The following is a 70,029-nucleotide window of genomic DNA, read 5'->3' as shown; positions in this document are numbered from 1 at the left end:
AATGAACAAAACATTTGCCCTGTATTTGGCTCCATGTAGGCCTGGTTACTGTGAAATGCTAGAAGATTGTTTTGTACCAATATGTATATAGTCTCTTAAATGTGGTAGATTTTGACAGCTAATACTGTATGCTTGCAAACACAGAAGTAATGAGATCTCAAGTGTGATTTTGCATTCTTGTTAGCTTTTGATTTAATTATCTTATCTGAAAATCCTCCTTCCCTCCTCACTCTTGGATGCTTCTGTTCAAAATAAAGGACAGAAATGATGCTTTCTGTCCCCTGTCTCTCCTCACAGATAGTCAATCGATCTTTCTGCATGCTCCCTCTCTCTCCACTTGTAATAGGTGTAGAGAGTTACATAGCAGTCTGTAGTCTGGCCAAAACACACCCTGCCTCAGGACAAGGAAGGCCATCCGCAGAGAGAAAGAAAAAAATACAAGCTGTGCATGTGTATGCTTGTCGCTACCACATTGTGTGGACGTGTTTGTGTCACTGTGTGTATTTAAAAGACCTGCATAAGGCTGAGGTCAATCAATAACACACAGAGGAGCGCAATCAGCTGGGTCTTGTTGTCCTCTGTGCGGGCTCATTGCTTTCCTGCATAGTCATGAACACAGCGAAGTCTTTTCACAAGACTTTACTGCTTTTTTCTCCAATTTATTCATAATTCAGCCAACTCTTTCTGGGAAATATAATCTCAATTATTTCAATCGTGCACTCCCTATGAGTCAAACCTTTCCTCCGCTTACATATGGCCACAACAAAGATAAGACCCAGGGGTTATGTGCAATATGACATTCCTCCACATAGGACCCAGTGACACAAGAACACAAACACACCAAGGTGCTGTCAGCTGGCCAGGCAGACACAGCCCTATGAAACTGAGAATCACAGACAATGAAAAAGATGCCATTTATACTTTGTGATAAAACAATTCACTTGCACTGTCACACCCTGGAACACCTCTCTAGTCATTTGTAGTTTTGCTTTCTTGAAGAAAATGTACTTTCTTGATCCTTGTTGTTCTGAGTTTGTACTCATGGTTGAATACACTTATTGTACGTCGCTTTGAATAAAAGTGTCACCTAAATGAAATGTTATGTAATTTGCTTTTGTTAAGCAAGTCTTGTCAGCCAGTTACAGTCCAGTATTAGGAACAACTCTGAAACAGTCTGGTATTTCGTAAGATATATATCCTCACTTTAATTGTCTTAATCCTGCTGTGACTTGAACACACTTGTGGGTGTGAGGGTGTGTGTGTGTTTGTGTGTGTGTGTGTGTGTGTGTGTGAGGGGGGGTTAAACTGTGGACTAAAAACACGTGCGGAACACAATCTGTCTGCAGGACATTTTCAGAGAACATTCAGGCTTGGGCAGAACAAGCTAGACTGACTGAGAGAGGGCTCTGATTTGCTGAGATCAACACGCCCTTCTCCCCCCTCTCTTTCAGCTCCTTTACCCGCAGTCCAGCTTTGGAAGTCATCCGATACTGTATGGCACGGAGGAGCTCAGAATTTCTTCTTTTCACAAGCCCACCCTCTCTCTGACTCTTGCTTTTTACCTCCTACTCTGTTCTCGTTCACTGGCTTTCTTTGTGTAAGGCCCAAAGAGCAAAAAGAACTGAGGGAAAATGCACAATTGTTCTGTTTCTCATGCCACTTGTACTGGCTTCTTTTAAGTCTAAAAGTTCAAGAAAGACTCATAAAAGACATCTGTTCAGAAAAAGTCCCAACCTTTAAGTTTTTAATGGTTTAATACAAAGGAGCGAGCCCTATAAGTGTGTATTTGTAAAAAAAAAATGCAACAGTGAACAACTATATTGCTGACTCACATATGACTTGTATGTTTCTGCTCTCATCATGTGCAGAGTGCACAGGCTCCAGCTAGTCATGAATGGTGTTTTTTGTGTAAAGTTTACAGGTTGCAGAACACAGGGATATGTGTTTTCTGCAGATCCTTTAGCCTGGCAATGAAATTGGGGGCTACTTGAGGGCAATTACAATATGTGATGCATTTTTGGGAAAGACTTTGCCCAATCAAATAGTATTCCACCGGTTCATCCATTCATTAAACACAAGGCAACTTAAAACAACTTCCATTGGTGAAGAAAACTGTTTCAAATGGACTGACGCTGTTTTGAGGTTGTTATGATTTGAATTGTTTTGATTTTTGTAATAACCATTTTAGATTAAACTACAGAAAACCTCCTTTATATAATTGATTGGTAAACTTGGCATTCTGGGCTCCACTACCTCACTCTGCAACTGGTTATTAGACTCCCTCACAAACAGGATAGGCAGCCACACTTCCTCCAAAAGGGTTAAACACCTGAGCCCCCCAGAGCGGTGTGCTCAGCCTCCCCTGCTCACACTGTACACCCATGACAGCTACCCCAAACATGAAGAGAATTCTGTTGTGAAGTTTGCAGATGACTCTCCCGTCATTGGCCGGATTACAAACAACAATGACACCTCATAGAAAGGAAATCTTGTAGAGTGGTGCTCAGTGGAGCTTTACCCAGGCTGTGAGATCCTTAATTAATCTTTCACAACCATATGTATAGTTTTTTGGTGGGGGGTTGTGTGTGTATTTTCTTATGTTAAAAAAAGGACTGCAAATTGCATTTCAACCCTGAAATATAAGGCTCCAAGTTGACCAAGTCAATGTTCAAATATTCATACATATCATATCAGGAAATTACAGTTGGCGAGCTGGATTGAAACTGAATAACTGAATCTATTCTATTCTATTGCATTGCATACAATAAGCCAGGGTCCGGGTCAGCCAGGTTTTATATGAATTTATCTCCTCTCCTCCTGTCCCTGGATCTCTAATAATTGTAATATTTTCTCATTTTAGCTTCATCATCCCTTAATACATCCACAGATACCTTTCTCAACAATATCACTATAATTTGAGTCCTTCAATATTAAGAATGAAAGGCTGTAATCCAATACACTGATGGCGACTGCTTAGTCAGTTTAATTCCAGTAGTCAGCGCTATTAAAGGATTCTGCTCTAAATGAAAACACAGTTGGGGGTCTTGCTACACAAACACTAGCTTTCATTTTCAAAGTAATAAAGCTGGATTTGCCTTGTGCTTGTTTTTACAGGGATTTCACTGATATAGAGACTACAGTGAGCATGCAAAAGAAGAAGAAAAAACTCTTAATATGTGCTCCCTCGATCTCCAGATTCACCATTGTACATCCCCCATACATTTCCCTATGTCTCTCCACATGGCAGCCTAATCCCCTGCTGCAGCCGATAATGCCTGTTGGCTCTGGCTCTTAGCTGCAATAGTAGATTGGATGAAGGACAGTGCTGCCGTGTTAGTAAGGCAAACTGCTGCTGCTTCCACTGACACAATTTCTTAACGTCACCTGACAAATGTATTTCTGCCAGATCTGAAGAGTTTTTCATAAAAATGCTTCTCAAAGGAGGTAAAATGTGTACCATGTTGTCTATCTTAGTTTGCCCTGTTGAGGGGCACAGATTTGCTCTTAGCCTTAAACACAACATACAGCTGAGGCTGGAATAGTTTGGTGTCATAATCCAAAGAATTGAGCAATTTCAATTTAAAAGATTTATGGATGACCAAAGTCTTTGCAATTCATGAAGGGTTCACTTATGTGTGGACCAATTTCATGGTAATATATTTGAGAGTAATTGAGATATGTAAGAAAGCATCAAATTCTTAATTGAAGAACCTGGAACCATCAAACGACTCAAATGTCTTCAACGTTTTTTCAACTAGTTGCAGATTATTTTCTGTGATTAATTGATTTATTTGTTGCAGCTCTAGTTAAGACATTTCAGTCCGGACCAAAGTGGTCCATAAAACCAAAATATCCAATAATGTTATGTTCATGCTCGTCCGAACATGGGATATAACTATCTCTTGCTGCTTTTTCAAAACCAAACCTGAAAGAATCTTGCTGAGGCGGCTTTTACAGACAGGCGCCAGCAGAGGCAGGGCTTGTGGGGCCTGGTGGAGGACTGGGCAGAGGTCAGACAGACGGGTCAGACAGTCTAAGCCTACCCCTGTGTTGGAGATGCCCCTGGGATAGGTGCTCCAACTCGCCCTATCCCGTGAGAACAGTCACACTGCATGGCTCCCCTGGGACGAAGAGACACTCTCACATCTGTGTATAAATTCTGTCTAGCGAACCATCCTTAACTATGTCTGTCATTCTACACACACACAGATGAACATGCAAACACAAACACTACACTGGACACTATGCACAATCAGAATGCCTGTAAAATAAACTGCCTGGTCAGATCTTAAATGTGTTACTCCCCACACGCACACAGACACATGTGCATGTGATAACATCCACATGCACAAGCAAATACAATGTAGATGCAGCCAAATTGTGTGTGCTCCACCTTTGTAGATATGCGAAGAGACAATCTATTGATGTAACCATAACAGATATAGGGAGAGACGGCAACAACCACATGAAATCACGTAATTATTCTGAGGTATGCTGGGTTTCAGATCCATCACCATGGCAACTACAGATGTGACCTTAGAGGAGCAGAGGACATGCTAAAGGCAGTGCTGTATATTCTGCGCATGAAAGACATAATCCTGCTATTAAAAGGATAACCAGTGTTGCAGGTTTAATAATATTTCAGTGTTCACTCATTTACAGCTGATTTGTTTGTCTCTCTACAGGAGGATATTACAATACTGTTTGAAGGATGAGAGTCAGCCAAATAGTTTTCCTCCGCAGCCAGAAGGACACAGTGTTCCTTTGGCGCAGAAGGGAAAACCAAGAAAATAACAAATTGACTTCATATTGCCACTGCAGTCTCAAACTGAAACCAGAAATAAGATGAAAATAAAAGGATTCAATGACCGATGATGATTATTCTAAAGTCATCAGAGACATCCTTTGACTAAAAGTGAAAGTCTTCTCAGCACTTATTAAAAAAAGCAAACATTGACACCATAACCAATATACACACAATTTATAGCACTGCATCATATTCATATAAAGACATATATGGCTGTAGTTACACTTTTCTTTTCAATGTGACTTTTGTAATCAGATGCACCAGATTGTAACTCCCTTGTGTCCGCATTTGACTCTTCAATGCAACTTGCCTCCTCGGATGTGATCGGATAGTTTCCATGGTCAAAGGACTACCTCAGCATTTGGTCTGGCTTATCGGATCCTAACGCGAGCAATGTTCGATCTTGGAGTGTGGGTGTAACGACGTCCAGAGATTTGACTGCAACAATAACTCACTCTGCCAAAAATTATTATGTTTGTCAACAATACTATTTAGATGATGTACAGTTGCCTCGTCAATATGCATTTTTGACTGAAATGGAAAACACATACGAATGCCAATTTATGCAATATCATTCTTCAGAAACAGCCATAAGGTGGCAACATATTTATGAAAGCTCCATTCCTATTGTATCTTTAAAATGATTCATCAGGAAACTGTAATTGATCAATCTGAACCCTGGGTCAGAATGCCTTGGAGGGATTCTCATCATTCCTGTCAAAAAAGCATGTTGTCTCTGTTGGTAACTGCATCTCATTCCCTCTCTCAGTGAGCGGTGGCATCCCCGAGGTGTGAATGCTATGCTCTATAGTCATTTCCATTGTATCTGCTACCCCTTTGGTCACTTTCCAGTATACACATACACAGACTTTTTATTGCATCTTGCCAGAAAATACAGTTATCACCTTTCTGTCCAACTCTCTGATCTCAATACAGTTTCTCTTCTGCACCGGTTGATTTTAAATGATTGATCTTTTCACTGATTCACGGTTTTATAATATGTTAAACATTGTGAAATACAATTTCTCACAGTCCAAGGTTCTTCAAATGTCTTATTCTAAACCTAAAGATATTTAGTTATCTAGCCTTTGGTGGAAGACAAGGAAAAGCATGAAATCCTGAAGTTGAAGTTGAAACAAAGGAACATTTGCAAATTCTGCTTCAAAAATTACTAAAATAATTATTTGTTAAAGGTTGCAGGTACATTTTCTATTGATCAAGTAATTAATAGACTGCAGCTCTAGTTTTTGACCAAATTTCCCCTTAGGGATTAATAAAGTATATATTCATTCATTCATTCTAGTGGTAATCAATTGTTTTAGAAAGATATCTGTTTTTAAGGTGTATGGAACATATAACTTTTAAACAACTTATATGTACTTCAAAGCCACAAGGCTCCATCTTTCGTTCCCTGCACAGAGATCCGTCTCTTCCCCACAATAGTTCTCCACCTTCATTGTTTTAACTGAATTACCTTTCCATTGCTAACACTGTGACCCCTCCTACTGTACGTCTCACAGCTGCTGACTAACAGGAATCGGGGTATAAAGATCATTCCCACTCCTGTTGCAGCATTATTTTAGGGCATTGCCAACCCCTCTTCTTCGCTCTACATCTCTTTCATACACATACACGTGAAAATGAAAAAAGATGGTTTTGGGGATAAGGACAAAAACAGGCAGTGACCTTCTATGTGGATGTGCTCCTCCCTGATCATCCTCTTTTGTTCTCCTATCGCTACCTTTCTCTCTCGTGCAGTCCATCATTGTATCTATTGCTACGCTGTATCCTGCACTCCTCTACTGGAACACCAGCCAGGACATTTTGTTCTGTGCAGCTCTGAACTTTTTACCATCCTAAACGGAGAGATCTGGCCAGGGAACAGTTGGCATTTAGCAATAGAGAAACACACGTTACATCCTGATAAGTGTCTGGAAAGTATAGACAGACATAAATAAAACAATGCAATCTAACAACGTTGGCAACCATCAATACAAATTTGTCAACCCCAGAATCATCTCATTTAAGTATGACGAATATCCAGAATCAAATGTAATGTGTTGTTAATTTCACAGATTAAATCCAGTGTTGAGAGATAAAGAGTGTTTTATCTTTTGCTCAGTGACACAGTATTTGCCCCAAGTAGAATGCAAGTCAGATGAAGACAGAAGTTCCTATTATTTTGCACTCTATAGCGCAGATGTGCACCTTGAAAAATGAGACCTGGTCATTGCAGTCACGTACGTATCTTTCTGCTTTTGCTGTTTTGATTCAGATTAATAAGAAGAATGACAAATGTTATATGCTGCTGTTTAGTCTTGTATCTATTTTAGCTGCTGTGCGGCTGCATCTGTGCACGACATTTGAGAAATATCAATGGAGAAGAGAAGCTGGGGCAAGCAGTGTAGTCACGGTAAAATAAAATAAAACATGCAGCTTACGTGGTGATGATAGAATAAAAGGAAATAAACAAACACACAAAAACTCCTTCAACTTCAGCGCTATGTCTGCACGGGGGAAAGTTGTCTTCAAAGACAGAGATATAGTGATAGCAAAGGAGATACAGAGATATTTAATTTTCATCTGGGTATGGTATACAGGCAGGGACAGGATCTAAACCAGTCACATGACCAGTTTAGGGAGATAGCTCAGCCTGCAGCTCCCGTTATAAAGTTCATGTGTGCCAGAAACACAGCAGGGCCCATTACTGACATCCTACCTGACGCTCAGCTCACTCCCCTGGTGTGTGTGTGTGTGCGTGCGTGCGTGTGTGTGTGTGTGTGTGTGTGTGTGTGCGTGCGTGCGTGGACGAGTTAATTCAACACAACAAAAACTAAGCGCTGGAAATTTATAAAAAATTCTTGTGGTAGCCCTAAGCTAAAACACAAAAATGTCATACAGACATGAAGATACCAAACAGGAAATGAGACGTGACCTCTTTTGCTGCAGGGTGTGTGGTGACACAGTATGTTATTACCAATAATAATAAGTTCAGGTCATACGGGGTGGATAATAATGGTGGAAAATGTCCTATGTTAACAACATGATGCAAAAATGTGTGTTTCCCCGTCCCATACACGACTTGGAAGTTGACATAAACACGCTTTTCAAGTCTAGAACTTAAGTAAGAACTCTGATATGACTTGATATAACCTGATCTATGAATGCAGCAACTCTCGTTAACTTCTCATGTTACTCCACCTACAATTTAATCACAAGATCAGAGGAGGGAGGGGAAACAAAATAACAGCATTTCTTGCATGAGACACAAATCAATATCCGCTTGACATCCACATGTGCACATACAGAAGGTGATTTAGGAATAGCATCTCAGCTGTTTTTGCTTTGATGATTAGATATGGATGCCTTTTTCTTAATAAAGACAAGAATGCCAACTTTCCAAATCAATCACACTCAAATGCACGGAACAATATTCAGGAGAAAGACCAGGACAACCAGAAAACAAAACTTTTACCATGACTGCTCTCAGCTTTAAGAACACTTTATTAACTTGTGTTTGGTCCATATTCACAATGTATTTCTGTACAATATGTTCTTCTCTCTATTGCTCTCCCGCTCTTAAATTCTCCATTAAAACTGTGTGTAAAAGTTCTATTGAGGCGTCATCAATGTGGTGCTAACACGTGCAGTATTTTTTTTTCAATGGGACTAATCCATGCAATCGTGAGGCTCAAGACCACGTCAGAATTTAAATGCCATTGCACACACAATAGAATAGCTTTAGATGCCACGTGCATATTTACAGAGAGCAACGGACGAAGATGGGCATGCGTGGCGCTACTACTGAGTTCAAACAGTACCATTCATGCTATTATAACTCGTTCACATTGTCACACCCTGTACAAACGCCATGCATTGTACATTACGTGTCACACACACACGCACACACACACACACATGGGGTGGGGCTAGTTAACAGATGTGGATCTGTGTGAAAATACAGCACATACAGTAGGCAATGTGGATGTGGGATGTGGACACACTGTTGGACCAGGTCAGCAGAAGAGCATAACATTTCAAAAGTAATCTGCTTGGTTGTTTCAGTGTAGGGTGTTACAACAACAATGCTTGTCTCACAACTGAACTGCAATATTTACTTTGCATCCTAACCTTCTCGTAATTCGTTGTGTGCCTTAGATCTATAGCAATTTGGTTTTGAATGGTGTAATGCGCCGGGAGAAAACAGGATAAACGGCAAAGGTGCAAATGTAGTTTATGTCCAAGTTATTTTGTTGTAACCACAAATGTATCTGCCTTTTGTGAAAAGGTGGATTGCATCATAGTGACTTGAATGCAAAATGAAATCAAAGTTTTGTTTAATTTGGTATCTTGAGTTTTGTGAAGAGTATTTTGTTGCAGACCACATATTGTCACACACTTGGGATGAGCTTTAGTGCTCATTTTGAGTTCAACATTGTGAGTCCGTTGGGTCGAGACGTTGGGTCCGTTGGGTCGTTGTTTATGCTAACCATAATCCTCACTTTCCTTTGATGGATTCTTGGCTGTGTAAACTGGACTAAGTTATTGTTCCTGCTTCTCTCTTCCAATAGCTGACATCCACTTTGCATCATTTTCATTGGGTTTGCATGCCTCAACACTTCTTTAGCACTTCAACCATACATCTATGCACTGCTTTCATTGCTGATCTACACTCTCTATTATCGTTTTGATAAATGCCTCTCTTTTTAAGTAAACAGTTGACCTCACACAAAGTTACTTTTTCTGAAAATAAATAATAACAAATTCACCTGATAAGCCATACTAAGCAGTGCTTATTAGTTGATTGATACTTGAAAAACTGTACATGCCATGTGATATTTTGGCTGATTGTGGTGCTAGAAGGATTGCTGTAGAAAAATAAATATGCATCTTCATTTGTTAAGACAAACTTCTTTTTTTTGTTTTCTACCTTGCAAGCATCTTGATGGCAACAAAAATGGGAGGACATTAGTGTGAGAGTAATGAAACATGTCTAAATCAAAAAACTGTTTGAAACATTCACATAACAGGAAAACAGTGATGACATTTTGAAACTTATTCAAGAGGAAGGAAAACATATGGCTATATTTGTAGGAAGACTGGTGCAGAAGGATGGAGGAGTTATGGAAAACCTGTATTAGAGATCAGAGAGAGTATGCACACTTAACCAACACTCAGTATTTGCACACCCAACCACAGACACATAACAGCATGGACATGCTCAACTATTTACAGTAAAAGTAATAGTTTGGAAGGATTGCATCGTGACTTAAGTGCAACATCACAATCTAAGACCCCAGTGAAGACCCCGATAAAGAAACACACTTATCTCCATGTGATGTCATGCTTGTTGACAGATAATTCAGGATGTCAAAAATAGAGTTGTGTGGTGCCAAGCAAGTGTAGACCGTGGTCTCATTATGTGAGTGCACATGCTTTTAACTGCATCTGCTACATCTCATGTGCTGTGTTTTCAAAAATGTGTGTGTGTTCTATCACAATCCATACAGTCCAGATAAAAATGGAGGCAGAGATGGAGGAGACATTGCATGCAAAGCTTACAGTAAGTCCACAAAGACGACCATTCACATACCAATCACTCAGTAGTTCACACATTATGTTATGTACTGACCTCTGGTGGTTACACGTGACACTGAAGGAAGAATTAGACCTAAACTGCTATGAATGAAACACACCACACGGTGGAGAAAGATGACGGCAACAAATTTGCAATGAGGTTGTCTGAAAAACACCCCCTCAGGACAGATACAAATCCTTTAAAAAAAAAAGAGGATTTTATATGGTTAGTCTAATGCTTCTGAAAGGGTTGCCTGGGGTAATTTAGATATTCAGCAAATACAACAGATACACCATTACGGGTAAGTCACTTTCGCCTCTGCAGCAAATGTATGAGCAAAGGCTCCTCATCTTACATTTCCCTTGTTATTACTAGATAAAATGTGCACTACCAGAACAGCAGCCATGGTTTCATTCAATGTTGACCTCACTGTCATAAAAGATAAAGCAGAAAGGCACCCATATTCTAAGAAATCATCGGCCCAATCATTAGAATCAGCACACTTTTTATTTTACCCACATAAGTTTGGTACTACTAAAGCACAAAACGCGCTAAAACAATATTCTCAAAGTAATGTATATTGAGGAAAAAAAGCTCCTGCTTTAGTATTGATACAAACACAGGTATGACATCAGAATTAGTTTTTTTTAATGTAGTGAATTAAAGAAGAAAAGAAAACGATTGAAACTGAAATGGCTGACATTTCCTGTAAACTGATGAGTGATAATTCCTGACAGACTTATTATTATTATTATTTTGATTCCATTAGACATGTGTGGTAAATTGTCACAATTAGCATATTCATGATTGAGTTACAATGACCACCAATTTCTAATAATTTCAATCGTGAGAGCAAGTTGATATTCTTGCCAAATTTGCTCAAGGTGTTCCTGAGGTATCGCGATCACAAGAATGGGTCTGACGTGACGTCACAGTGACCTTGACCTTCGACCACCAAAATCAAATCAGTCCAGGTGTGAGCACAAATTGGAAAACATTCCCTCATCAGCTGTTCCTGAGATATCACGTTCACTAGAATAAGTTTGGCTGTCGTCGGCGCGGCTCTCTTGGTCTCATCTCGCTCTTAAAACTGGGATTCAGTGAAGACATTATTCCCAGTAAATAAATAACAAATGCTTTGTGTACAAAAACAGACAGGCTTTAATTAAATACTCCAAAATGAAGAAAATACAAAAATTAATTGGAAAACAATTTCCATTTGTTCTCATTGTTTTAGTTTCTATTGCGTTTGAATGACATTATAATCAATCCACAGCATAAAGGCATTAATCTACATTCATTCACGCACGGCATTTCAAACAATAAAGTGCTAGTTAACCAAAGTAGATACACTGAGACAATACCTGCCACCCTCTTTGAGACAGTGGAAATATACACATACAGTGCAAGTACATTTTTACACACAAACACGAGGCAATAGTTTGACCCTGCAGTTCACTTAAGTAGATGCTTAACCCTGTGCTTTATTCTGTAGACGGACTTTTGTTTGGGTAGTTTCGTCTGACAGAGTCTAGACTGCTGATACGTACTGTTTCTATCTTGTAAAGTACAGATAAGAGAGTCAAGCTGGATGTGCATACAGGTTAATATGCACGCACACACGCATGCACGCACCTGTTTTGACCCCTATCATTGGTGAGCTTGCCTCTTGTCTGTGTGAGTGTAAGTTGTGTCATACAGAGTAAACTCCACAGTAATAAGTAATTTTACTTTGTGTAGTCCCGAAAATCTGTTTCAAACATCGCAACTACAATAAAAAGAAACATTCATGCTGGATTATTCAGTGATTTTGCCGCACTAGCATTTCAAGGCCGTTGTAAAATATTTGTTAGTCTTTGACTGATATTGTTAAGTCCTGAAATACTTCCTGAACTCTAATTAGTGTGCTTTATTGAGTTTAACTCAAGTGTAAATGTGTCTTCATGCAAGTTGTAAGTGCGTTCCTGTCATGTTTAGAGTCCGTGCTTCAGGCTGGACGCAAATGGTAATAATGCTGCAGTACATGGGATTCATCATTTTATTTTTTACTGTGATATTGAATAAAGAATTTCAATAGTATGGACTACTAAATGTCTGGTTGTAACCTCCCTAACTGCTGTCAAATCTAATATAATTGTCAAGCTTCACGCAGTGCATTGATTCGCTCATCCCCTCCTTGCCCGCGCTCTCTCACACAAATACATCGACAACGAACCCATCTGTTGCTCCTCTGAAATCTTTTACCCTTTTTTCTTCCAGATTCTGTTCTATTTTTCCCAGATTCTGTGCTTCCATTAAAATTGTTCTGAATTTGGCATTTTACGATTAAAGCACTTTTGTCATCAGAAAGAGTGTCTAATCATTTTTCAACAATTCATTGAGAAAATATTAAAAATTGAATGAATGAACACAACATTGCACTATTTTTAAATCAAAGAAAGTGCTTCAATGCAGTCATAATACAAAACATTCCTTCCACCCACCCCAGAGTCGGGCCAGCACCCCTTCACGATAGTAGGATTCGTAATGTTTCCGGATCGGGCACTGACAACTGGCACCACATCACAGACGAGCGGACAAAAGAGGGACAACACCAGTGATTTCAACTCCTTGCACCCTTTTTTTTTACGCCCTATCCATTCACGGATTCATGATTTATGTTCCTTGTGTTTGAACTGAAAAAAAGACATCAAAACAGAGTAAAACAATGCTGTCTCAAATATTCAATATCACTGATAACCAAACAGGCAAAACTGCAACAAAATAAAATGAGGGAGTCTGTTTTTTTTCTCAGTTTGGAGTCTTTTTGCCACAACGCGTAATTCTGATCTCACCTTTGTCACACAATCCAGTCAGTTGTGCTCTATACCTGCAACGTCTTTGATCAGCAACCTGACCACATGGCCAGGAAACATCACAGTCTGTGAAGGGAATCTGGCTTGGAGCTGCAATGATGACTGATAGATTTACGCTGTCTCTCTTTTTGATCGCGACGTCCTTTAGCAGTTCAGGAAGGCACATAATTCTCCAATGAGATGAGATTTACGTCCTGCCGTTTTGGGTGACAGGCACTTGAACACCTTTCTGTCCTGTTGCTACACAAAGCGATAGAGAAAGTGCATGTTAGTCACATATGCGATATTATTAAGCTGCACCAAAAAAGACCAGAGGTGATACAGTGCTTCAATAAAAGGAAAGAACGTGAAACTGACATTGAACTGCAACTGTGAAGAAGCTTACCCAATCTGTACTTCTCTTTAGCTTCAGCTCTCTCTTTGGCATCAAAGTACCAAACGGTGATAGCATAGCTAGAAACACAAGAAGCGCAAAGAGATCTTATTAACAAGAGGACAAAAGCTAATAATTTTTGTCAGTACAACAGTACGAAAAAAATAGCTGTTTTCTTGTGTAAAGAAATTAACGGTTTAAGTTTAAGCAAAACTGACAAGGAAAGTTGAAACATACATTGTGACATAAGAAATTGAATGTTAATTTGCAGTTCAATTTGGTTTGTTTCCATTTAAGAGTTTTATAGTCACACCTAAATGTAGCTTAGAAGAAAAAACCCTTGAAAACGTAATTATACGGGGGAAAAAAATGTTTTGTCTGACATGGAACAGCAGACTACAGCAGGTGTCCAGCAGAGGGTTCATTTCTACAGTTTCTAGTGTCTCCAGTGGGGCTGCGTTGTTTATTCCTGTCTCTCGTGCCGGTGCCTCTCCAGCACGAGTCCTGCAATCGAACCTTCCTCCCCTCTCTCTCCCAACGACCCCCCACAGGAAACACGTACTTCCTGCTTCCGGCCCCACCTCGCCCCCCAGCAGTCAGATGGAGAGGAGCAGAAGAAACACTAAACGAGTAAAAAAGGATGCGTCATGTGCCCTCGATGGACACAACTATTTGGTCCTACAATGCCAATTACAGTATGTGTGCAAGTGATAACTTGCCTGTATCGGTCTAATTTTGTCCCGAAAAAGAAAACGTTATAAAAATAAGCATCCCTGATAGAAGTAGAAGATAGAGGCAGGACTCCATGCTAAAGCACCGATCAATCTGTACTTTATTAAACATGTATAATCAATCTACTTTTTTTTTCAGTGCAAACAGTTAAATAATTGATACATTTTATTTACAATACATTTTAATTGTAAGTAATTAATGTCCATGCATTTTCAGTATAGTGTACTAAAATATGCTAGCTATATACAGGCAATATTGGCAGTGTTCCCTACCTCTTCCCAGGCAATATGAAACCATAACATAACTTTGTGAGAGTGCGTGTGCATGAATTGTACATACAAGAGCCCAGCATGTTTTAGAGTTACTGACCGAGTGGCGTAGGCGGGCTTGACTTCATGAGGGTTTCTGCGGTCGGACCAGAATATCAGCAGCCGGTCAAACAGAGGTTCGATGTTGGCGACCACATTTTTGCCTTCAGGGTAGATCTGCAGCAACCCTCCTTGTTTCTATAAAGGCACATACACACAAAGCATGAAATACATGTTTTTTTTGATGATGCTCATTCACTCTGACATGTACTCGTGTTTTTAAAGTTTTAAAACTCATATTGATCTTATCAATGATGCACCTTGACATCCCAGTTCTTGTTGAGATAGTAGATACATGTGATGCAGCGTCCGTCACCATTTGGGTTGTCAACATGTCGGACGTAACCTGCTCCATTCCCTGGGTAACAAGCAACCATAGCCTGAAACAGAAGAAAAGGAATTATTAGCTGTGTGCCCGCCATCAACAAAAACACAGCACACAAAAAATGTATCTATCTGGTAGAGATGACAGTGATTTAAAAAAGGAACACTATGTAGCATTTAGGTATTTTGAGCTATTGGAAGAAATGTAATATACCATTATTAAGTATGTTTTCTTTAGCGTATAATCACCTCGTTACAAAGCTGGCCGCCATGTTTCTACAGAAGCCCAGAACAGACAAAGCAAGCACCGGCTCGGAGGAGATAAGAATTGCAGAATCAATAACTTCTTTTAAATCACTTCTTAAAACCCATTTTTATAGAATTGCTTTTAAGCGATGTCGTTCTTTTATGTCCGTTCATGATCTTTTATGCAGTTATTTTGTTCCCCTGTTTTTGTTTGTTTATTTTATTTATTTATTTGTTTTCGATTCCATTTGCTCTTTCTTATTTGTTTGATTTTGATGTATTCATTGCCTTACGGTATGGTCCTTTGTTTTTAATTACTGGTATTTAAGTTATGAACAACTATACGTTGCTTCTTTGTAGAGCATTTTGTAAAACTTTGTTTTTAAAAAGGTGCTATATAAATAAAGTTATTACTATCTAGTATATTACTAGATAGGGCCATTCACATTTTCACGTCGACTACCAAAGTTGTTCTTCACGCTTGGCACGCAAGACGTTTCAGACGTTCAACCACACGTGTTACTATAGAGACTACTTACTGTAGTGTACTATAGACACACAATACGCCACATGATGTAATTTGTGAAACGCACACGCAGTCCAGAGAGCAGAGAAATGCGTCAAGAGTTCAGCTGTTGTTCTCAGCTACAAAATTATCTGCAGATAGAGTATATATATGTTCAAACAATAGTGTCGCGCTAGTATTTCCCATGCTTGAGGTCTATGGGATGAGAGCGCTGCTTTCTCTGGGGAGTGAGACTTGCGTGAGAGCTCTTCAGTCAATGTGCATTCCAGACGGGAGCCACGACAGGACCATAGGAGATGAGCCTGTGTCCCTTTGACATATCATCAGTTTGTGTTTCAGGCCAGAGTTGTGTAAATAGTTTCCAAACGTCTCCAGCGGCTGTAACAAGCGTTCAATCTTTCCTGCTCTGTTGAGCCAGAGGAGGAACATGTGATTCACTGACTGACATCAGCCTACGCTGGCAGAGAGAGATTCTAGGTCATTTTAGTTGGCAGCGTGTGGAGTAATAACCTCTCTTTTATCTCTCCAGGCTACAAAAGAAGATACTGTCACTGTCTTGACTCATAATATTCTGCTCGGGAAGCACAAGTTTCAATATCAGGAGCCAGTGCATCACGTCGGCTCTGTTCTGGGACACTATCATTCATGACTAACAGGTTCCGCACTGCTGCAGTATTGATTTGACTCGCCTAACTCTATCATTTAAGACTGTAATACAATGTGAGAGTCTCAACCCTGAGGACATCACTCACATAGATTTCCAAGACAAATGTCCCTATTCTTGTGATTTTTGTTCTCATTTTTAAAAAGGGGCGTTTTGTGTCGGAGGAGGTTTTGGTCACTGTGCCCTCCCTCCTCCTCCTCTTGTGGGGTTTCTCTCCTCATTTACAGCCAACTGAGTTTGGTTGTGTGGTGTGTGTGACTCTGGTCAGCCGCCATTGTCTGCTCTCATTACTGACCAATGATCGCAGTCAGAGCTCATTAACTTCCGGACCTTTGGCTCACATGTGCAGATAACTCTTTTATGATATTTAATACAAACTAGTGCATTGCCCATTCAAGGCATGGGTGTTTGGAGCACGTGCCTGTCCGCAGCGGGCCGATTGCTTGGTTTTCAGCGTTCTTGAGCCGTTCATCATTCATTGAGGGAAGTGAAGAAAAGTTTGGTTGTAATGTTAGTGTATCCAGCATCCAACAAGCACACGGGAACTGCAGTCAATAAGCCGCTGCGGACAACATACTCGACTCACACTGGAAAACCCTGAAGCCCCGCCCCCGCTGTTACGCAGAGCGCCAGTGCTTGTTCATTCAAAATGTATTAATGTGACGCGCGTCTAAAAATCAACAACTGAACTCACACTGCACATCCCTGGTTCCCCGCCAGTACACCCACCAAGTGAGAAGTAGTTCAGATGAATGGTTCTCAAGATATGCGAAGGACACGACACACGTATAGATTCCTTGCTTTATAGTTAGATAATCATGTTCAAGGATATATTTTCTCTAAACATAATATGAGGATGGTTATTTATGGTGTGCATGTATTTAAAAAAACTCTGTTTTTATAGTTTACAGCTTTTATCAAACTGGTAACTGTCGTTAACTATGATTAACATGTAGCATGCCAAACAGACAGCTCAACTCTAGTCTTCAGCACCATCACACACACACACACACACACACACACACACACACACACACACACACACACACACACACACACACACACACACACACACACACACACACTCTGTCTTTATCAAAGTGTGCACAGATTCACGCAGCATGACACGGCACGTCTCAATCCTATCTGTCATTTCTGCCCTCCTCGCTCCTTCGTCTCCTCCACTCACGGTAAGTTAAGGTCTAATTGGTATCAACCACCTGTCTGCCAGGCACCATCATTAATGGCCTAATGGCACCACTCAGTAGATACCCAGAATGTCATGGTGACGGCCGGGCGGTCAGAACAGGATGTCGGAACAAGAATAATGTTGCAGGCATATTCTGATAAGAGGAGTGATGGTGAAGAGAGAGGCGAGGAGGGGGCAGGGGATTGATAAGCTTGAACAAACACTTTGAGTATGACAAACATGTGTGTGTTGTGAGGGCGGAGAGGACGTTGCTGGTGCCCTCTGATGATCAACGACACTGAGCCGAATTTTATACGAATGTGTGAATTAAATTTTGTCACTTCCAACTTATATCTGTACAGTTTCTTGGCTCACAGCCCAGTATTCAGCAAGTCACCTCTTAGTTCCTACTTCTATAGGCTGGATAATGGTTTCTGATGTTGTAATAACCTTTGATCCACTTAACATCTGCTAATGTGCCCAGGCTCTTAACAGATTTATGGATTTACTGCAACATAAACAACACTGGACTGGTTTAGAGAACGGATCTGTGTGTATATATATATATATATATATATATATATATATATATATATATATATATATATATATATATACAGTATGTGTGTATGTTTTGAAGGTTGGTTCCATAGTTGGAAGTGCATTGTTTGCACTGATACATGAGAAAAAAGGCTTAAGTACTGGAAAGTGTCTATAACCATATTTGGAGAAGGCTCTGCTATCTGTACCTTTACGTAGGAGTCGGTGGTGGAATTAGAAGCATGATTAAATATTCAACTGTAATCTAGTTTTTAATGTTATGTTTTTTTTTTTTTTTTATATGAACATAAAAAAAAAGTTGGGAAAGATGTGCTCAGCCCCGATGAGTCAACTATGTCATGGCCCCAATTGCACTTGTGCAGCATGAGTCACCTCTGAACAGGATAGAGAGACACTGTGTGTGTCTGTGAGCATACCATATACTAATTCTAACCTAAGTGTGAAGTGTATTTTAGGACTGCAACTAACGATTATTTTCATTATTGATTAATCTGATGATTCTTTTCTCAATTGATACATTTATTATTTCGTAAAATGTAATTCGAATTTTAAATGGTTACCACGTTTAATTAAGATAATGTCTTAAATGCTTATGCTTAAACGTTATATTGGACGTGCAGTCCAAAACAGAAAGATATTCAATTCACAACAAAATAAAACAGAGAAAAGCAGGTGTAGCCAAAGAATCTTTGGCATTTTTCTTGAAAGATGACAGAAGCAATTGACTATCAATATGGTTGCTGATAGATTTTCTACCAATCCTCTAAATTAATAATTGACTAATTGTTAATGCATTTAGACTGGAAAAAAAAATCACAAATATGTAGACTTAAAAACACCAACTGCACTACCTAATTCACCCAATTTTTCATTGAAATGGTGGCCCAAATGAACCTAAAAATAGGTTCCATTGAGTTATTTTGTCATGCGTTCAAGCTCTGCTCAGCAAAGTTAAATTATAACGTCATCATGGAGTGTTCGAATGTAATCTTGTCTTTGGCAAGAAACTTGAATTGGTTGGTACTGCACAAAGGGAATGATATGATACGTCTTAATGCATCTGAACTCAGACTAAACTAGTACCAAAAGGTCACTGTAAACATCTCTCTATCCATCCTTCTATACAAGCCTGGTCTGTAGCTGCATTGTGTGCGTTAGTATACGGCTTCTCGCTCCCGTCTGCATGGCCGAGCTCTAGGAGAGGCATCTGAGGACAAGCCGCTGCAGCAGACAGACTCATTATGCCGATCGTCTGCTGCATCGCGAACGCTATCCTCCCACTCTCACTTCCAGTCTATCCCCTCCCCTTCATGTCTCGTTCCCTGCACAGAGATCCATCTCTTCCCCACAATAGTTCTCCACCTTCATTGTTTTAACTGAATTACCTTTCCATTGCTAACACTGTGACCCCTCATACTGTACATCTCACAGCTGCTGACTAACAGGAATCGGGGTATAAAGATCATTCCCGCTCCTGTTGCAGCATTATTTTAGGGCATTGCCAACCCCTCTTCTTCGCTCTACATCTCTTTCATACACAATGCAGAGCTCTACTCTGTATGGGCCTGTTACCAAGGTAACGGCTGGGAAATATTTGGTCTAAGTGGCAAACGAGAGGATTGATAAAGACGAAGGAGAGAGGGAGTAACGGAAGGGGAATGGGAAAGGAGGTCACAATAAAAGACAAGAACAAAAATTAAAATGAAAAAAGAAGGTTTTGGGGATAAGGACAAAACCAGGCAGTGACCTTCTATGTGGATGTGCTCCTCCCTGATCATCCTCTTTTGTTCTCCTATCGCTACCTTTCTCTCTCGTGCAGTCCATCATTGTATCTATTGCTACGCTGTATCCTGCACTCCTCTACTGGAACACCAGCCAGGACATTTTGTTCTGTGTAGCTCTGAACTTTTTACCATCCTAAACGGAGAGATCTGGCCAGGGAACAGTTGGCATTTAGCAATAGAGAAACACACGTTACATCCTGATAAGTGTCTGGAAAGTATAGACAGACATAAATAAAACAATGCAATCTAACAACGTTGGCAACCATCAATACAAATTTGTCAACCCCAGAATCATCTCATTTAAGTATGACGAATATCCAGAATCAAATGTAATGTGTTGTTAATTTCACAGATTAAATCCAGTGTTGAGAGATAAAGAGTGTTTTATCTTTTGCTCAGTGACACAGTATTTTCCCAAAGTAGAATGCAACTCAGATGAAGACAGAAGTTCCTATTATTTTGCACTCTAAAGCACAGATGTGCACCTTGAAACATGAGACCTGGTCATTGCAGTCACGTACGTATCTTTCTGCTTTTGCTGTTTTGATTCTGATTAATAAGCTGCATCTGTGCACGACATTTGAAAAATATCAATGGAGAAGAGAAGCTGGGGCAAGTAGTGTAGTCACGGTAAAATAAAATAAAACATGCAGCTTACGTGGTGATGATAGAATAAAGGAAATAAACAAACACACAAAAACTCCTTCAACTTCAGCACTATGTCTGCACGGGGGAAAGTTGTCTTCAAAGACAGAGATATAGTGATAGCAAAGGAGATACAGAGATATTTACTTTTCATCTGGGTATGGTATACAGGCAGGGACAGGATCTAAACCAGTCACATGACCAGTTTAGGGAGATAGCTCAGCCTGCAGCTCCCGGTATAAAGTTCATATGTGCCAGAAACACAGCAGGGCCCATTACTGACATCCTACCTGACGCTCAGCACACTCCCCTGGTGTGTGTGTGTGTGTGTGTGTGTGTGTGTGTGTGTGTGTGTGTGTGTGTGTGTGTGTGTGTGTGTGTGTGTGTGTGTGCGTGCGCATGGCAGCATTAGAGAAGCAGAGATAAAAGCGGAGCAGACGTGACACAACCAACCATTTGCTCAAAATTGAAAATGATGTCACCAGACTGACTGCCATGTTTGTGACTTCTGCTTTCTGTGGCATGACAATGGAAAACACACCCCTGCCTAGCGTCCTCTCACCTGAACCACACCCTATTCCTGCTCTCACCTTAGTGCGTCCATTGATGACGCAGTCCCCCAGCTGTCCATTGGCAGCGCTGTACATGACGGCCTCGTCAATGTAAGCCATCAGCGCCCCGATGCTCTCACATCCGGGCTCCCGTCCCTCCACCCAGGCGATCTGGTCTCCGCGGATGTTCCGAGAGGGAACGCTGTTCTGGCTCACCAGCTGCCCACCCCGAAATTTCCCGCTGCGGTTTAGGACTTCTACCTCCTCCAGCATCCTGCCGCCCAGCTGAGGGCCCAGGAAGTTGTCCTTCACACAGATGCCATAGCATTTCATGCAGGGGATGATGTACTGCTGGGCTATGTGATCTGCTGACCAGCCGGCCCCTGCAGGAGATGGCGGGGTCAGGATGCAGTGAGCCTCGGCGGGGGGCGTCTGGCCGGGTGCAGCTGGTGGGCCTGAGGAGGCCACTTTGTGTTCGCTGTGCTGGTTAGTATGAGGGGTGAAGGGGGATTGGGGAGTGACACAGTGAACATGATTGATGGTCATTTGGTTGGAATTGTTGCAGCAGTTGACTGTGTCCGTGAGCGGGGCCACTGCTCGGGCCCCTCTGGAGGCCTCTGAAGATTTGTGAGCAACAATTCCATCTCCCAGCCTTCTCCGCTTAAAGTCCGAGTCAACCGAAGCACAAACCTGGTCCACAGAACTTTCTAACCCCAATATGAGACTACTAAGAGTCCCTGACCCCATGTCCCGGTTCTCTCCATCTCTGCGTTTCTGTTGTTGCATCTGTCTGGCTCTCAGGTCCCCATTGGTCCTCCTCATCAGTAAAGGGCACTTCTCATGAGCGGACCAGTCGCCGTTCTCCACCAGACAGGCTGTGCTGGTGAGGGGGTACACCGGGTAACCGTTCGGCGTGTGAGCCAACACGTGCGCGTGGCTCCCCTCCACGGTGGCGGACGGAGACACCACCCCGCAGCTGTAGAGCGGCACGCCGGTTTTGGACTGCTTCGTCGGGGTTGTGACGGCAGGGGAGTCGGTCTGAGAGGCCAGACCCGCGAGTAACTCCGCCGCCGTTGGGCTCCCGACCGGCGCCGCGCAGAAGCAGTTGAGCCCCATGTCCGCCCGGCACGTGTGGTGGCTCTCTGCCGCTCCGAAGACGAGCTGCCGGCCGCTAGTCCCCCTCTCCTGCGGGGCGGAAACGGCGACTGATCCGCGGAGAGAGCTTAGGTTTAGAAGGTCCGCGTGTCCCAAGCTCTCCATTTCACTTCGTCATCTGCTGGATGCGCACGTAGCTCACGTCCTCGCTTCATTTTCTAGCTGAGCCGCTGCTTTCTCTGATGGGAGAGAATCTTTGTCACAGCCACGGGAAGTTTCATGTCCGAGTCCTCTTCTGCGCGCATGCACGTATTTCACCAGCCAGCCAGGCTACTGATCAATACTCTCTGTTTGTATAAACATTGTGAGGCTGTGCAGGATATCTGTGGAGAGTAAAATGATACACTTTAGTTTAGACCTATTAATAGCACAGTACGGAGCACTTGTCACAGTGAGGTGTAGTAAATCATAGATTCATATAGTGCAACATTTATAGGCTATAGGCCCAATGAAAACTCAAAAACAACAACTAAATAACTGGAGTGTCTTCTCAGGGCTGCGTTATTTATTGCCGCTATCATCCTCACTGTTTCATCGGGGAAAGCCGAAAAAAGCCGAAATGTTTTTATTGTAAAAGTAATTTACACTGAAATGAGACTTAAGTTGGAAATGTGTCACCAAGTGCAACCTTGTAGCCTAAACTGAGAATCAATATTCGACAGCTGTACATCTGTCAGTTATTGATTACCAACTTTGCTGCCTTGTTATCAAGATTGCTCCTTTAAAATTAAGCGTCAACATCAAATTAGTTGAAACGCACATTTCAGTGTGGAATACACTCGTATGTGCTGTTGGGGAAAAGAAAAAAAGCATGTGCACTTGTACATGAGATCGGTCCACAGCTTACCTCCGGCAGCTTGCAATGCAAATCCACAGTGAAGCGTACGTGACAGTCTGAGAGTACGCATGTTATTTCCGGGATTGTCTTGCCGGTGCGCGTCCTATCCAATATTCGTGTCCGTTATAAATAAAACCCGGAGGTGATCTGACACATTCAACTCGACCGAGGGGCTCGAGTCACACGAGGTGCCTCAATCACCCCCAAAAGGGCTCTCCGTTGGACCGGCGAGTGGCCACACTTACTGTCACCAGCGTGCGTCTCTCTGCCTCTCTCTCTCTCTCTCTCTCTCTCTCCCTCCCTCCCTCTCTCTCTCTCTCTCTCTCTCTCTCTCTGCACTGAGAGAAACAGCACAACACCATTATATATAGAAAACAATTAAAGACTGAAAGACTGCTGTGATGTTATTCTACAGCAATAAAGAATAATACAATATATATATATATATATATATATATATATATATATATATATATATATATAAGTTAACATAAAGGGCTTCCCTATCAACATGTTTTCGCGAATAAGATATTAAATGCAATATATTCAAGTGTGAGCATAATACAATTTACAGCCTAACCATGCAATGCAGTCCATTACAACAAATGTTAGTCCTGCGGTGAAAATGTTACTTAAGTTAAAATTATTATTAGCAAAACATGCTTTATCAAAAGTAATGTAGATCAATGGACCCTCAGGAGGCTGTGCATATTTTATTATCGGGTTTGCATCTATATGCTACATTTTATTGTAATTGGTCGAGATGGAGCCAATTTGTACTATTTCTTATGTAAAATAATCTAAAAAAGGAATGAGTAATTTAGCGTCAAATTAATGTAGTCAAGTAGAATAGAATTGTGAAAAATGTTATTTGTTTGTGACAGTTCAAGAAAAGCACAAGTAACTCAAATTTGTACTTCAGAAAATGTATTTATCTAGACGGATATTCTGATGATCCTGTTCATCCAATAGTGCAATAAATCCATCCTGTTGTTTTTCAGCACTTCTCAAAATAGCCGTACACAACAGAGCTATTAAAAGGATAACACAGGAACAGTTTAGCTAAATCACCACAAGTTGAAAAACGTCTATTGTCTCACAATAAAGACAGTCACACAGTTCTGTGTATTTATTAGAGGCAGCGACAGTCCGCTAGTTTGTAAACATTTCTATCCGTATTAGGACTGAATGAATTTGACTGACTGAATGAACCCACGATGAAAGACCGTCTCTGACCTCGGCACTAAACTCTAGGCTTGGAATTTGCCTACAATTGACAGTAATGTCCACCTGTTCATTTGTGTAACATGAAATGAGGTAATGTGCTGTTATAAAGCAGGCCTGGATTTAGGGTTGTGGATTTAGGGTGGTGGATTTAGCGCGTCATCCCGAGGGATTACAGAAATAGTGTATTGACACAACACTGGCAACGTCCATCTGGTGCTTTCAGTGCAGCCCCGTCTCAGCCTACATGGACCAGTCACGCAAAGTCTTGAAGGAGCTCTACTGTACCCCTCAGCATACGCTGTATATGTAAATGCAAACACGACATGTTTATCAAAATCATAAAACATCTTCAGCATGAGCGGCCCCCCACAATGAGGCTTTAGAGCCCGTACCATATGAACGTAGCATTCACAGGCCTCAACGACATATACTGTACTGTAGACGTCAAGATGTATACATGCATCACAATGTGCATTACACGCACGTACTTACTGTAAAAACACAGTGAGTTAGCAGGTAGAAGAGACTGGTTCAACAACTAGTGGAGGACGTTGCTGCACTCGGCCAAGAGATTTTAATAAATTTTACACTTCAATTTTTGTAAGTATTGAGCTTTACCTTTCAATAGAACTGTTTCCAGTCTTTGTGCTGAACTATAAACTTTGTCAAATTGCTTCGTATTCACTGAATTGTAACATTTCACTACTTGTGTTTGAGACTAAGCCATGCATTTTCTGTTTGTGATCCAGAGATTACAACTACAGTATTTCATAGCAGACACATAACTGGTTGGTAACACATTGTGATTGACTGGCTTGAAAGAACTCCAAGAAACAGACAGAGGTGTAAACATGCTATGAGACCATCAGCGTGGTATTATCTTCTCTTCTAATTCTGCAAGAAAGCAAACAAGTGTATTTCCCCAAATGTGGGACTACTCCTTCATGTTGAGGAGGATAAGTGGCACAGAGTGAAGCTAATGAGAAGACAGGGTTAATGTGATTTGTTGAGGTTTATAACAGACTCATCAGGCTTTGGGTCGATTGTGTCTGACCAGATGCTTGTTGAGTCAATGAACTTAACAGTACACTAGATGATATAACAGAAGGATCATTTTTCATACTCTATTCAGAGCTGTACACAGCATAGCAGAACACAATATATATATTAAAGCTATGATAATGTGAAATCACTCAGTATTCCATTATTCAATCAATATTTAATTTCCGGTCTTTTGAAGTTATCAGTGAAGTTATTAGTGAACTAACAAATTGGTTAAAAAAAAATCACACAGAAAACTAACAATGATTCTTCAGTCCGAAAAAGCTGTCACACATTATTAACACTTTTATATGTCATTGGCTTGTGGTTTGTTGGTAGGCACAAAAAAAGAATGATTGTCTTCAAGGAATAAATAACTTGTTTGGGAAATTTTTCATCTGTGGTCAGTAGATCGTGTTGCTGTTAATGATCTCTTCCACACACCTGCCACATTACTACAGGTAACCTTAATGAAGGCTGCGTCGCCATGCAAGTCTAACAAGGATCACTTTGTTGGTAATGTGCAGCATGCACTGAATGTTTCATCGCTGATTTCTGTTGGTGTCGATATGAGGAAAAAAGGTGCTTCCTGCTCACAAGGTGTGAGCAGGAAGTTTAGTGTGATATTAGTTAACCTTGATGAAGAAATGAGGAAAGGTAGTTTGCTTAAAAGGAAACAATGACATGTTTTACCACTAAGTCTGAATGAGTTAATTCTCAATGAGTTCAAGCCATACTTAAATACACAGTGAGTGAACAAGAAATAACACAACCCCTCCAAGTGTTGCTATTGCCAAGTGACAAGGGTAGTCAGATATTCCTGGAAGAATGACACCATTGTTTTCATAGCAATGAGAGATGAATGATGATTCAATATTGGGCTTTGACTGTAGTGAATAATATACCAAGTTCCTGCATTGCCCATGGTGTTTGAACAGCCCACAGCATATGAATGCCTTCCATGGAAGTTCACAGGGTTTCACCAGGCATAGGCGGTGATGTATAACACATGCATACAAGCACACACATGTGCAAACCATGAGCCTGGGATCCAACAATGTAACAAACATGAGAGTTATGGTCAGAGAAAACATATAAATCAGGGCTCCCACTTACCAGGAGATCAAAACAAAAGCTGTGCTATAATTAAAGGAAAAAACAAGCTTGGAAAAACACACATTCATGCACCTGCAGCATTAAATAACCCTGACAGCTTCCCCTCCTGTATCCTGTAGTGTGGGTACATTATGGTACTTTCCCTGAAAATAACTTACAATGCACAGTTTACATAATGAAAAACAACAACATGACATAATTTGGATTACAACGGTTAATCCGTGTATTTGTAAAACGTTTTTAGTTCATTTTAAAGTTGTATGCAGTTGACTCAGTCGTTCAGCGGTAACGTCTCTCCTTTAATTAATGTCAGTAAATCATTTATCTGCTGACCAGTTAACACTTGAATTCAACACTTGTTTGTCCAGAGACTGAAAAACACTGTACACTTTGCCAAGGTCAGTGCTCCCAGCACAGCTGGCTGCAATCCCCCAGACTGCGTAACACAGTAGTGCAGCTCTGCACGTATACACATCTCCTCCTCCTCCCTTTCTCAATCCCTCTCTCTTTTCTCTTTCCTGTCAACGCTGCAGGACTCAAGGAGAGCTGATAACAAAGAGTTAACAGTTGAGGCCTGTAAGTGGACTTGCCTACTTTGTCTTTTATGCGCTTTCTGCATTTTCAAAAGGCCAATATGGCTGAAAAACATGCAACTGTTCTTGTAAAGAAAATATTTAAATTCTTCAAATGTTTTACTTAAATCATACGGGGGTTTTATGGTTATGTTCTATAAGAGGTTAATTTTGTACATGATACACATGGATGAGGTTCAAGCCAGTCATGACAATGAAAATGGAAATGGAAGGTTTCAAAAAGTATTAAAGCTCTACAATGTGGTTTCAATCCAGAATGATATCACTATGCTCATAACAATCTATACAAGAAATAAAATCGGACAAAAAAATGTACGTAAAAAGTATCATGATGACCCTGCAAAATAAAGAGGAAGAGGATGTGTTGAGTACAACTGAGATGAGAGCAAAGGGGAAAGGAAGTGAGTGAAGGCAATGAGGACAGAGAAGCGATACGGCTGAGTGGATGAAGGCAGGAGAAGCTGAGGATGTGACACTCGTCCTCCTGACGAGCTCACACAGATATAGAGGCATGTTATGTCTGCAGTTAAAGCATATTATTAAATACATGTAAGTGTGTAATATAGCTATTTCAGGTCGTATTGGTCTAATTATTTTGTTTTGTTATCATTTTGCCCAATTAATTAACATTGTTTTACATCTGTACTTGTAATACAACTACCAGTACTAAGTTGCCACCATGCAGCCTCTTTATAACTTCATTCCAGCCTAAAGTTGACAGCAGCTCATATCAAGGTTTAGATGAGAGAAGCAAAGCCACTGTTTGGCTAACATCTTCTTTCAGGATAAATATCTGCTGAGCTCACTGACATATATTATATGCAATTGGAGACTATTGTGTATAGTATACTGTATGTTTCAAACAAACATGCTGTTTAAAAAGACACATGCAGAGTGATTAATGGGTTAGTAACGAGAAACACTATTCAATAAAAATCGGAGAAATATTTTGATGAACCTTACATGTGCCAGGATTTGGCGAAAATGTAAATCGACCCTTAATGCACATGGAACATCCATTAATAGATGTTGACATGTTTTGTTTTTAACAATATATGTGCCGATATGAAAGGGTTCTGTATACATTTTTCATTTACATTTCAATATTTTTTTTTCTCTCTAGAATATATACATAATACAACGATTTTTATATCACCAATTATTAATACATTTTCAAATGTACTGTATGTATGGTGTATATATTAAAAATAGCACTAATTTTGTGTTATATATAATTAATAAACACCTTTAGTATTATGCAAATAATATAAGAATGTGAGTAAGCATCATTGAAGGTCAAGTCTCCTATCAGAAAAATGCTGCTGCTGCGACTGGAAAATGTGTCATAATGCTGGATACCTTATCTGCATGTGTAAGCATGTGCGTGTGTGTATGTATGTATGTATAAAAACAGCAGTCCCCCATTGTGTTGGGGACAGTAGCGTGAGAGCGACCAAAGGGTCAGCTGCACATCACATCAAAGATTTGGCTGTTTGTAAAAGACCCCACTGTCAACACACACACACACACACACACACACACACACACACACACACACACACACGCACACACACACACACACACACACACACAAATACAAATACAAAGTCCCATCTGAGACCCGCTGCAGCTATACGCTCCTCACACTCAACAATCAGCTGACAGGCGGGGCCTTGCTGGGTCCCGGAGGGCCAAAAAAGACAAAAGACCCTCAGGAAGAGGCTGTCCTATCATCCTCACTGAGGACACAGGTCCCCCCCCCCCCCCCACACACACACACACACACACACCAGACACACACACACATACACACACACACACACACACACACACACACACAGGTTCACTGGGTGTGCAATCATGGTTAATACAGTTTCATCACTATTTGTCTTTTTGATGTGATTTCCATTTAAAAAAAAGGATAAAGCTGTGTGTGTGCTGTTTTAACTTCAGATTACTTATTCACATCTCTTACACACTCCCGATTGTCCCCTTTAAGTTCCTCTTAAGATATTCAAGACATAGTTGCTTTTTGAAAGGGTCCACTCCATGGCTCCACTGATGAGACCCTATTTTTTGTATTATTAATTTTACTTATGTGTATGCCTGGCCAATACCTATTTTGCCTCTGCGTTTTCTCTGAGTATAATTTTAAGTTGAAATCATTTTATTTTGTTATTTCCTTTTTGTTTGTATGGAAGCCCATTCCCCCCAGTAAAATAAAAAGCGAGATAAAAAGTAATAATTATGAGATAGAAAGTCGAAAATAATGAATAATTAAAAAGAACCATTATTCATAATTTCGACTTTCTATCTAATAAGTATGACTTTTTATGTAATAATGTGTTTCTTGTACTGGCACAAATGGGCTTCCACAGTTTTTGACTGCTAAAATTGCAACCAAATAAATAAATAAATCTGAACCTAAATCAAAGCCTTCGACTATGGCGCCCTCGGGTGGCGAACCTATGTAACTGCATATTATTTTATATGTCATTAAAGGGGAAATGTCGACAACAAACAAACCTACAAGACAATACATTAAAAGCAGAGCTACCAACGCTCACGGTTTCGCAGTGTGACACACACTTTTGCATGTTTTCACACGCCACACAACCAATTTCTCACGGCAAAAAAAAATAATCTGATTTTGGGCCGAGGCGCGTTCGTTCCTTTTCAAACTCCCCGACGATAGATGGCGCTAAGGAGCGCATCTGTAAACCTATTCGCTGCATAGACATCCTATTTACCCTAAAGAGTCCCGAAGTTAGCAACAGAAGAAGATTTTCAAACAGACACAACCGCGGGAGAAACTCAGGAGGAGCAGAGACTAAGGCAGACCTGGGCATCTTACGGCCCGCGGCTCTCCCATTCTGGCCCGCGTGAGGTCAATCAAAAATAAATAATTAAGGTACACGCCATGAATGCAATACAAACAACACTGCTTTTACTTTGAAAGCGATTTATTTATGTGTGTGCGCGCTTATGCAGCCTCACTACGGGCAGTGTTGCCGACTTGGAGACTGAAGTGAAAGCGTATTGTTATGCAGTTTCTGTCGCGAGACCCCCGCCTCCTAAGGAGCCTCGCGCTGCAGTCTCCGCCTACAGATTGAAAATGAATCGCGCAAAGGCGCCGCGGATCTGACCTGCGGTCTGATCCACTATGGCAGAGCACTTTAAGTCAGGATCTTCACTCTTCTCTCAAAGACGAGAATGTTCCTCACATGAGGAAAGATGCTCAGAAGATGTTGGTTCTCTTTGGATCTACCTACATGAGAACAAACATTCTAGTGATGAAGTTCAACAGATCAGATCCTCTCTCTGATACCTGACAGCTGTCACATCTCCACCTCATTCAACCAGACTTCATGCTCTTGTTCAAGCAACACAGACTGGACTATTCACAGAGTAAGAACAACTGAACTGGTAAACATCAAAAGCACGTATTGCTTTTGTTTAAAGTTAATAAATTGCTGGTCTTTAACATACATATTTAAGGTACGGTTTACATTTTTTTAAACTTATTTTCATAGCCTTTTTGTAACACGTTTTCTTACCAGTAGCAGCTCAAAACAATATAATTTACAGTTTTTTAATAAAGTAATAACATTCATATTGAGTTAATTGAATTAAGTTCAGACTATTGGTTCGGCCCTCCACAACGGTCCAAATTTCTCATGTGGCCCCTTGGGAAAATGAATTGCCCACCCTTGGACTAAGGTATGTTAATGACATGTGGTTCCCAAGCGCTCTTTGGTGTCGTGGTTGATTACGTTACTGTCATCTGTCAATCATCGTATAAAGCCCGCCCTGACAATTTGATTGGTCCGAACAATTTTTGATTTTGGATCATTTCTCCCCAACGGAGCAGTGCCAGACCGAACTTCCAGACCTCAAATGTTGTGGGCGGGGCTAAGTTCGGCTGGTACCAGGCTACATATTTAGCATACCACCCAAAAATCCACTAGAATGCATGAAATAACATCTACTTAAAACAAAATGTCCTGGGGGTGGACCATCAGCTATGTCTTTGCTTCACAGAATGTAACCAATGTTGTCCATCTCCAGTAGGCCGACCCTATCAACGACTTTAGGCCCCACAAACCACCAGAATGCAGGGTACAACATGGGTACAACATGGGTACAACATGGGAACAACATGGGTACAACGCCAAACTAATTCAAATTTCCTGATATTTGAGCCACCAACGTGTGTGGCTGCGTGCGCGGCAAAATGTTGGTCACCCCCGACAAAATCTCACTCCAAGGTTTTTTGAAAAGTTGGCAGCTCTGTTAAAAGACACATCCGCTGTGCTTAAACCACAACTCAACTTGTATTTGACTCCGATATGATTATATACCTTCAGTCGCATGATGGCGCTGACTCAATTCCGCGCACCTTTTCCCGGCGTCGTGCTCCGCGCGAGACTCTTCCGGGTGTCGTCGTCGTTGACCGGTGTGAGAGTTCAGAGTGCGTGCCGAGGTCGTGTTGTGCTTTCAACTCGCGTTGCGTTTAACTATCTAGCGGACACGTAATGTGATGGCTTTCTTCAGTGTATTCTTGAGGAGGCAGTTGCCGCCGGCCGTGGCCCGCTTCGTCCGGACGGTGAAGCTGCTGCGGCCCCCCGCGGCCCCGCTCAGGAGGCTGCACGGCTCGGCTCCTATGCGGCTCGGGGAGCAGGGACCGTGGGGGAAGATCCGCGGGGAGTCGCCGCTCACAGACCTCGACAAGGCGGACGCTTTGGTAGGGAAACGTCACCCTAACGGTGCTCTGTTCATGGAGGAGTGAGCGTTTAAAACTGTGAGATAGCGCAGCTGCTTTTGCTTTCGGTATCGCTTCCCTGTTGCAAATATGTAGCCACAATATATACGCTTCTTATAATGCAACTGATTAAATAAGAGGTTATAGTTTTAATATTGTTGTTCTCCAATTTTCGCAGATGCTGAGAAAGTCCCACGAGACAGGTAACCTGACAACAGTCATGCTGGAAATGTGTCTGGATTAAACCCTGAACCTCGCTCATCACCGCTGATCGTGTAACTGTAAATGCATCCTTGAAGGTGTGACTACTAGACAGACAAAGCAACTCCTTAAGGGCTCAAGCTTTACAGTATGCTGCCTATCTGACAGGTTTGGTTGAGCTTAAAGGTGGAGCAATTTACATTTCATTTGTACGTTGAGATTTATGACATCATTTATGTCTCTGCATAACTCCACCCAGCGACTCTTATCAGCCAAAGTGAAGAGATCAAGGTCAAATAGAGCACTTTGAAAATAAACTAAAGTGCTTTACAACATTTATATTTAAGCAAAAAGATCATCACAAGGTATACACATTTAAATCCATGCTCAGATACACAGTGCATACACACACAAACAGAAGTTGCACAGACATTCAATGCAATTCTGCATCAATGCAGAATGCAAGTCATGCCAATAAGTATATGTAAAGTCATAAAATGTATTTTAGCCTTTTAAAGGATGCAATATAATCAGCTTTATTGGCCGTGTGTGTGTACACACACATGGAAGTTGACTCCGGTTACACGTTGCTCTCGTCGTACATATACAAATTATATACAAATAAACAAGAGAAATATAAAAAAAAGACATTAAAGACAACAGAGTAGAACACAGAAACTAAGCATCAACATTAACATTTAACTAATAGAGGCTGTTGTTCTTTTATGTTCATAGAGTCTATTCAAAGTGCAGTTGTATAAGAGTGGAGGGCCTTTATTTGACTGACTGAATCAAATGTACTTTATATGAGGCCTGTAGTTCATGAAAAAGAAACTTAAGAGGGGAAATGTATCCCAATCCTCACTTTAGATCCCATCTTTGCCTGAGATTTTTTTCATAAAAACTGCAACATTTACCTCAGGTTGCATTTATGTGCACAAATCTAGCTCTGTTCCAAATTGCACTTCTTCGACTTTATACTAAACGTATACAACGATGCAATATGTTCGCTCAACCTTGGAACTCTGCTGTTTATTAAACTTGGCAAAGAGAAAGCAAGATTGTTCTGAACATTTCATACTTTCCCCCTAAGATCATCCGAGAGCTGTCTCTCATATCAACATCTGCGGTTTGCATCAATGTTGTGCAGCTGTTAGGAGCTCCTCCATTTCCTATTTGCAGTGCATTGTGGAATCATATACAGTGAATTAGAAGTATATACAGTGAAAACATTGCTCGGGTTATTGATGATCCCTCAATTGAATCATCAATAACCCTAGCACTGCTTTCACTGTATACTTCTAATTCACTCCATATACTTGCAATTTCTTTGTTATTACATTTTCTTAAATTAATATGTTCTGATCTGCTATTTTATTGTATTGTGTATATGTATTGAGTATTTCTCATACTTAATACTTTTATGTTTACTATATAACGTGCTTGCTGCTGCCAAAAACAAATTTCCCCCTGGGGATGAATAAAGTATCCATCTATCATCTATCTATCAACAGCATACTAAATACTCCTTTAGGCGTTTGAGTCTGTGTACTGATCTCTTTGAGTGTTCTTAATGTAGTCGCTTTTCCATTGTGAACACACATAACCTGTTTAGAAATAATATATGTACTGTATTATGAAATAGGGACACAGCTTCTTATCTATATGCTTTGTGTTTAGCATCTTTACAAGTCTTAGAATAATCCAGTTTACTAGAAGGTTCTGACAGACCGAGGCAGCTGAGGCCGTATTTCTATCATCATAAGCATGAAACAGTGAGACTGATTCTGGCTCTCGGTTCAGATTTCTCTTCTGGCCGTAATGTGTCTGCTGTTTATCTCTGGCTTTGACTGTTTTTTTGCAGGATTCCTCTCGTGGTTCAGGAACGGTCTGCTGGCGACGGGGATCGGAGTCATCGCCTTTGTCCAGAGCGAAGTGGGACGAGAAGCAGGATACGGTACCGGATCCAGCTCGCTGTGTTATGTACAGCAGAGCTGCAAATCAGTACACCGTCAGCAGCTTGTGATTCTAGATTTATATTACTGCTAAATTATTCAAAGCTAGTGGATTTAAGAAAAAGAAAGTCTTGAAAATCAATGAATGGTAATGCATTTTATATAACTATAGCATCTGCACCAATATACCTCAGCTCTTTTTTTATCCTAAAATCAATTTCCAAGAGAACCTTGCAGTAGATTTTATTTTTTGATTCCGCAAATGAATAATTTCACAAGAATTTCTGCAATTGACTAAAATCATCATAAGTTAATAAAGAGCTGATATCCTTCATATCTAGTTGTAACCAACAGATTAAAGGTAATTTAAATCATTCAATAGTCTTTTAGTTTGAGGCAAAGAAATGTGTGAAAAGCCATGAAAACAAAATTAGCCAACAATGTTACTAAATGTATTCATGAGGTTAACATGACTTAAGTCTGAATATGAGCATTACATGTATTACAATTGTTAAAGGCCATTCATCGGCACACCAGTAGAGACATATGTACTTCTATTTAAAACCAGGAGAAATTCTACTGTATCTTTTTACTTTTTCTCAGTTAAGAGAAAGTGAACCTTCCTCCATCAAAGATTGAATTACAGTGTGAATGAATTGGATCCCTACAATGGTTCCATGCCGATGTGTTCTTCCACAGCGTTCTTCATCCTGGGCGGTGTGTGCGTGTCGTTCGGCGGCGCCTCGTACATCGGCAGCCTCTTCGCCGTGCGGAGGATGATGCTGCTGTCTGTGCCAGCGCTGCTGCTCCAGAGCGCGGCGGTGGGCAGCGTCGCCCTCTTGTGGCTCTGTGCGGTATCCCTCTACATCGGCCGCCTGGAGGTGGAGATCATCCACGACGGGGAGGAGGACGATGAGGAGGGAGACGATGAGGAGGAGTGCCGGGAGTGCCGCGAGAGGCGCGATCACCGGGGGTACCGTGGCTCCCACAGCCGACATCACGGCAGGGAGGACAATGACAGCAAGGGGCCGAACAAGTAGACACCGGAGATGGAAATGGTGTGTGTGTTGCTTTGATTCAGGACTCCCTTATTGTGTGTGTGTGTGTGTGTGTGTGTGTGTGTGTGTGTGTGTGTGTGTGTGTGTGTGTGTGTGTGTGTGCGCGTGCAAGCAAGCAGCCTACATATTCATATGTTGGCTGTGTGAGTTTATAAAGATACAGACTTATTGTTCACCGGTATATTGATGTAAAGATTATTTGTTTAGGGGAACAAAGACTTTCAGACCTTTTGGAAAACTGCTCAGAAAATGCTGACATTTTAGTAGTTGGATTACATTCACTTCTGGTGAATACATCAGTATTTTTTGTAAGATTTCTTTTAATCATATATATTCAATGCTGCTTCACTTGCATTATCAATCTGTCTGAAAAATGTATCGACTTGTTCCTTGCATTGTCGGTGCAAAGATTCCCTGGCATCATATCTGTTCATATAAGTTTATAGTTTACACCACCTGCAATTATTACTCCGTTTGTCTTATCTTGTTCGACATAATTTACTCTCACTACTTGAAACTTTTATACAAGTCTTGAAATAAAACAAGATAGTTTGAGATCTAGAAGGAATGGTTATATATGTGCATGTTTCAGGTTTGTCTTTTTATCAATGAGGGCTTACAATGGGTTTTTTAATTATTTTTTACAGAGGTTAAGTATGTTTTTTTTATTCTTTTTTTTTTGTTATTGTAGTGACTTTTTTTTTTTTAAACAAAAAGTATTTTTCATATATTTGGCTATGTACACAGTACCTAAATGTAACCATAAAACATTTGACCTTTTCCCACCATCTGGTGTTCACTATAGTTACTGTTGGGTCTAGAGTTTGTTTCTCTTCTGTACATAGAATAATAAAGCGAGAATAAATCAATGCTGACACACGGTCAACACTTCAGAGTCTCATGATTTGCGTTCACATTTAAATGGACTTGTGCTTCTCCACCTGTGGGTCAAGATTCAGCAGGTAGATCTGAGGGTTATGAGAGGATGAGCAGGAGGAGAAAGACGCAGGCCTGCTTCTCAAAATAATATTTATATTTTCAAGTCTAATACAAGTCTAATATTAGCTCTTCTAAATGAAATTCTGTATGAATGTACCTCAAGCGTTGCAAGTAGACATTGCTTCATGTTAAAGTGCGATAGGGCCACAAAGTTGGGAGTTATTTAAATGGGCTATTGTTTTTGGTCATTTGAAATATATTCAAATTAGTCAGGGAATATTCACCACTAAGGTGAAACCTGAATTATGACCTGATCTTGATTATTTTAAGTTTGAATTAGATCGTGCATATTCCTGAATAACTGTGTTTAATGAAATGAAACCAAACTGACACGTACAACTTTGGGGCCTTGTAGAATTCCTGGTTGCTACTTGTACTGGTTGGTTTCTTGACCTCTTATTATATCATAAAGTCCATTTACAGCAGACTGCGTTCATTGTACATGGATGGGAATTAGGTGCAGAAATACAGAACATTCATGAACAATTTAGGAGCCTTCTCGTAAAGAAAACCAGATTTAACATTTTAAGTTTAGCAAATAAAGAAAATATAAAGGATAAATGTTCTTATTGTATTCAGACTCTTAACTCAGTTGAAATACCTTTGACAGTGATGACAGCCTCCAGCTTTGCATACCTAGAGTTAAGGTCTTTCTTCTCTGCAGATCCTCTCCAGCTCTGTTGGTTTGAATGAGGACCGCTGGTGGACGGCCATTTTCAGGTCTCTCCAGAGATGTTCGATTGGGTTCAAGTTCAACACTCCCACGGATGGATGGGTGGACGAGGTGCTTGGTTTCCTCCGGACATGGTGCTTGCCGCCAAACAGTTCCATCTTGGATTCATTAGACCAGATCATCATCTTGGTCACACTCTTCCCAAGGCCATTCACCCCTGCTGGCTCAGTTTCACCAGGCAGCTAGCTCTAAGAGTGCTGGTTGTTGCAAACTTCTAGCATTTAAAAATGGTGAATGTTGTTGTGCTCTTGGAAACCTTCTATGCAGCAGAAATGTGTTTGTACCCGTCCCAAGATAATCTATGCCTCCACACAATCCTGTCTCTGAGCTCTGCAACCAGATTCTTTGACCTCGTGTGGGCCTTTCCATCAATCATTCCATGTCCAATCAATTGAATTACCACAAGTTGGCTCCAATCAAAGTGTAGAAACATATGAAAGATGATCAAGAGAAATGGGAGGCCGCTGAGCGAAGAGGTGTAAATTAGAAAAAAATGGATTTCTTGCCATTTTCACAGGTACTGGTGAGTACAGGTGCACTGGAAATATTGTGCATCTATCAGCTTTATATGAAAAAAAAATGCAAAGAAAGGCAGTTAAAAAGAGCAGCATTGAAAAGGTGTGGACGAAATGTGGACACGTCTCTTTCTTAGATCTTTAAAATAAACAAATCAAACACCTTCATTTGCAGCAATTTATCAGCACAAATAAAGACCTCTGCTTGAAACCCATATTTCATAAGTTGTATGTATAATAAGCTGCTCATCTGCAAGCACGTATGAATATATACAAAGTGAGTTGAGCAGCGTGTGTGTGTGTGTGGGGGGGGGGGGGGGGGGGAGTGCTGGTGATGAGGCAGCTTTTTCTATGATAACCATCACTGACTGGGTTAGGGCGAAGGTCTGTGATATCTCACGGCCATCGACACACAGCGTTGCTGTTGAGACTCACCTCAGAGTCAACCTCTCTTCCTCTCTTCCTCTCCTCCTCTCCCCCTCTCCTCTCCTCCCACCTCCCCTTCGCCAATTCCCAGGGCGTTCCAATGCAGCTGTGTTTCACATGCAGGGTGTGTCTAGATGGCTGCTGCAGTGTGACCAGCACCCTGCCTCCTCCCTCCTCTCCTCTCTCACTCAGATCCTATACCCTTTCGCCCTCGAGTCCTTACTTTCTGGACTCCTCCTCACGTTCGCTTCTCCTCCTCCCCTCCTCCCCTCCTCTCCTCATCTCTCCTCCGTGGCTGCATCTGACTGCACAGGTCTGTTTGGCATGCAGGAGGCTCCTGAGGCCTGGCGCGTCTAAAGGGCAGGGCGCCCAGAGGCAGGAGACGCGCCCTCACTGACAAACACCATCCACCCCAGACCCCGAGCCTCAGAAAGCACAACAGCAGCCACATCTCCGAGTCCAGGTCGGACCTCATACATCTCTACACCTCAGCTGCACATCCACACTCTCAGCCCTGGAAGTAGGAGCCATAACCTCTGCTTACTTTGAGACGAGATTACTCATCTGCTCTCAGGTGTTAAATGCCACACCTATGGATCAAAGCATATGCCTTGAGACCTGCATTAACTATGGATTGGCCTTCTCCTGGCTGAGAGGAGAAGGAGGAGAGCTTGTTTGGAAACATTGGCAAAAATAGTCAAGGTAGCAGAGGAAGGATGGAGGAAAGACAGAGTTGTGGAGGTGTAGTAAGCCCATGTCAGGTGGAAGCCTGACTCTATTATTCCTTCCCATATTTCTACTCTTTCAGATGCATTTACATGTGCTCAGGTATTTCCCCAGGGAGCGCGACTCCAATTCAGGGGGTAAGATAAGCCATCAAAGTCCGTGACAGAGAGGGCATATGGGTGACTCAATGACAGGCTGAGTAGAAGACCGTCAGGAGAGCTGCCATGAATCGTGCACACAGACACACATGCACATTGACACAAATAGTGCACCGTATACGAGCCACGCCTTTAATTCTCTTTGTAAAGACTGTACTCCACAGAAAAGAGGATATAGAGACACAACCAGAGGTTATTGTGCAGCTCTGTGCCAGCACATCAGCGCACACACACGCACACACTTACGGTTTTGCACGTACGATTGCCATTTTCTCCCCAACAACTGCTCTTGTTTAGTATGCGCTTCCTTTGGTCTTGAGGAGGAATGATCCTCACTCTAATGAACTAGGGCCTGCCACTTGAATGTAAAACAGGATTTAACCCGTCTTCAATGTCAGAGCCCCTCCCTGGGGCTGCTTCAGACAACACACACTTGCAAATTCATGGAGATGCACACACGCGCAGACACACAAGCAAACCACCAAAGTACACACACATACACACACACACACACACACACAGTGATGCGTACCTGCATATAGTCTCTCATAAGTGAAATGCTCTCTGTGTACTTTCTGCTTTCTTGATCGTTTCAGATGAATCTTTGTAAAATTCAGGACACTGAAGCAACGTCCTGCTTTCATTCAGGGTTGCTCTCACCATCTCCACATGCTACTGTATTAATACAAGATCCATATTATTGTTTTATGTATTGTGTGGTTGATCGTAGTTCTTCAATTCCAGGGATTCTTACTGTTTTACTATTGTTTATTGTTATTTTATTATATTACTTTATTTACTATGTGTCTCTATTGTATGCAAGGCTGCTGTAATCCCGCAATTTCCCCACTGAGGGACTAATAAAGGATTATCTTATCTTATCTTATCTTATGAAGGATCGCACATCTGCTTCGTTGATGACACATAACTACTTGCAGTGACATAAGACATTTTTATATTTATTCCACCACTGATTTGTCTCATGTGTTTGTTATTCTTGGCTGTATGTTGTACTAATTTATGTTAGTGTTACACGTGTAGCGAAATGTACATAAGTGTCCGTTTTATGCCATCAAAGAATGAGATATTGATGTGTTGTGAATGAGATGCGCATTAGCAGCTGATATTAAGACTAACAAATCTATTGTATGCAAATGTGGTGTAGAACAACCTGATTTACCTGAAAATATGTGTCCCACGCCACATGATCTATTTGAATCACACGTGAAACCTTAATTAACTGATATGTCATTTCATGTGTCTTGATTGCTGAGTTTATGTGCTGCGCAGAAGCAAGAAAGAAACAACAAAGCCTTGAGTTGTGCTCCTCTACTGGAATATTTTATTGTTATCGTCATCTGTATCACTGGTTTTCTTTTTACATTTGTTCATTTTATTTGATGATCGGGTGGAATATTCACAAAGATGGGAGGATAATGTTAAATTCACAGTGATGGGCAAGGGGTTAGCTATTTAATTAAAGAAAAAAAACATACACACTTGGACAAGCATACATCATACACACAGGTTATACCAGTAAACACCCGAGAATATGTGCGCTCACACATGTGACAGCTACAGTATGGGTGCGTAGTGCATGTCGGATCTGAACGATTAGAAATTATCTTTCTTCTTTTTTTTCTTCCCACATAAACTGAGACCTCAAATCAGACAGTCGACCATAATCTCAATTTTATAGCAAAACATAAATAATTTATATAGGGTGTCTGGCTTTTGGCCTCATTTTGAAGACTTGGTTTTCAACAGATTTGATCAAATTATGTGTTTGTTGATAACATCGTAGATCAGTTTGAAGGACCTTATTCCCAAGGTTTAGAAAGCTAGGAAGTTATTTCTGAGAATGTTGATCATTATTGTATTATTTTCACCATTTTATGTCTAATGCATTTGACTGTATTGAAACCAACATTTCGTGCCAAGATAAAATATGACATTTTGGATTTTTTTATTCTCAATTTCAACCACAAAATTGTTTGTTATAAAACATACAAACTTTAATGATATTTTCTTGTTTCTGTTTGTCTTTTTCAATCCTGAGAAGAATTCAAATCAATCAGTGGGAAAATGAAATTTAAAGTGTTATAAATTTCCCCTGTTTAATTTTTAAACTTTACAGTTAACTGAATTGAACTGACACCTTTATCAGAATAACTCTGTTTATTTTTATTGACCTCTAATGGTCGCCTTTTAATGACCACATCTGGTCTGTTTATTCATCTGCTTTTTAAAATGACCATATACCCCCTCCACTCTACTGTGGTCAGGCGATGATATTAGTGACCACTCTTGCATTGTTTTCTGTTTTAACAGGATCTCACAGTAAGTGTTAAGTGAAGAAGTGCTTTTAGTTCACACCAGAACAAATTTCAGTAAGTGCTCAGTAAGACACTTGTGTCCAGCACCATTTTCCCTCCTAAAAACATTTTCAGAAAATATTTTTTTTAGAGAATAATAAAAAGATATTTGCATGACATTGTACATCCAATAAAACAATGTTATTGTCTGTCTAGACTAAATTGTTACATCCTTCCATCTGTTTTATCTGGTGGAAAAAAAATCAATACAAACCTTAAAAACAAGAAACAAGAATATGGCTTTCATACACGAACACAACCGTAGCATCATACAGAATATACTATAATTAATACTCAGTTAAACAAATGGCTCTCTTATGATCAAACAACAGAAATAGCGTCCTGTCAGCATTGCATTTTTTTCCCTTATATATAATGGAATGTCTGGGACGACATTATTCATATTTTTGTCCCAACAGTGTGCTTTAAGTATGGCTGACTGATGAAGATGTTTTTTATCATTATCATTTTGAACCTCAATACAAAAACACCAGAGGGCTTTCTCCATCTTTTTTTAGGGAAACCCTATAATCATATTCTCACCTGCATCCCAGTGTGAGAAATGATTTGTATAATACTGCAATAATAAAAATGTATATTCCAAAGTCGCTTTCATTCCTACAGACAAGTGTCCATCTCACTCTACAGGCTTTAGGGTTAATTGGGTTAATTGGAGTGACAGTGAGGAGGATGTGAGCTGAGGGTCTTTATGGTTTTGTCTCTATATACAATATGGCTTCTCTGAGTGGAAGAGACACAGAAATCAACACAGTCGTCTAGAGAAAGACACAGAGCAGAGTTCATTATGGTTGTACAGGCGGAAAGTCTTGAGGGACAACCAGTCAAAAGTTTCCATGTCCCGTTTTCTTTGAGAGTCACTGTCACTTGTCCACAACGGGGAGACACAATAATTCCCTCTGGCAGCAACTTGTCACATATTTTAAATCACATTTATTCAACTCATTGTCCAATTAGTACTGTCCTTAGAGGCTTAATGTCCTGCCACTTCTGTCTCTCCTGCCCTTTTCAATGTCTCTTATTCTGGTATGTCACTCTGCTCCGTCTTTCATTTTTTTATCTTCTCCTCTCGCCTCCTCCCGTCTGAGTCTCAGTCCTCCTCGGGGCCCGCAGCCCCCCTCAGTCCGTTCATACAGAAGGGCAGGCCGGAGGAGAAAGGGTTGTCAGACGGGGAGAAACCACTGAAGGGTGGTAAGCCGGCCAACCGCTGTAGGTGTGGAAAGAAGGCTGGCGGGGGTCCCTTGTGGTGGTCCGAGCGTAGCTGCAGGCCATCGCTGTGTTCTATGCCGTGGTGGTGAGAGGGGGGCAGCTCAGGTGGAGCGTAGCGGATAGTGCTGGGAGCGTAGAGGCTCTGAGGGCCCTGCGGGCCGAGGGCAAGGGGGTGGAAGAGGACCCGCCCCGCTGCACCGCCTGCAGCCAGTCTCTGGAGCAGCTCAAAGTCAGGAGTGCTACCTGCAACACCGCTGCTCCGAGTGACCAACCCCGACACAACCCTGTCCTCGCGAGGCAGCGGAGAAGACACAGACATGGCGGGAGAAAGAGCAGGGGAAGGGGGAGTGAACAACCCTTTTGGGGGGGCCTCACTGCTGGAAGAAGAGTCAGGGATCGTGGTGGTGGGGCTGTCGCCATTGAGGCTGCTGGAGGGTGTGTGTGCATGTGAGGGTTGAGGCTGAGTGGTGTGTGTGTGGGAGGCGGAGGTCTGCGTGTGTGACCCCCAATGCCCCCCGGTGGTCAGGGCTTCATGTTCAGTCTTGATGCTGGGGCTGCCAGGCAGGGGAGACGGGGTCACTACGCTTTTCAGTTGCTGGATCACAGCCCGGCCGTTGTGCACCCTGCTCCCCCTCTCCCCTCTAGTGGGGGTGTCTCCTCCCCTACTCTGTTTACCTCCTCCACTGTCTTCCTGTTTCAGTCTGTCACTGTTTCCCACCTGGTCCCACTCTGTCTCTTCCTCCTCGTCCCCCTCGCTTTCACTCGCCAGGTCCGAAGAGGCCGATACACTCTCCTCTGCGTGACGCAGCTCCTCCAGTCTGCGACGGGTTTCGGGAGGAGCACCCTCGGGTTCGGATCTCAGCAGGCGCTTCCTCCTGTCCTCTGATTGGATGGCAGCGGTGGAAAATTTCTCTCTGCCTTTAGTTTCGAGGTCACTCTTCCCCACTGAGCTCTTCGCTGGTTGTGAGCCTGTGGAGGAAGGAAAATAAAAAAGAGGCACAGGAAGGTGTTTATGTGTGTCAGTGGGCATCATGGGAAGGCACTAATGTGTGTGTGTAGCATCCTACCTCGGGCCTGGGGGGAACTGTCGGTGGGGGACGAGCTAACTCGAAGTCGCTCTGCTCTTACATTCTCTGGTAGCTGCATTATATCCAGGGGAGTGTCGGGCAACTCTGTTCGGCTGAATGAATAGATGATATTAGAAATATAGTTAGATAGATAGATAGATAGATAGATAGATAGATAGATAGATAGATAGATAGATAGATAGATAGATAGATAGATAAACATATGAAAATAGAGAAGGAGAAAGGGAGGAGAGAAAAGGTGCACATATACTAAAATGACCATCCACCACTTAAAAGCCACTTGCAGCCACAAAAAACATTGCTGCTGTGCTGATTTGAGTGAATACTTAGAGATGGAAACAACATATAATCTGCCTAATAACAACTTCCAATAGCCAAACTGGCCCTTGTAACCTCCACCTAGCACATCAACTCAATTCTCCAAACAACAGCCCTTATCACACAATACACAAGCACTGCCACGCAAACCGACAGATAGGCAGAGACCGCCCTTCAAGACACACACACACACACACACACACACACACACACGGACCCACTCAGCAGCCCACCTATACACAGCTAAGCTCAGACAAGGAGGAGGCTGTTGGAGAAGTTAATGAGCTCTTGTAATTACAGCACTAATTAACTAAAACACCATTCAGCCCCAAAATTCTGACATCCATTTGTTGTAATTATATAGCTTCAGTCCAATTAGCATTGAAATTCAGCCTACTCCTCTTGTTTTTGTCTCTGCCATTTGTATTATGTGCGTGCGTGTGTACATGTATCTTCCAAATGTGTGTTTGCGTCAGTGTCTGGGTGAACATGTGTGTGTATACAAGAGGAAAATAATTTATTTTGTCGAGGTTACTGCAGTTGTGTCTGTTAAGTGAATAAATAAAGCCTTTAACAAAAATACTACTCCTAATTTTAACAAAAACAAAGATGCAGAGTCTTGGAATTTCCTTAATCAAAGTCTCCTTATAAGATCATGCTGCCAATTCAGAGTAATGACATTAAATAGTGAGTAAATTGCTGTTTATAGACAACATTACAGACTCTGCAGAGTAATGACTTTTACTTAAAATTATTTTAACTAAACTCTACAAAAATAAAGAAATGAAGAATACACTAACACAAAAAGAAAGGGATCATCAAAACAATATGCAGTCAGAAAGCTAAATCTCAGCTGAATTATCTCACCAAAATCTGCTTTCTATAATAGACAAAAACATTAAATAAAAGAGAATTCATCAACTATGATATGTTTTTAGAGAAAAACAAATCAAAAATCAATCAAACATCAAATGAATTTGTCATCTTGACTATTTATATAAAAATGTAAAATAGCTGGTAATGTGCTTTGCCCTGAGTATCCTCAGCGTTTGAGTGAAACTCTTCTATTAATCCCTCTTCAGGGATCAGTTCATATCAGCAGTCCTGGAGCCCCGACTGTGGCTGTACTGACCTCAGGATGTAGTTGACCCAGATGACGTTGCGTTCATGGGGGGCTTTGTGGTTGATGGAGACGGTGGCACTGGACTGGATCCACAGGTAGCCTCCCCTCCTCTGGAGCCAACGGTAGTAACCGGTCACCACCTGGCCTTTCCTTAGCACTGAGAGGAGACGGGCAAAAGATGGAAAGAAAGAATGTAAAACAGGACACGGGAGAGAAGAAGGACCGGGAAGAAGCAAGTTATTGGTTTGGCAGTTCATGATGATGGCAGCAGAGGGCGCCTATCACAACAGGACAGAATGAGATTTCAACAGGCTCTCACTCGCAAGTTCAGACACTGTGCAGAATTAGGGGGATGGAGATGAATTACATATACACATGCATATAGATGTGACTCACAGTCCTCATGGCTCTGACGCAGGTTTTCCAGGTCTTCTACATGGATGAAGTGGTAACAGGTGTGTCCCACCACCTCTGCTGGGGTCAGATCCATATACTCTGAGATCCTGTAAAGTCATGCAACAGAAATATGAATTCACATTCTTTGTATGTATTCAACGTCCACACCGCTAAACTTCAACACACGGGCGAAACCCTACCTGTTCTCACAATATGTGACCTGAAGGTCCATGTTCACTCGGAAGACAAACATTTGGCTCTCCATGCGGACTTCATTAAGGGAGGAGGGCGGGAGGGTGTGTGCCAGTGAAACCAAACCTATCGGTCGACGCACTGAGCGCGCGGAGCCCGGCACAAGCGCAGGGCGGCAGCGGATTCGTCCTGTCACATGGATTACCTGACAAACAGAAGGCACCAGTATTTACTCGTTTCACAGAAGGATTTGTTTTAGACCTCATACGAGCTTTACAAAGTGATATTCCCAGCTAAAGAATGCAGCAGGACAGGCATTACAGCAGTGAGTGCAGTAAACTGACTGCTATGTGCAGCGGTGCAGTGTAAAATAAGGTCACAACCATAAAACACACTGAAACTGATGAAACATTAGCTGTGTAAAACAATATGACAAGACCCTTCTTGTTGTTTAACCATCCCAAGAACAATCAGATAAAATAGGATTAATACAAGGTATTTTTTCAAATTATGAGAACTTATTTTCTCTGCACCTTATAACCAGAAGACTTGACATGCAAGCCTCTTTTGGTGAGCGTGGACTTCATGCGGATGAAGTAGCCGCGGTCAGGAGGATCATCAGCAGGGGAATGAGGACTAGACGGAGCTGTTGAGGGCGAGAGAAGACGTGAAACTATAAAACATATCCATTCTTTGTCATGAATTTAGTTATTTTTGTTTTCCTCGTTTTGGTGATGTAAATTGTGTTTTTCTTATGTAGCTTTGGAGATTGAAAAGTATAATCAGTACCGGGCTCAGGCGTACCAGCCAGAGATGAGGTGGATGCGGAGCTGGAAGCGCTCTCAGGGCCCGTGTGGCAGCCGGCCTCGGCCCTCAGATGCGGACTGATTCCCAGCCGCTCGGCCATCTCCACGTGGTCTGCCGGGTGGATGTAATCAAACACACTGCTGCCGGTCAGCTCCACCTGAAGAGAAACACATACACTGATCAAAAACTGAAGCTTAGAGCACAAATGCCTGCACATGAGCGCCCACACACACACACACACAGGAAAAAAATCAATATACGTTATGGCAGGAAAATGAAAGCACTGCTCGGGGTTACAACTCAACAAGGAGTGTAGCGGTTGTAAGACATTCCTACACACACGCACACGCACACACACATACATTTAAGTCCAGTCTCAGAGGACCAAGTGACTACAGTATTACACAAATAAAACCAGGGGAAATAAAAATCAATTGTATTTGCTGATTAAAAACAGGTGAACTCCAAGTATCTCCAAAGGTCACATTACTATTCTTCTTATTCCCTGTCTCCCTCCCTGCTCCTTCATTTAGTTACAGTCTACCCCGGCAGGCATAAAGAGCAACGCAAATAGCTCATACAGCTCTATATGATCCTATCATCATAATGCATCACAGTCGCATCTCTAATCATTTAAAGGTAATAATGGGGCTGCTCTTGCACGGCATCCATAAAAGCAGCACAATCGGAGCAGGCGTGATTCCATCTGAAGCTGTATACATGATTGCGTGTGTGTGTGTGTGTGTGTGTGTGTGTGTGTGTGTGTGTGTGTGTGTGTGTGTGAGAGAAAAGGTAATGGGGGAGAGAGAGTATGCATGCTTACACACATGCATGTAGTTTCTATTACATCTGTGAATGTGTGTGCGTCTGTGCATGTGCGTGCCAATACCATTCCATCTGATAAAGCCGTGGCTGCAGCAGCCTCACACCCTTGTCTGTAGGACACAGCCATTTATTACCGGATTAGAGCCATTTACTGCAGGCTTTATGGGAGCTTCAGCAAGGCCCTCAAGGACATCACAGCCAGGGGAGAGAAAGGAACAGGAACAGGGAAGGTGGGAGCAGAGGAATGAGGTGGACGATGAGTGAACGGAGAGGGGTGTAGATGGAGGAAACCCCAACGAGTGAGGGAGGACACGCGAAGGGATAGAGGTTCTTAGCCCCAGACTTGCAGGGCTTAATCTCTCGAGGGATGTCCTGTTTTTTGGAAAATTTGCCACCAAACATATAATTAAATAGTAGATTTGATAGGCACCATATGGAGTGATCTCCCCAAATACTGGGAAAAAATTACTTTAATGTGAAAACGGCAACTTTTTGACATATGTACCAAAGCCAAAATCTATATCTGATGATGTCTTCTTTGCCCTTAATTTGATGGAGCATTACAGAAATGTATCAAGTCAAGTGTGATTTCAAGTGACTCGAGTGACAATAACTGTTAGCTTGCAGTCAGTAGCCACAGTGATAAAGAGAGGCTCTGGTAATAGCTAGCAGTTGCTAACTTTTTAGCGATCCAGTCACATTGGAAAGATTTGATTTCCATTTCACTTGTCACATTATTATCATCATTATAGAAGATAAAAATACTCTTACTTCCGTTTAAAGTTAGCACCTAAAAAAAGAGATTTATTTTGGCCACTTATGGGCAGCGAAAACAAGTTATATACACAACATTGACATATCTTTCAAGTTGTAACTTGTTAGCAAAGAGTTGCTGGTATTAAACAGTAGTTTACGGAGCAACATTATCATTCATTTGGATTTGTGTTTCTGGCCAACTGGAGAATCTTAGTCCAATATTCAATCTCCTTTTAGCTCTATTTTTGGTCTCAACCAACTCTTGAGGGAGTACAAATAGTGTCTAGTTTTCTATAACTAATAATAAAGGCCACTGTGTGTTTTCAGGTTCGGTCATATTAACATTAAATTCCTATTTATTTTTCTTGATCCCGGTGTTTCTATTTTCAGGAGGACAGTGATCACCATCTTGTGGTGTTTTGTGTGTTGTTGCTGACCAGCAGATGATAGTGATTTGAGTTGATTACTGCCTCTAAAAGAAATGCCTTTTCTGTTCCACACTTGCCCAAAGAAGATCTCTGTAGATTGAACCGTTGCTTTGATAAAAAAAAAGAAAAAAAAGCCAAATAAACTATTTATTTGGAACCTCGCAGTCTGCAGACCTCCTTTGTGTTTTTTTGTCTTGCACCTGAGTATCTTTACCTTTCATAATGTTTGTTACCCGAAAACATATCCTGTGTATTAAATGATTTACATGGAAAGCTTCACAACACCCTCCCGAGTATGTCTTCTTTCTTTCTGATCCCTCTTCTTTTCATTATGCAGATATAACGTCAGAAGTGTAATTAGGTGCTGGATTTTTCTGCCGCATTCCTGTTGATTCTGGCATCTAAACAGATTTGTTCATTAATGTTTAAAAATTAAGAGTTTGCATCTACGTATTAAGAGGCTGGATATCTGAAGTGTGTGCACTGGGGATTGGTTTGTAAAACTCTGGATGAACCATGCTTTGAGCAGATTTATTACAGTTTATATGAAGATGTGTCTGTCTGTCTGTGGTCAAGGTGTCTGTGTTTTATGAATAGCGATTCCACAACAAGGACTAAATTTACCTCTGCTCAGAACACTGGACCAGCCATCTGAAAGAGACACAATCCCCTGGCCCTGTGGTATTGGAAAACAAGGTAGAGAGACAAACAGGTCCTTATGGGCTTTAACGGGCTTAAGACCTATCCGAATAATATCACTCCATCACAGGCAGGAGGGAGGGATTGAAAAAAGATCAGACAGAAATGAGAAGATGAGAAAGAGACGGAGCGATTGAGAGGATGAGCCAGGCTCAGACATTAAAACAGGTATAGAATGTGGCGCGAAGGGAAGACGTGAGAAGAGACCGAGATCATTCAAATCTGTGTGTGTGTGTGTGTGTGTGTGTGTGTGTGTGTGTGTGTGTGTGTGTGTGTGTGTGTGTGCGTATGCAAGCACACGGCGCGCCTCTGTTTCCCTGCGTATGTGACTAGACTGTCTGTTTTTGTGTCTCCACGCGTCATTGTGTGTCATTGTTTGTGTGAGTAGTTGTCTGTCAGTGCACCTGCGTGAACCTGCTTGTGTGTGTGCGCAGAGTGCAGACATGCACGTGCATGCATGTATATATGGCAGTGTGGTGGGGATGAAGGGGGAGGAGGAGGGCAGCAAGCAGGGGAAGGAGAGACATGATATAAATAATAGCAGGGGGCTTTAATATGTATGAGGCATCCGGGCAGTGGTCCACAACACACTCTCAGCCCTCAGCCCTCACTGACTGATGGGAGAGGAGAGAGGGAGGATTTGGGAGGGGGGAGGGGGAGCGGAGGCTGCATACTAACCATTCCCAGATCAATTCTCTCCTCCCTTAATCCACCATCCTTCCTCCCTTCTCTTTACCCCATTTATCCCTTTTCTTTCTTCTCCCAGCCCCTTCTCTTACTTCTCCATCCTTTTCATCTCTCCTCCCTCCAATTCTTCATCTGCTCCGGCCTTTGTCTCCTCTTCTTCAATGCCATCTATCCATCTCTTTCCTCCTCTACCTCCTTGGCTCCCCCTCCCCTCTTTTGCTTTGTGGCATTCCCAGGTTTTTATCCCTGATGAGCTTCCGGCGTGGAGACCCGGTGAGAAGAAAAATGATACCTGCAGGCACCAAGGGAGTGGGCGGCAGGCTGTGCCCTTGGTCAAGGTGCCTGACCTGGGCTAAGCCGGCTAAGCAACCCCCCTGTCAGGGGAGAAGCCCAGGGTGTAAGCCAGGGCAGAGGGGTCAGACAGGGGGGACAGGAGACGGCAGGGCAGGGGCGGTCCACAGGGGCGACATGCCCTCTAAAACAAACCACCAGTTACACTTTTTCACTCAGAACATCATTTGTTTGTCTGTCCTTCCTCTCTCCCCTGTGCCCGCCTCCACTCGCCAACAAAATGTTTTCGTCCTCTCCCTCCCACCTTTCCGTTCTCTCTTTTTGTATCTTTTTTTCTTTCCCGTCTTAGGTGTCTATAAACACACTATATACTCCCTCTCATGTATCCCCCTAACTCATCTCAACTTCTATCTGCCCTTTCTGGCTGTCTCTCTTTCTCATCATAAACCCCCTCCCGCCCGCTCTCATCTTTTCAGGAAGGTAAACGTGGCGTTGTATGTTCAAGGTTTTGAACGTAATCTTCGATCATAAATAATTTCATTAGAATGCTGATGGTTCAGGCCCTGTTTGAGTAGATGTGATGGGTTAGGCCATCTGCTCAGCTGATAAGAACAGCTCTGTTTTATTAGCATCTCCACCAAAGCCTCGGCTGTCTTGTTTACCTAGGCAATCCCAAGGTGAATTTCATTCCTTCTGCACATTTAAACTCTATTTACACACTCAGACTCTCTCTCTCCTCTTTACCACTGTCTCTCATTCTCACCCCTCTCCCACTCCTTTGTTTTCCTTCTCTCTCATAATTGTCTGTCTGGTTCTCTATGTTTCTGTTCCTATCTTCCTTTTTTATTCTGTATCCAGACTTCCAACACTCTATCTTCCTTTTGCATTTGTCTTTGCAAAGTGAAGACTCCATGGCAGGTGCACACAAACAACTCTCACCTGCTCACTCCATTCAAACAGGATGTGCTAGTATTTTGTTTCAAGTGTGTCATATATAATACAAACTTGCATGCCCATATTTACATTAAACAGGTTTTTATTGTCTCGATACTTGCTGTGAAGACATCTCTTCCTAATGTGACTCATTCGAATAAGCAGCCGATGCATGTTGCTGCCGAAGCTGTGCCCCTCCTAAAATATGTAAGTGTACGACTGAGCTATGGCGGCGACAAAGATTGCATACAGAGATTCCAAAAGCTGTAACTGGACAGCTTGTGTTTTCTCCTCCAAGTGTACCAGTGCAGATAGTTGATATTGAATACATCGTTAAAAAGTAAAATCTTGTTATACTCCAAGTCAGTACAAAGTGACATTAGTGTGATTACCCAACGTCACTCTAAGTTACAGTTACAACCCACAACATATTTGGAAAGAAAATGAAGGTGAATGCTGAATCAGTTATGCCATATACATCTCAATGTAAAGCTATCGATGGTGGGACTCCAGTTGCCCCGGTGTCAAATATAAATTTAGCTTCAGATATCTGCCGTCTTTATTCTGTAAAAAATAAATGCATTCTGAAGTTGAAAATAAAAAAAGGCTTCAGCAATCTAAATCAGACAAATTAAGTGAATATTGACTTGGTCCTTGCTGTCACATAATCTGTGTGGTGTCCCGGAAACAAAACTAAATGCAGCCAGCAGGAAGTATAAGAATAAGTAAGAGATAGAGTAGAAACACTTCCTTCCTTTACTGTAAACAAGGGCAAACCCACAATCACAGCACACCACCTTAAAAAAACAAATGTCCATTATTGAAGCACTAACTTCCCTCTTTCTCACCCTCTCTCTTGCTGTACCGATTCTTCTTACTTCGAAACATCTCTCTCTTATCACACCTCTCCTCTATTCCTCCCCCTCTCTTTCTCTCTCCGGCTGTCTCTATCTATCTTCCCATCCCCCTTGGTGTTTTTCCCCCTCCCTACAATCAATGTGGCTTTTAAGATGCCTATCGATTTGTTCCCCTAGACAGGCCCAGCGCGCTGGGGCGACACTTTGATTGCTGGGCCAGTAATTACTGTTATTATTTATGCATCTGGGCAAAATGGCAGGACTTAACATTCACAGTACAAGAGGCCACAGGCAATCAACAGAGGTGAGCACCTGGAGAGAGAGACAAGGCGGTAGAGAGAGGTAGACAGAGAGTAGCATTGGCCCCATGAGAGTTGCACTCCAGAGATGAGCGTGAAGAGTGCAGTCAAAGATATTCACACTCACACACACGCAAACACACGCAAACACACACACACACACACACACACACACACACACACACACACACACACACACACATACACTCCAGAGAGGGGGATATGAAAGCGTACGCACAAGATAGGCACATGTGTGCAAATGTGCTTGTATACAAAGGATTATTCCAGTGTGTATATGTGTGTGTACGTGTGTGTATGTGTGTGTATGTGTGTGTGCGCAATGAGGTCGTCTTACCTGTGAGAGTCCCAGGTAAATAGAAACTGTCTCTGAGATGTAGAGGAAACGTCCCTCCTGACTGACCACGAACACAAAGCCATCCAGAGACTGTGCATAAAAAACACACACATCACACACACACACACACACACACACACACACACACACACACACACACACACACACACACACATGAAGGCAAACAGAAACAAGACAGACAAATTAGAGCAATTAGTGTGTATCGAACAAATTACAATGAGCTAGAGAACAAACAACCCGTCACCCCTCGGCCTCTTCTCTCAATTTGCAAACACACACTCACACACACACACACACACACACACACACACACACACACACACCAAACCGACATGAAACAACAGGCATAGATGCAAGCTGCAGCTCCACACAACAGCTGTCGACAAGGCCTGCATAACTAAACACACAGAAAGCAGCACAGAGACAAAAGTACCACATGTGCGTGCACAACCTCGCACACACACACACACACACACACAGTCAGACATTTAGACAAGCACACACACAAACATACATGAACAAATAGAGCAAAGAAACATGATAAACTGAGCTTATAGACCAGAGATGTTTCAATCAACTGTAATAAACTCAGAGTCAGAGCATCATCCTGTAGGGCCACACACACACACACACACAGACACACACACACACACACAGACGTAAACACACACCCAGACACCGGTACAGACACAGACACAGATAGAAGCAGAGTCATTATAGCCTGCAGTGATTCTAATGAGAAGTGAAAGGTATACAGCCAGGCCATTAGAGAGGACTGCTTCAGAGAATAATATTAATCGTCATAACAAGCATCCAGGAGTGAGCCGACAAAGCCTCAGCCTCACACACACACAGACCAGGGCCACTTTGCTCTAGAAGAATGATTGCTATTTTGGCGGCCCAGTGCTTAAAGTGGCAGTGGTAATTTATGCAACTGACACATCCAGTATGCAAATGTGTGGCCGGGGTGTGGGGCGTCGTGTGTCGCGGCGAGGAGAAACCAGCCGCCTGAATGTCGGAGAACTAAAGTGCAATTATCAGGCTATTACGGCGGGAGGACGGCTGGGAGGAAAGAATCATACAGTTTTTCTGGAGCGTTAATTTGATTTCTATCAGCGCCATTCCCTAAGCCTCCTTTCCTCTTTAAAATGCCAGAGGAGAGCAGACATATGCAATGTTTCTTTGTTTTACCACAACCTTCTCAATTATCAGCTTCTATTCTTTTGGTCTCTGTCTACCTGTTACAACTACCTGTTTCCTGCTTTGCAAATGTATTTGTTCAATTCAACATCCTTTACATAAGACACAAAGCATTAAGTTTAGTTTAGTTCTTGCTCTGGTTGCTCCCCCAACATCTCTCCTCTCTCAGCCCCCTACACCTGCAGTGTTACCTTCTTCCCTCTTCCTCTGAGTCTTTGTCTCTACATCCTGCACTTCGTCATCCCTGCAGCCCTCCTGCCCCAGAATCCCCCTCAGGCTCCATTCATCTGTCAATGCAAACGGAGGCATTCTTTGGCAGCCAACGATATCGTCCGAGCATCTGAGGTTTATGAGATGTGTGGGTGTCCGTGTGTGCGGGCATGCCACAGGAGTTTGCTTGGAAATGTATGTCTTGAGAGACTGAGGTAGGAAAACTTCAGCTAATACAAACTGTGATCGCACGCAGCACCAACAAACTGTAGCACAATACAGTCATCTATGAGACAGATGTGCTTCTCTGTCAAGGACAATACTAATAGCTGTCCAAAGATAGTCCATAATAGATTTGAAACCTTTCAGACGAACAGAGGGATTATGTGTTGATTAAAGTTATTAAAATTCTCAAGATAAATAAACCATTTGAAAATCCGTTGCACTGTCTGACCATTTTCACAAAGCTGAAAACTGAGCAATTTGACGTTTTTGAGACATGGTTTGCACAAAAGACAGAATATTCTCACATACCCACTACAGTGAAAACATCGCAAATACATCATGTAAACACATGTAGTTGCATGATATAATAATCATTACAGAATTGTATGTGCTGTGGTCTTTACCTGCAGGAGGTGCGCCCCTAGGTGCTGCTCAAACATGTCAGTGGCTAGAGAAAGAGATGATCGTCTTACTGCAGAGAGAAAGTAGACAAACACACATCAGACACTGACTGACATCAACATGTACTTGATACTACATGTTCAAAAGGGACTGTTTTAAGATTCCGGGTCGCTCTTACCATGCAGGTACAAAACTCAGTTTTCCACCTTAAGTACAGATTTGAGACCGTATCTGTCAAACTACCACATACTCACTGCAGAGACAATACATTGTTTAACGAGTGTAAAGACTTGTTTGAAGTGAAAGAAAGATCACAGCATGAAAAGAGATTTATATTGTGGGGCTTGTTTTCTCAAAAACATAAAAAGTCTAAGAAAATCTAAGTGATGTAACTCTTTGGACATTTACAGAGACTTGAAGGGATCAGGAGGGTGATATTAATTAACTTAGTAGTTACTCCATTTTCTGATTGGGTTACATAGCATATTAGTAATTATACAAAATGATCTGGAAATATGACTGGTTCATCAGTGGGGGTTTGTAAAAACGTTGCATCTCAGTGAAGTATTTAAATCTGCACTGAATTGAAAAGCAAAACTTGATCATCACGTCTGATGAACAGCAGAATCGACCTGCGTGTCTAAAAAAACTGAGCATAAGGAGGGGGTGCAATGTGATGCAAACCACTCAATTGCCAGCAGACACACAAAGAAACACACACACACACACACACACACACACGCACACATGGTTTCTGCATCTGCACTCTTAATGCATCCCAAACACAAGCTATCAGAGCTCCTTCAGTGCCAAAGTGGTGCTGTTTACCAAGGCAATTACAATACAAATAGAGTTGGAGGTGGTTAGGTAGGGGAGGGGGTGTGAAGATGGGTACGAGAGGAGCAGAGAGGGTACGGCAGGGAAAATGAGAAAACACTAAGGAAGGCGAGAGTGATCACTTTCTCCAAGGCAAACCTGGGCACGAGGGGCTGCAGTGACGTGGAAGATTAATTTAGCAATCAGTCCTATTTACTGTTCTATGTCAAAAAGAGAGGGTGATGGTGTGTGTGTGTGTGTGTGTGTGTGTGTGTGTTTGCGCGCGCACGAGCGAGTGTATGATTGCAAAAGCAGGGACCATACGTGAGAAGTAATCTCACTCACAAACAGGGCTGCTTTTGAACACAATGTTCCTTATCCGGCAGAGACAAACTATGTATGTGTGTACGCAAAATGTGTGTACAAGAGCATATGAATGTGTGCATGTGTGTGCACAACTTTAAGGATCATCGGATATCTGTGTGTGTGTGTGTGTGTGCGTGCGTGTGTGCGTGCATGCTTGCGTGCATGTCCGTGTGCATATGTATGTGTGTGTGTGTCGCTGCAAGGCTGAGGGAAATCAATACACGTTATGACAGGAAAATGAAAGCGCTGCTCTGGGTTACAACTGAACACAGAGGGAGGGTCGGAACACACACGCACACACACACACATCCATATACAATCACACACACATATATCACACAGCTGCCTGCTTGTGATGTGGGTTTGGTGAATAGAGGATGGAGGCATTCCATTAGAGCTATATACACACACACACACACACACACAGACACACACACACACACACACACACACACACACACACACACACAAACACACACACACACACTTCAGGAATACACACAGCAATGAATTCTCATGCACAGACTACACAGCGGCAACATGCCCTCCGATTAAAGAACACAAATACCCGCGCACGCACACACAAACTCACACACACATAAATACAGAGTTGCCGGACAAAGCCACAGTGGCATTGTGAGATTGGGGTCCCCCTGTGTGACAGAGTGTGAATATAAATAAGGCAAGTCCATTCAGGGCTATGAAAGGGGGTCTGGTGCTGGGACCCTTCAGCCTAGCCAGTCACTGCCTGGAGGGGGATGGGGAGCCAGCTCGCTCTCTGTCTGCCTCTCAGGCTCCCTTGTGGGGCTGCGATGGAGCTGCAGCACTGGGGAGCCTAAAGGAAGCAACCCCCATCATGACCATATGAGAATGACTCTAAAAAGATACACACACACACACACACACACACACACACACACTGTGATGTTAGTTTTGTGCATCCCATAATTGAAAAAAACACATGGAGTGTGCGTGTGTGTCTTGAGTTTCATGTCAGAGATTCCCGGAGGAGTAAAGGTGGTGGCGTGCGATCAGTAGTGCTGAGTAGTGTCAGTGTGGCGAAGGAAATGCTGGATGTGACATGAGGCCAGGAGGGCTGACGGATGAGTCTACATACGCATACACACACACAAACTCACACTCTCAAACACACACAAATACACAGAGCGGGAACCATTTATTAAAGACTGCCAGGGTACAATACGGCAGCCAGGAAACCAACAAAACACTGGACCTGGTGTGTGTGTGTGTGTGTGTGTGTGTGTGTGTGTGTGTGTGTGTGTGTGTGTGTGTGTGTGTGTGTGTGTGTGTGTGTACGCATGCATAAACGTGTGCACATGAAAAGAGAGAGTTTCACAGCGGTGTTCGTATCTCACCCTGAGAATAAAGATCCTCCTGTAGTGCTTTGACCCTACTTTAATGTGTGTGTGTGTGTGTGTGTGTGTGTGTGTGTGTGTGTGTGTGTGTGTGTGTGTGTGTGTGTTACCTTAAATATGATCAATTCTTTCAAATCATGTCTAATTATAAACTCATCAAAGTGTGAAAAAAATAAATCATTGTTCAAAATCAATTGAAGGAAAATCATTGTATTTCTATAGTTTTGGCCCTTTTCCTCTCTGGAATAATAACGTCATCCTCACAAAGTAACTAAAGAGATCTGCGAATGCCTGGACTGGACTGGACAAGAAACACGATCAGGCCGATTTTAACAAAGGAACAGTGTAACTAGATTATCTAAACGACCCTTTAAAAAAAAAGAAGAACTGCAAATACATGCACCCACAATGTTGGTAATGATAAAATCAAATGTAGCCGACTTATTTGGAAGAAAGAACAAAGACCACCAATAAAATGTTTACCAAAACTTTCCCATCACAATTTACATGCATGTCCCTTCTCATAAACAATGTTCAAAGATATTGTTAACCATCATGTTTGCCAGCTTGCAGATTTCTTCATTGCTGCCTTGTGGTCAAAAAATCCACACGGTAGCTTTAATTTGAGGGTAGAAAAAAATAAGTGATCTGGGTTATTACCTAATTGAATCATGTAACACTTTCATCTAATAGTTATGGGAGAAAATTGCAAAAAATGACCCGCACTACCCACTGGGCTCTGAAAAGACCACTTACTGTACGAACAGAGGATCTTGGAGGCACGACTGGAACGCTAATGACTTTTTCAGCTGCTAAACTAGATTACAGCTGTACATTTTTGCCTCTCAGTTTCCACAGACATCAGACCTATTTTGACCAAAACTAGTAAATAGACCATGTATACCTCATTCAATAGAAACTGGCAGTACTAAAAGAAAGTACTTTAGACAAGTGACTACTGGGCAATACGCGTTTATCACCAACCTTTTTCTGTAATTGAGCTAAACTGTCTGATTGTTTGATGACTCATCTCACTGTGTTGTTGCAGCATTGTTGCCATGTTCACAGATCTCAGCAATTATCACCACCAGGAGGAGGATCAGGCAATCGGTTGCTTGTTTGCATTTGTCTGTTATGGCTGCATGCTTGAAGACCTCTTGGGGTGGCGGTGACTCACACTTTCTCAAAACACCTTTTAATATTTTATACTGCCTTTGACTTACTTTTAGTGTATATCAGTTAACGTAACTACCAGTACAAACACTACTGAGTACATCGCCGCCACTCAGCCGCTGCTGCGTTGGGAGAAAGCGACTTTCCATATATTTATTTTGGGGGCAAGATTTAATGAAATGTAAACGACTTCGAGCCAATTGTCTCCAGACATTACATCTTATTTTGAGTTTGAATAAAGTGTCTTTTATTTCCTTACAGCCCTTTAGTGCCGAGACAGGAGGGGATAACCAATTGTCGGCCGTCAATCACACTATACACACTAATACAGCTGGGGTCGATGCAGACGATGCAGACACACCTGGCGGTCTATTGAGTGCACCTTTCGATTCTATTGTTATAGATAAAAGTGGACAAAACAAGAAAACACATTCATCTTTTTTACTTTTGCTTCCGCCCATGCACGTCATGTGATTGTGCGAGTGTACAGACCTGATGCCGACCCCGGGTCTTTGATCGCTCCTTTCTGTCACACTCCCGTTTCATTAGCTTCCCAGGACTGCTGCAAGGTTTAATTTCATTGTGGGAATAGGAGATAGAATGGGCCGGGCCACGATCGGACACGTTAATTATAGTCTGACTTGCAGGTCAATTCTCGGGGTCTCCCCAGCGCTCCATGGGAAGAAAAGATAGAAATTTAATTTGAATGATTTTCATTATACCTCTGTCTAATACATAATTTAGTCCCAGTTAGGTCCATGAGTTGTGGCCGCACACGCACACACACAGACACACACAGACACACACAGACACACACACCTAAACATCCCCCTACCTACATGCATATAACCATAGACGTGCAGATCGCCCTTCTCTCCACCCCCAAAGTGTCAACCTTTTAAACCAGGTTAGGATGTTACCATGGAAACCAAACAGATAACAGACGCAGTGAACCCCTCTTTCTTTCTATGTAGCTCTCTCTCTCTCTCTCTCTCTCTCTGTCTTCATATCCATCTTTGCCTCTTAAGTTCTGCTCTGCTGCCACCCTTTCAAAACAAGAGCCTGATCACCTGCCAAGTTGTTTACGACCATCCAAATGTGACGTTTCGGCTGTTCGACAGACAGAGAGAGAAAGAGTGACCCTAATCGCGGCGTCCCTCTCTAGTGCAATTATCTTCTCACTCTGACATCCATCCCTCCCTCCTTCTCTCTATCTCTCCTCTATCTCTCCGTCGCTCCTCCGTCGCTCCCTCACTCCTTTCGCGGTCGAACATAATTTGAGTGCAATTAACTTCCCTTAAAAGCCCCGGCTGCTTTAAACGCCGTGAATTAGAGGCGAGGCAGATGCAGGGAGAACGCAGAGAGGTGGGGAGACAGAAGGGAGGCGAGGGAAAAAAAGGCAATGAAAGAAAGGAGATGAGAAAGAGAGGCAGCGAGTGGAGGTGGAATGAAAGTCAATGTCAGCAACGCTGGGGAGGAGAGAGGTGTGTTTGACCTCACTAACAGAGACAGTAAAACACTTGAGCTGGCCCTGTTGCTGGCAGTGAATTGTCATTGTACTGTACCTTGTAAAAGACTGAGGGGCTCTCCAGTTGTCATATTGCATCTGGTTGAGTTGCTACAGATTCATGGAGAGAGATTTATGCAAGTGATATGGCAGCGTACTCCAGGGTGTGTCAGTACAGTGACATCACTGTTGGGCGTGGTCACAGGTGCAAAGAAGCACACTTCTGAATACACAAACCTCCAAGTTATTTGGTGAAGAAAACAAGTGCAAATGTTAAAGTTATTACCCAAACTCACAACATTAACATCCATCACACTGAATAGACTTCTGGTTCATGTTTGACCTACTGTATGTAGTGTAGTTGTGTGCACACTGCTTTTCCTGTCCAATGAGATCTCTGCAGTTAGTGTAGTGGGTACAATCGTATTACAACAAATAGAGAGTAAGGCCCTTGTTAAAATAAACCGGAATAATCCTTTAACAGGACATTTAAAAAAGCAGGGGAAAACTGTACTCCTAAGCAACATGTGCTCAATAGAGAAAGGTTTTGAAAAATAAATGATTCCAAATAAAATGTAGTCCTTCAATGCGCTGTGCAAATAGGTAAACACACACACACACACACACACACACACACACACACACACACACACACACACAAACATGGAATGGGAATGAATATCATGGGTCATTTTACTTTCCCTCCCTTCAGCCTTTCCTTTTCGCTTGCTCCCTCCTTCCATAATCGGTCTCTCTCCTCCTTCTTTTCCCCCTCTCCTGCTCTCTCAATCTCTCTCTCGTTCTCTCTGTGAAGGTCATGCAATTGATTTTCCTCTGTCTATTCATTTTTCAAGACTGGCTTTGAAACGTGGGAAGCAGACAAAAGCCACATCAGCCCCTCCCCTTGCCTCCATCCCTCGCCTCCACCTTCCTTCCCTCTCCGCTGGCCCTCGCCTGTCGACCAAAAACCCCTCGGACAAGAGGGAGAGTAGAGGAATGCAACCCACCCACCCTTTACCCCCTCTTTCCTCACACTCCTCTCCTCTTTCTCTCTTTATTCCTTCTACATTCATCCCTCCCCTCCTCTCTGTCCTCCTTTCCCTTTCAGCTGGATCTCTGACCACATTCCACTAACGGAATTAAAGTCATGCATCACACTTAAAACCCTGCCAATGCATTGTGGGTAGACTTGTTCAAACTGATGTCCAAATTACCATTGCATTTTCAGCCTCGGCCCCGCTGAGACTGTGTGACTTGCTTGTAAAAATCTCCAAACATTTAATAAAATACTCAAGATATCAGATCCCGACCTAGTGGAAGAAATGTTCAAGATAATTCAGACAGTAATATCGCTCGTAGCTGACATGCGATTCATTTTACCAGTAGTTCGCAATTTTCTATGACCTTCGCGTAGCTGCTGCAGGATTCTATATATTTACAGTTATGGTTCACATTTGTCGGAGAAGTGCTCTCATTGTAGTGTAAGCAGCATACCTTACATTTGTCTTTCTACAACACTTCCAGTTCATGCACAGGACAGCACGGCGACTTTTCTAAACAGGTATTTTCTTTCAAGGCCAAACAAAAGCGTCGAACACCGAGGAAAAACAATTCACTACGCGTAGCTCAGTCAAGGCCACGGCTGTGCGTAGGTGTGATAGTGCATGGATATCACTCAGACATTCAGATTGTGCAGCGCTGCATGGCTGGTTAGCAATGGATCCCAATGGATTCACCCATAATAATATTTATGATACTGTGGCCAAAGCTCACCATGTCGGTATAATAAAATATGAGATCTGTGAGTGGGGTACCTTTGGTCAGACACGTATGGCTGAGTGTTGAACCTCAATAGTTAGTACAACTAAAAATAGTATGCAGCACTGAACATTTTAAATGGTTAAGTATGAAAAATTAGGACCAGAAGCTGAATAAGATGTTGTGTCTTGGGTCGATGATACCTACTATTTGTGTCCAGTAAGTGTCCTATATGTACTGCAATTGGCATCTCAAAATAAATCTATGTACCTTACTTAATCAATGTGCACATAATGATTCAAGACAAAAACAAGTGACAATGGATGCCAATACAACTTTTTCATGGAAGACATCTTGACATGTCATGTCAGTAGGAAAAGCACCGATGTAAATAAAATGAATGTTGGCTGAATTCCATTTAGCTGATTCAGTTTCAGGGTCCTGGTATTGTGCATGCTGGCTCACTTTCCCATAATGCAGCAATAGCGTCTTTCCTTTAGAGAATCCCTGTCTGGTATATGCCATGACTTTCAAACTGTACAACCAAAGCTTTTTACACACTTCCTCGGGTATTGCACTGGCACCACTAATTATACTCAGCCCAGCTTATTATATTATTAAGACCATTGTGTCTTAACAGGTATGTGTGGTACATATTGTTCGAAAGCAAGTCCCACTCAGTCACACAAAACCTGCTATTAACACGACTGTTTTTTGCTCACATTTCCTCAAATTAGAACAGGCATGAACACACTCAGACACACACACACAAACACACAACTCTAATTGTACGGTAGCTGCATCATTTCCCCTCAGTAATAGTAGCAATTAGACAGGCTGTATAATTACACTGTCCTCGTTATATAGTTAATTTCTGTAATTACAAATCACACCAATAGTTTCCTCCCTCTTTCTGTAACATCTATCTCACACTGATTCAAACTCACAGCAGCCCATGGAAAGTCTTTATGATTATATGCACATGTATGTTTACAGGCCTCAGAATGAACATGTGTTTGTGACACACACACTCACACACAGCCCAAGTAATTATGGTTGCTAATAAAGGACTGGATTTTTGTGGCGGGGGGGGGGGGGGGTGTCTGTGAGCGACAGTAAACGGGCTTGGATTGGAAGAGATATGTGAGATGGATGCATGCATTTCAGCAATTTCTGTCCAAACATCGGCAGATTTATCTCTGCTGTGTAATTTTTCTGATAAGCTTCCTTAGTTTAGAAATTATCTTTTGACCATATTTAATTTACCTTTGCTTATTTGCACACTGCCATTGGCAAAGTCCATGAAAAGTTTCAATATTGAACAAATTCTGGAAAAAATATTTCCTACAAGGGCTCTAAGCACGATTAAAAAAAAAAAAAGAATGCATATCTCCTTTGCCCCAAGAGAAGTTTGAGTAGACAATAAAAGGCCTTGTATTATTTGGATTTTTATATCTTATGCAATTATTCACTGAAATTTAATTACCCAACATGAAGGACTTTTTTCAGCCGTCTCCAGATTCTCAGAGGGAGTAACGAGGACATGACCTCAGTGCCTTCAATAGTTGCTATAACTGTGTTTCCTACTGAATGGGTGTTCAGACAGAATGCAAATCAAATTAAATTGTAGAGGTTTGTGTACAAAGGCAATGCGATTGATTGACGCAAAGACAAGTCCGTGCAAGTAGTTGTAACTCCAGTGAAAACTTGCAGTGTATCCCAAGGCTTTATATGTATATATCATAAACATACAGAGACAAGAAGAAAAATTATAAAAACTGGAGGGAGAAGCAGAGATTTTGTCAGTAAGAGGTTGAGCCGAACACAAACACGCAGGCACACATTCAGACACGGTCAGTGCGTTCGTGGCTAGCTACCATACAGCTAACATACAGTTGTTAAATTGTCTGTTTCGGGGGATGAAACACAAACAGTGCAGTGGTCAAAACTGTGCTAATGATGCAAGGCAAGAATTTGCTTCATGTTCTGTCTGGACACTATATAATAGTTTTAGATTATGATATGGGATATTTGGTTCTGAAAAGGCAATATTACAAATATATTCAAAATCTATTTCATGTCCAGTGAACCAAAGCAGTTTGCTTTACGATATTTATTTTTCCTTTTTCTCACTTTTTCTGCAGTTGCTGTCTCCCTCCATCAGCGGGCTCCAGGGCGGGTCTCCCTGGCTGGCAAAGGTGCGCATGTGCAGGTAACTTATGGTTAGCCGGATGACTGAGGCCTTGTCCAGCTGGCTGGTGATGGCTCCGGGCAAAGGCAACATCTTGGCCAACTCAAAGAACTCGAAATTCTCCTTTCCCCGCCGCGAACGAGCCGCATTGCGAGACTTCTCTTTGCGCAGGTTCTGGAGACTGAGAGGTGGACAAGGGGAGGGTGAATCAATAGAAGACACAGATGAACACAGGGGGGAGAGAAAAAGGGAAGGCCAGAGAAATAATCTGGATCAGCACTGCGGTGGGAGAAACAGGTAAGGGGTGTCATATAATGGGCATTTACTGAACACCTGTTGATTGATTCATGCTCTGTATAAATGACCTGAGCATCAATCCAGAAAAGTCATTTCATAAATACAGTACATATAATGGTAATGGCTCCTGCAATGCAAGTAAAACAATCTCCCTTCTGACCCATCTCTTGCAGATTGGCCTGGTAATTACAGACAAACTCCCGTCTTCTATCTGGCAGAGCGGAGTCCTAATAATGCCATTTGCTCCACAATCCATATGTGAACATACACACGCAAGCTCTCGCTGTATGTCTCTCACTTTTCCTCCCTTCCTCCCGCCTCACTCACACTCTCTCTCTCTCTCTCTCTCTCTCTCTCTCTCTCTCTCTCTCTCTCTCTTTCTCTCTCTCTCTCTCTCTCTCTCTCTCTCTCTCCCTCTCTCTCATCTGGTCCCGGGCTAGTGAGCTGAAGCCGTGATTGAGGGATCAATAGGAAAGGGAGGGGCAGAGTGACAGAGGGGGGCCGGGGCTCAGGTAGCCTGTCTCTCTGATTGGGTATTGACTCTCCTCAATGGAGCCTGAGTGGTGGAATTATGTTGTCACAGCCACTTCACAATTTGTGTCGGTGCTGCGCTGGAATAAAGTGTGTGTGTGTGTGTGTGTGTGTGTGTGTGTGTGTGCGTGTGTGTGTGTGTGTGTGTGTGTGTGTGTGTGTGTGTCTGTGTGTGTGAGAGAGGGAGAGATAGAGAGAGAGATAGAAGAGAAAGAAGAATCAGCCTTTCTCCCTCGTGTCTGTATTGTTGATTCTCATCATAAGAAAGACCACCAGTGGTGTGTGTGTGTGTGTGTGTGTGTGTGTGCGCGCGTGTGTGCGCGTGTGTGTGCGTGTGCGTGTGTGTGCATGTGTGAGCGAAAGAAAGAACGGAACAAAGAAAAGGGCTGCGCATCATGTGTGTACATACGTTTATATCTTAATCAGCTGACCCAGTTGTTGTATTTCTCCAAGTGCAAGTGAAAACAGTGTGCGTTTCTGTGTGTTTGTGTGTCTGCTTGTGTGTGTATGGACTCATGCTGCCAGCCCTCTGTAACATCTCATTATTATACTGCCTCGACCCCAGCCACCGAGAACAATCAATACACACACATTGATTCTGCTTAGTTTTTATATCCGCCTTTAAATGACTGCCCATTAATAATTCCAGCCAAATTTACTTAATCTCCCACTAAGGGGAGGGGATTCACAGCTCTGACAGGATTGGCAGGTGAGCAACAATGCAGGTTATATGTAGCACTGAAGAGATCAGACTTATGTCTTCTGGATTGTGTTTCATTGATAGGAAATTCTTCTTCAGGCTGTCAGTGTGTGCAAGGGTGTTAATGCATGGATTTCACCTTGCAGAGATTAATTCATGGGCATGCACGCAGGCTTATACAGTATCAGCATGTGTGTGTGTGTGTGTGTGTGTGTGTGTGTGTGTGTGTGTGTGTGTGTGTGTGTGTGTGTGTGTGTGTGTGTGTGTGTGTGTGTGTGTGTGTGTGTGTCTCACCAGGGAAGGGTGGGTGGCTTGGCCAGTAGTCCTTGTAGGAAATCCCACTCCACACTCACACACTTCCCTTCGCTGACAAACGGCATGGTTGCCATCCTTCTCCCAATCACGTGCCGACGCCGCTGTTAACGAAGGCTCTGATCGGTTGAGGATGTGACAGACTCAGACCTGGAGATCCCCGAAACACAGTAGAGGAGGAGCAGAAAGAAAGAAAAGAGGAAAAAGAGTCAGTCAAGTAAGTCATGAACTACCTAAACGTTGACAGCACGATGGAACATGTTTTAGGGAGCCATCGATTCTTTAATTAGCAAACGTGTTTCCATCACAATATCTTGCATAATGTATTTTTCAGTGAAATACATTTTGAGCTTGGAGTGAGCACAAAGCCTCTTTTCAATAAAGAACATTGTGACATAATATCTCCATTTGCAGTTTCCATTCAGCCCTTTTAATTTGAATGAATACAATTTGCATTAAAATGCTCGGATGGAAACCCATTCTTACTTCATCCATCAGAGAGAGAAAGAAAAAGAAAGAAAGAAAGAAGCTAGTGAGGTTGAGAGAGAGAGAGAGCAATTAGGTACTGTATGTACTTCCTCACATAAAGGTCAGATTCTGTTCCCGAGGTAATAGACATAAGACAAAACACTGAGCCTCCCTTGAGGTCACAATTAAGCTGAAAAATCACAGATCAAATGTCTCCCCTCATCCCTGAGAGATTATTCAAACTTGTCTGCGACTGGAGTTTAAAGCAAACATCTCCGAAGATGAAGCACATGCTGTCCACTGCCGACTCCTCCACATCTAATGTCGCCTTCTGCCAGTCTCCAACACCACCTTCCTGTGGTGGAAGTTAAAGTTGCCAATATTCCTCCCTGTCCTCAAACAGAGTGCCGCTCCTCACCCGTTTTTCTCCCCTCTGTGCTGTGTTGACATTTAAAGGGCTCGTGTGGCCCCGAGCACCGCGGTGTCATGCCCTTGGGCCTGAGATGCCCTCTCCCTCTCTCTTACTGCCTCTCACTCTTAAACTCTCTCTTTCTTTGGCACGGCTGGGTCAGCACAATCAAGTCAGTAGAGCTTTGCCGGGGCAGTAGAAAATGGATTATGTCTCGAGTTTGAGCATGGCTATGCTGACCTTAGCTAAGAGGGGTCAGCAGAAGCTGGGCAGGTTTGGCAGATATCATTTCACAAATCTGGACTAAAACAGCCAACATTAAATGTATGCATGAGAAATTCTTGGATCAATTTCAAAGGCAGCAGAGACCGTGAGGGATTCAACACAGACAGAATAGTTTAACGAGGAGATTGGGTCATTCACTTACCTTTAGTAGTTTTAGGTGGCAATAGTGAAGCAAAAATGTGTGCTTTCTATTTCTAAATAGTCCGAGGGCAGTGATAGAAAGATTGGCCTCAATGGAAACGGGAGAGTGCGGTATAGTGTGTACATTTACTTGCAAATATTTCCTTCCACCATGCAATGTTATATTAGATTGCATGACTTACTGGAGCTGAACTTTGAGTATTGAGCTCAAAGCTCAATGCTCACTAAACAATAAGTCTCCAGCTATGCTAGCAGCGCTGTCAGGCTGTACTTCATTGGCACAGCAGCACTTTGACATCAATGCTAACATCTGCATGCTAATATGCTCACAACAACAATGCTAACATGCTAATGCTTAGCAGGTATACATTACTGGTATTGGTAATGGTGTAATGGTATGTTATATTTACCATGTTAACCATCTTAGTTTAGTGTGTTAACATGGTCATATTTGAAAACTAACCATACACACAGCTGAGGCCGATGGAATGTCCTTTTATAAGTATTTAATCATAAACCAAAGTTTTGAAACACATTTTTGACCTAATGATGGCACTACAGGAAAAGTCAGGGGATGGACATCGGTAACACATTTCATAGATGGGATACTTTCGTCTGGAGCAAAGTGACCGACTGACTGATCTTTGTCTCCATCCTTAGAGGGCAATGGCTGCTAAACGTAGATAACTTGCATTTACATTTGCATCAACTTGGGCTGGGAGATGTATAATGTAAAATCTGTATCAGAGTAAAGTCATAGATAAATAGTTTTTTTTGTGCAAAAAATACACCAGCGCATGATTAATAACAATATGACTAATGCAAGTTTCTAGACTGTTGGACTGAACTGTTGTTGTGTGGTTGGATATCTTTGGTTGTTGTTAGCTCTTTAAAGTTGTATTACCTGGGATTCAGAAAATGTACTTTATTATTCTGAAAAATGTACCTTTTACGAGGGCCTTAACATTCACGTACTGTTTTGTCCAAGGCTTATGTGTATGTCTAGGCTTCATTCATCTGTAGGAAACCTATATCTTGTCCTCTCAAGCGTCCAGCCAACAACATTGACAGTCCTCTCTTCAGCGTGTCTGGTTAAGAGAAGACCGGGTCGAGGAGAGGGCAGCTCACCTCTATCTAACAACTTCACCTTTGTCACCTTTCTATCTGACTTGGATAAATGCACTACATGTCAAATTAGGCTGCGTACAGTAGGACGGAGGGATCAAAAGGAGAGACAGGCAGGAAACAATTTACTCTTACATTTTCTCTTCCCAAACACACACGTGCACAGCCTTTTTCCATCCCATACCTGGATGTTTATCTCTTAATTGACCCTATCTGTGCTTATCTAATCTCTCCCTCCATCTTTCTGTCTCGGACTATCGCTCCATCTCTCTCTGCGTCGTTCTCTATCTGGGCAGACACAGGGGCGTAATGGACAGGGGCCTCCACAGTAATTATTCAATCAACCTCATAACCTTGTCGCAGGTTGGGCGGCCCATTAATGCACTCACCCAAATGGACCCCACCACTTTGACTGCTAATGCTCCGGCTAGCTAGCAGCACAACAGGCTGAATGTCAGCAGCGCCATCGAGACAGAGTGTGAAACAATTTGCTCAATAGAGCTGAGTCGACTTATTCTGTGATGGCACAGTGGGAAATATATAGAAAAGGAAAGTGTGACTTCTGAGAGCACTGAGGGGGAAAATGTACTGCGCCCACTGTAGAGATCAACCTGTATCAAGTGTGACCGCAGGTGTTCGCAATATGTTGCTGCAGTGCTACATATTCATAAGTGTGGTGTATATGTGTGTGTGTGTGTGTGTGTGTGTTTCAGACCCCTACCATATAGAGCCATGCTCTCTTGGCACGGTCTCAACAGCAACAGAGTGGAGGGCACTGCGGCGAGCGTTCACAGCCGCTGTTTGCCGTGCGTTTTTCTCTGGCTGCTTGCTTGGCGCCCGCTCTGTTTATTTTCATCAGGGACGTTTAATTAGGGCCTCCAGCTGTCAGAGGTTCGTTAGCGTGCCCCTCCTCTCCCAGAGCCGCCCCTCTCCGTAGGGAGGCAGGGGCATCAGGCAAATGAACACATTTAAGTCAAACAGCACGCAGACAGACAATAGCTCCACTGCCAAGCCACCGGCTCCCCTCGGTAGAGATATGGTTGTTTTATGCCTCATCTCCCCAACCCCTGGGGCCCGATACAGAGGCTGGTCAAGACTGAGAATGTGGAGGCAGAGGAGCTCTTATAGCCCACTGGAGACGACATGCAACCTGCGATCATGTAAAGGTGAAGTGCAGGACCAAGACTGAACTGATGGAGAGACAGAAGAGGTCCAGTTCTGGGGATTTTTCTACTTTTTGATAAATTACTAAAATTAGATTACCAAAAAAATCTAAGAGCCTAATTTTAGGAAAACCATACAGAAATATATTTTCCTTTTAGTTAAGAAAGTGAACAAAAATGACATATATGTATCCTGACTTGATCATTTTCCTCTCCCGTTCACCAATCAAACTAAACATATTTGACACATATGTGCCATGCAAGAGCCTTCTCTTGAGACCTGGATACATTCCATTGAGTGACCTTGTCATCATTTGCATTGCGCCTTTAAGCGGTGCTCACAAATCATGATTGCGTCATTGTGAAACAGGACCCTGGTTTGGTTCTGGCATGAAAAAGAATATGAAAAAAGCTGGCATCAGTTTCCAACTCACATACAAATTGTGTATCACAGGCATTCTGGTCATTTGTCAGTGTTTCCCAAGTAAAAACCATAGTGATAACAGTTTTAAGACAGCTCTCTTTTCTTCTTCCAAACCCCACCCGTCTTTCCTCGATCTAAAGGTAAAAGTGGAGTACACATACAACACCGATGTAAGATATTGCTGTGAATAATGTTTTATCAAACAGAGAACGTTCAATAACATGGACGATGTAGAAAACATGGTTGGAAATAACATGAACAGAATATTTGATGTAGCTAGTTTTCTATCTTGCCTTTCATGTTGTTGAGTAGTTGTAAATGAGTGTCTGGAGTGTCCGGGGAGATGAAGTTTGGTATTCTGGTTGGAGGGCTGAAAACTACTTATCATGCATTACGGCCCTGGTTGGACCTCAGGATTTGGAAGTCAAAAGACTTTTTAATGTACAATTTTTCAGCCGCTGATCAATCGACAGCTGCTGGACATGAAGATCCCCCCCCCCCTTCTCTATCTATCAGTATTCCATATTCTGACTCGCTCGGCATTCTGCTTCCGTATCGCCGGCTGTG

The 70,029-nt window shown here is 42.2% G+C and overlaps 3 protein-coding genes across 3 annotated transcripts; 1 reads left to right on the top strand and 2 right to left on the bottom strand.

The window, feature by feature from the left end:
- Window positions 1-13,427: 13,427 nt before the first annotated feature.
- On the bottom strand, window positions 13,428-22,463 carry egln2 (egl-9 family hypoxia-inducible factor 2; the record flags this gene model as incomplete). Its single annotated transcript, XM_079224532.1, has 5 exons — window positions 13,428-13,480; window positions 13,626-13,693; window positions 14,715-14,851; window positions 14,974-15,093; window positions 21,243-22,463. 5 exons carry the CDS (start codon window positions 22,461-22,463, stop codon window positions 13,428-13,430), a joined length of 1,599 nt encoding a protein of 532 aa, XP_079080658.1.
- A 9,193-nt stretch (window positions 22,464-31,656) lies between these two features.
- Window positions 31,657-36,019, top strand: tmem160 (transmembrane protein 160). The gene is made up of 4 exons (XM_079225108.1): window positions 31,657-31,917; window positions 32,114-32,138; window positions 34,001-34,093; window positions 34,791-36,019. The coding sequence occupies exons 1-4, from the start codon at window positions 31,714-31,716 to the stop codon at window positions 35,129-35,131; spliced, it is 663 nt and encodes a 220-aa protein (XP_079081234.1). The 5' UTR covers window positions 31,657-31,713; the 3' UTR covers window positions 35,132-36,019.
- A 6,170-nt stretch (window positions 36,020-42,189) lies between these two features.
- Window positions 42,190-65,524, bottom strand: npas1 (neuronal PAS domain protein 1; the record flags this gene model as incomplete). Its single annotated transcript, XM_079225280.1, has 11 exons — window positions 42,190-43,277; window positions 43,376-43,488; window positions 44,847-44,994; window positions 45,234-45,340; window positions 45,434-45,630; window positions 45,959-46,071; window positions 46,230-46,389; window positions 52,363-52,452; window positions 54,423-54,490; window positions 63,550-63,788; window positions 65,430-65,524. The coding sequence occupies 11 exons, from the start codon at window positions 65,522-65,524 to the stop codon at window positions 42,190-42,192; spliced, it is 2,418 nt and encodes an 805-aa protein (XP_079081406.1).
- Between the last annotated feature and the right edge of the window lie 4,505 nt (window positions 65,525-70,029).

Source organism: Taurulus bubalis (assembly GCF_910589615.1).
Source record: "Taurulus bubalis genome assembly, chromosome: 10".
NCBI lineage: Eukaryota > Metazoa > Chordata > Actinopteri > Perciformes > Cottidae > Taurulus > Taurulus bubalis.
The sequence above is the reverse complement of the archived record's forward strand: the minus strand, read 5'-3'. Positions and strand labels throughout refer to the sequence as shown.

Coding starts and splice junctions, on each gene's coding strand:
- tmem160 (XM_079225108.1), top strand. CDS start 31,714: ATGGCTTTCTTCAGTGTATTCTTGAGGAGGCAGTTGCCGCCGGCCGTG. Junction 31,918..32,113: donor TCGACAAGGCGGACGCTTTG/GTAGGGAAACGT, acceptor CAATTTTCGCAG/ATGCTGAGAAAGTCCCACGA. Junction 32,139..34,000: donor GAGAAAGTCCCACGAGACAG/GTAACCTGACAA, acceptor GTTTTTTTGCAG/GATTCCTCTCGTGGTTCAGG.